The sequence below is a fragment of the Ptychodera flava genome, chromosome 22 (genome assembly GCF_041260155.1).
Source record: "Ptychodera flava strain L36383 chromosome 22, AS_Pfla_20210202, whole genome shotgun sequence".
In the NCBI taxonomy this organism is placed as follows: Eukaryota; Metazoa; Hemichordata; class Enteropneusta; family Ptychoderidae; genus Ptychodera; species Ptychodera flava.
Window position 1 is genome coordinate 34,400,843 of NC_091949.1, and position 60,948 is coordinate 34,461,790.

General features: G+C 36.9%; 1 protein-coding gene across 1 annotated transcript; it reads right to left on the reverse strand.

The window, feature by feature from the left end:
* Positions 1–9,758: 9,758 nt before the first annotated feature.
* On the reverse strand, positions 9,759–59,587 carry LOC139123270 (wings apart-like protein homolog). Its single transcript, XM_070689400.1, has 16 exons — positions 59,450–59,587; positions 44,370–46,115; positions 28,674–28,721; positions 26,046–26,210; positions 25,458–25,594; positions 24,813–24,924; positions 23,491–23,721; positions 23,053–23,164; positions 19,102–19,282; positions 18,342–18,496; positions 16,875–16,990; positions 15,775–15,927; positions 15,039–15,234; positions 14,530–14,618; positions 13,991–14,086; positions 9,759–12,734 (listed from the first exon to the last, which is right to left on the reverse strand). Exons 2-16 carry the CDS (start codon positions 46,029–46,031, stop codon positions 12,669–12,671), a joined length of 3,519 nt encoding a protein of 1,172 aa, XP_070545501.1. The 5' UTR covers positions 46,032–46,115; positions 59,450–59,587; the 3' UTR covers positions 9,759–12,668.
* Positions 59,588–60,948: the final 1,361 nt, after the last annotated feature.

A 60,948-nucleotide genomic window follows, 5' to 3' on the forward strand; every position in this document is an offset into this window, starting at 1 on the left:
TGTCGTTTTACAAGAAATCCACGGAGAAGGGACCGATACTGACATTTGGGAAAAAGAATGGGGTGGAAAAATAATACTCTTAAAAGGCTCGAACAACACTAGAGGTGTCGCTATTCTTTTTACCAAGAAACTTAATTTTCAAATTGACTGTGTTTACATAGATAATCAAGGTAGAATTGTAATTAAAAATGGTACTTATGACAAGAAATGTTTTTCTTTGTGTGGTGTTTACGAACCCAATGACAGTGTACAGAGAAACAACTTCTTTTTGGATTTGACAAATCTAACCGATAAGTATTGAAAATCTGGTGTTAGCTGGTGACTTTAATTGCGCCATCAATCGTCTTGATAGAATTTCTCATTCTGTAACTGTTGATAAGTCCGTTAATTCCCTTTGTAAGTTGTTGAATCATTTTGGCCTTTTTGATATTTGGTGACGTTTATGCCCAAACCCAGTACACAGCATAATTGATTATATTTTCATCGTCAAACACCTTGTAAAAAGTATAAAAAAGTTGACATAAGACCTGCGCTGAAAATTGATCACAAGGCTGTTTATTTTGAACGGTCCCTAAGAAAGTTGTCAGGGGGGGCTGGCACCTGGAAGTTCAATAATGTCTTGCTCAAATTAAGATTATGTAAGTAGTATGCGAAATATTATTTGTTCAAAAAAAGTTATTAAAAAGGTCAGAAGAAACACAGATGGCGCTCTTGTGAATTAGCACACGTCGGCCCAACGCTGTCTTAACCCATCTGTTAGGGTCCAAAAACTTCCAGCGTAAGCTCTCTCCGGGCAGTTACATATTCATACACTTTGAGGAAGTAAAATGATGGTCGATTTGAGATTTGAGAAAGATGATATTGTACAAATTTGTGTTGCTCTGCGTAAATTTCAGGCATGTTGATTTTGAATGTGGCCAAATTCTCTCCGCCTTGGTATATTCACAGCGTGACCTCGCAGTGAGCCCGTAAACACTACTGAAACAGGAGAGAAATTATGTGCATATTTTGAGCAGAAACCAGACGGGGTTCAAGTCGATGATTTCTGACAAAGGGTCATTTTAGCAAGTCATTATACATTGTTGCTTTTATGCGAAACACTTTGATCTGGATGACCGAAATACGATCGCATACTGTCTTCACCGAGTTGTATGGAGAGCTTGGCGAGGTGAGCATGGTGGTACAGCGGGAACCGTGAATCTCGCGATAACTTCACTATCGTCTTCACAAAAATAGTTTTCGATAATTCCTTGACTCGCCGTGCCTCACCTTTGGTACTAAATGAATAGTAAATTTCTCTTTGTCAGCGAAAAAAAAACCATAACTCATACATGACGTCAAACAAGAAACTACGTCAATTGCACACTGCGAATTGTCCTTCACTTTAAAGGGAAAATATAAAGCTGTAATTTTCGATGGTGTTTTCGTTATATATGCTCCGAAAAACTTTTAAATTTCCCTCTGCCTCTTTCTCAAGAATGTTGGAATATAACGTATTGGAGTTGTCAGAACAGCACCTTCTTGCGAACAAGATGCAAATGAATACAGTTTCCAATGATGACAAGACCAAGTACCGTATACACAAAATGAGGTAACGAGTTGAACACTTGATATTTCGACAGTAAAATATGATAACAGTATTTAACAAACACTAAGCAAAAATCTTTTAAAATGCATCAAAATGTTAAAACTGATAAACCTTTAAAAAACTTAGAATCAACCTTATTTCTTTATTACAGATAATTTAATGTAGTTTGTGTTTTGGCAATACTTGCATTTGAAGATGCTTATGTAACGCCCTCCTTTTCGCTTCCTTTTCCCTTTCCCAGGATTTCATACTTTTAAACTTGTAGTAATGAACTTGAACTCTAGAAACCTCACAGTGACCTCCAAGACTACACTGAGTTCCTATGCTTATTCCCTTGACGATTGTAGTTTCCTATTACTCACTAAGACTGAATACGTTCACAACCTTGAAGTAACCGTCACTGTCTTGTGTTGAGTGATGTATTGTTTTAACAGATGTTAAACTCATTAGAAGTGACCGGAGGTTGACGTTGACTCAAACTTCGTGTTGAAAGAACACTTCGTTCTGTTTTGACAATATTTCCTGTCCTTTAATATTTTCCGACATGATCTGTATTTAATTAAAGTTGTAGCTTGAGTCATTCATTATAATATGTAGATTTGGAAACTATTTAAGTTGTACGCTTTGTAGAAGTAGATCAGATCGTAGAACGGAGCTCAGAGGCCGGAGAACGGAGCTGAGAACGGTGTTTAGTAATAAAGATTGAAGTTGTGTTTACAACCGACAACTTTGGTGTCAGCTTCAGTTACTGAAAGCATTACGATCCCAGACCGGTACCTCAATCCAGAGATAGTGAAAGTACAGCCGTGACATTTATATCAGGAATATTTTCACTTACATTGAATATGTGAATGCTATTTCCACTATTATTAAAATCTCAATGTCTACCATATAAGACATCTAAGTAGTTGGCGTTTTCTCAAAATGCTCCTATTCAGTGAACGTGAGATTCATGTCCGACAGTTCACAATTGTCCTTTTTCACTTGCTGGTACTCTGGAAAAAAAACTCAAGGTTTGCCAAAGCGCTCTGGTATGCTGCAGTGATCTACTCAACAGCACAAAATATCAGACTGAAAGATCCGTCACTCGAGGACGCTCGAGGGCGCCCTCGAGCGACGAATCATTCAGTCTACACAAAATAACTAAATATGATAAATTCGCCGTACACGTTCATCTCCGACACTCTAATCAAAGAGGTTTTGTTACGGCTCAGAGGTGCATTTAACAGTGGATTTAACCTTTCTTCCGCGACGATGTAACCTTAATGGGATTAAACATAGCTGGAAGGATAACCCACGATGGAAATGCTTTTTTTCATCTATCCTTGGATAGTTTCTACATCAAATGGTTATATCGAACAACAGATAATACACTCTTATACCGGTCACATCCCCGAGCTTTTTAAACAGTAAATTGATGACTGCATTGGTGCAGCATCTTGTTCACGCACTGAATTGGACAATCTTATTGAATTCGTTTCACATTTTCACCTTGCACTGGAATTTACTTCCAGTGTTTCAGACACATATCACTTGCATTTCTTGACATATCAGTACTTATCAATGGGACCTCGCTGTCTACCTCCATACATTATAAATTCACAGACTCTCATGCGTAGGTTCTATTCAGCTCATCTCTCCCCCGTCGGTGCAAGGAATCCATTCCATTTTTACAGTTTCTACTCGCTCGGCGCATTTTCTCCAACCAAAAGGACTTTGAGTAGCAGTTTAGACACTATAAGCACTTGGTTCTCGGCTAGAGGTTATCCCCGCTCTAGCGGACAAAGCCAAAACAGCGCGTCGAACCACTAACACAGGAGGATGCGTTAATGTTAACCACCCGTTCTCAATGCGATCGCATTCCTCTTGTGTTAATATACCATCATTTAACCATAGAATCCCCAAAATCATCTTTGAAGAGTTTTCCATCTTAACCAACTGCCCAAACACACAGCATATTTTTCCGTACCTCCCACCATGACATTTCGACATGACTCGAATATCAAAGACCGGCTCGTACGTTCCAGTTTACCCATTTGCGACTGCGCAACTGGAACATCATCATGTGGCCGTCGAGTGTGTAACACCTGCCTGTATACTTTTACAACCAAATTCCTTCAGGGCCCGCGTGGTAGAGTCAATGTTTCCGGCGTGTTCACATGCACGTCGGCTAATATTATTTACTGCATCAAATGCAAACGCTGCAGCATGTTATATATTGGCGAAACAAAGCGTCACCTAGGCGATCGCTTTGCTGAACACTTTCGCACAGTGACCGACAACAGGCTTGCATACCTGGTGGCCCAACATTTCTGTACACCACCCACCGCTGTCGATCTGACATGGCAGTGTCTGCTATTATTTCCACCACCGACTCAACCCGCCATAAACTCGAACAGGCCACAATTTTTAAACTAGGCACTCTGGCACCAGCTGGAATGAAAGCATATTTTAATGCGTTTGATCGTTTTCTTGTTTTATTTGCCAAATTTAAAATCTGCAGGATGAATACATTTGAGAGAAATAATTCATTGAATGAAATAAGGTTACTAATCGTTTGAAACCATCGCCGTCGCTGGTGTATTATCCCTTTGAGTCTGTTCGTGCACGCCGATTGTTCATATCAGTCTCGTCATTTCAGCGTTGTCATTTAACGTCGTTGTTATAAGTTCAGAAAAACATCGTTCGAAACCCAGAGTCTTCGCGTAAATCACACTTGCAAATACTATCCTTTGATAAAAACTAAACTGAACCGAAAATAATAAAATGTATTTCACAAGTATGTAAACATCAACGTTGAAGGTAATACCATCGTCACGTGACACAGTAGACCACCAATTTAAAATTTGTTACCATAACAGGCGAATTAAAGATAAGTCAAAACTCTTCCTACACTAGATTTTACTCTTTCTTTGGAACTGATGTCTTATCTTGCCATTTACGAATAAACTGAATGACCATCGAAAAACATGTACCTCAAGCAACATCTACGAATTGACTATTCTTTTGATACTATCATATTACCGGATCGAGATGCTAATTACAAACTCAACACCACGCTTGCCAGTAAGTGGAATCGATGAAAGTATCTCTTTAACCATTTAAAAAGCACCTTACTACCTAACCGTGATAACATAAGTTATGTTCTGTAAAACTTTCACCAAATGACCAAACAGTGCCGCCTTTAATGAAAAACCTGTCGCTATTCTAAGTAATCACAAACGATATCCACCTTGTTTTAAAATGTCAGTTAAGCAGGGCCGTAGCGAAATATCATGTAGATATTTGGAAATTGACATTCTTCTGTCGACTTAATAGAGAAGAGATCCAGATCTACCATATAATTGTCATGCTTTGGCAGAAGGCGCGTTGTACAGGTATAAAAAATGAAGCTGGTATAGTGGTCATGTGTGTGGGATGGTGAAAGCTACCTGCCTGACACAAATTGTAAGGGAGACAGTTTTTTGCACTTTGGCGATGACAAGTGTTAAACAAAATAGGTCTTCATTAAATTGTGCTCGAATGAAGTTAGACAAGATGCACTTGTGTGATCCCCGTCGATTTCTTTCCTTGATCTGTACTTTGAAACATGTGCGATCAGGAATGGAGGCCAATGAAGATAAACATAACTCACCTTTCATACAAATTCTTTATCTCGCCTTTCACATACTTTTAGCGTACATCTGAATCTGTAACATTTTCATTGTAGTTGGCATTGAAGTGCACTGAAGCGATTTTGTTAATCCCCAAAAGAGTGTTACAAAGGGAACGCAAATAGAAGACTACTCCTTTGAGTTCTTTCTCTGTTGATATATAATATTTGGCCCGAAAGCATGTTCCCCAATCTCACAGGGAAGATTAGTTTGAGGTGATATCAAGTTACAGGCATGTTAATACCTTCTATTCTTGTTTGAAACTTAGGATCATTGTGTGAATTAAGAATGTGCCAACACAGGTAAGTCTGATGAAAGAATAAGTGCGTTTAAATTCGTTCTCATGCGGAGATTTGTGACGTCATAATCCAGCAAACCACCCACTGTTATCATCATAATTGTTCAGTAGCCCCAACAGCCATCATTGTGCTTACTCCACAAAAGGTCGCCATGCTCCGAATAAACACCACTCGGAGTCTCGGGCACAGATACATCTCAACAGAGGATCCACAGATATTGGAAAAAGCTTCATACAGGGTACAAAAAAGTAACAAAACAAACAATTTTCTGCACTTTGGATTGACATGCAGTCACTCAGGGTCATTAAACTTAAAGGTACACTACATTAAAAGATTTTTAGGCATGTAAAGCATTGATGTTTTTGGTCCTGATTAATTCGGGGAAGATGTCAAACTGTTTCATAGCTACAATGTCTTCAAGTAATTTTTTAATTAATTTAATTTTTTGTCTAAATTAAACCTTACCTACCCGTGGAGGCTTTTCATACAAACATTGACCTGCTAGGGAACTATATGTCGAAAAACAGTCAATTATATGCTTGAATATAAGCTAAATATCCAAAGTACGTTTTTTTTCTTTGCATTTTGAGAGAAAAAGCGCGAAAATTCGGCCATTTTTGAAACTTTTTGTCCGCTCCGGTGGACATTTTTTGCATTGGTGGTGTCCAAAATCGCCGAGTTCTCGCCTCTCATTTCTTGAGAGCGACATCATTTTCTGACACTAACTCCTCACCTCACTTAACCACATCAGTAGCTGTATAAAACTGTATATCACTTATTATTTACATGTTAATTTCAAGTTAAACACGAATTTATGCATGTCGGAAAACTCAAATTTCTAATATCAAGCTCAAATCAGGCAAGCATTCCATAGGATAGAAAACTCAAACTCACTGACCAGGTACTTTTTTTAGGGACTCTCTTCGTGGGTAACCACAGCACTCCGCATGACAGTCAACTAACACATCTCCACAAAGGATCCACCTACATTGGAAAAAGTTCAGACAGGACACAATAAAAGCAACAAAACAAACAATTTTCTGCACTTTGGATTGACATGCAGTCACTCAGGGTTATTAACCCTACATATACACTGCAGTAAAAGAGTTTAAAGCATACAAGGTATTGATGTCTTTGGTCCTGATTACTTTGGGGAAGATGTCTGATTGTTTCGTAGCTAAATGTCCTCTAGAAACAATGTAAAACTCTCAATGTTTTTACTAAATTAAACCTTACGTACCTGTTGAGGCTTTTCTTCCAAAAAATCACCTGCTAGTGGGCTGTATGTAGAAAAACTGTCAATTATATGCTTGAATATAAGCAAGCTAAATCTGCAAAGCAAGTCAGTTTATTTCTTTCAATTTGGAGAAAGAAGAAGCGAAAATTCGACCATTTTTGAAAGTTTTGTCTGCTCCAGTGGACCTTTTGTCCCCGATGGTGCCCGAAACCGCCCTCACACGGCCGAGTACTCGCCTCCGCTCGGTTGAGAGAGGCAACATTTTCTGACGCTACCTCCTCACATCCGTAGGATTCAAAAGCTGTTTTATGACGTATCTTTCACATTTTAATCTCGAGTTAAACACGAATTTATGCATGTCGGAAATCTCGAATTCAGATACTACTTTCAATCCGGACTATGGATACTCAAAGTACTCCTCATGACAGTGAACTATCTAATCTCCACAAAGTTTCCACTCGCAGTGAATAACATCTTAGAAGCTAAAACTGTGATTTCTCACGAACCTTCAAATCTGAAGCTCAAGTAAGGCAAGCATTGCTCAGGTTAGAAAACTCAAACTCAGGTAATTCTTTTTGTACTTCTTTTTAGGGACTATCTTCGTGGGTAACCACATGACAGCGAACTAACACGTCTCCACAAGGATCCACCGATATTTGAAAAAATTCTGACAGGGCATAATGAAAGCAACAAAGCAAACAATTTTGCACTTTGGATTGACATGGGGTCTCTCAGGGCCATTAACTTTACAAAGACATTTTTGTCAAGATTATATTTGGGAAGATGTCCGACTGTTTCGTAGCTAAATGCCTTCAAGACATTATGTAAAACTCTCAATTTTTGGCTAAATTAAAGCTAACCTACCTGTGGAGGCTTTTCATCCAAAAATGTCCTGCTAGGTGGCCGTATGTCGATAAACGTTCTATTATGTGCTTTAAATAGGCTACATCTGCAAAGCAAGTTTATTTCTTATAATTTCGGGAGATAAAACGCTAAAATTCGGTCATTTTGGGAAGTTTTTTCAGCTTTTTCCGCAAGTTAGGCAAGCATTGCTGATGTAAGAAATTTCCAACTCATGTACTACTTTCATTACAAAATATCTTCTCAGGAAAACAAAGCATTAACTCATCTCCTCAAAGGATCCATCCATATTGGTAAAACAGTCTTATTTTTGACGAAATTTAAGCTAAACCCCTGTGGAGGCTTTTCACCCAAAAATGACATGTTAGGTTGCTCTATGTTGCAAAACGGCCGATCAAGTGCTTGAAAATAAGCTACAACTTCAAATCAAATTTATTTCTTTGAATTTCGGGAGAAAAAAGCGAAAATTCGGCCATTTTGGGAACTTTTTGTCCGCTCCGGCAGACAACTTTTTCCTTGGTGGTGCATAAAGCGCCCTCACACGGCCGAGTTCTAGGGTAAACAAAGTATTTTGCATGACAGCAAACAAACTTGTTTCCACACAGGATCCACCCATATTGGAAAAAGTGAAGACAGGGCACAAAAAAGCAACAAAACAAACAGTTTTCTGCACTCTGGATTGACATGGGGTCTCTCAGGTCATTAATGTTACAAGTTCACTGGAGTAAAAGAGTTTTCGGCATGCAAGACATTGCTGTTTTTGTTCTGATTATTTTGGGAAGATGCCCAATTATTCCGTGGCTAAATATCTTCTAGAAATACGACGTTAAATCAATACCAGCAATATTTATCATTCAAGGCAAGTAAATCACCAGATCCAAGAAAACAAAACAAACAAAACAACAACAACAATAACAAACACAATAATGCAATCTTGAACCGCTAATTTAACCACTTGTGGTTCGAGATTGCACTATCGATATTATCAGTTTTGTTGTTGTTATTGTTGTTGTTATTGTTGTTGTTGTTGCTGCTGCTTTGTTTCTTGGTGATTTACTTGCCTTGAATGATAATGATTGCTGGATTGATGTGATGTCACATTACACTCATCACTTCACACATCATCGCTGGTATCCAATCATCTCCTGTTCTTCTTTCTTCATCAAATTGAAAACCTTCAACTTTTTCCTTCACTCACTATTGTAAACTGCCCCCAGACATGTCTGCTACACTGTATTGATTTTATCAAAGGTTTACATGTTTGTCAGCAAGGGAACATGATAACAAAGCATTGGGCCAAAAGTAATTACACATTTCTTTCTAATCCTGTATGACAAAAGTGATTCAATGAGTTTTTTTCTCTTTACAATATTAAACTTCTAACAGGAAAAGAACAGAATAACACTGATTGTATACAGCTGTAATTTTCATAAACAATATAGCCACATTAAGCAAACTGTTAAGAACTCCATGGTACATTGTTGTGTGATCCACAATCATGGACATTTTCTGCTCTGCTATCATCAATTTCGTTGTACTTTTTAAATTTTCCAGAAAATGTAGAAAGAGCTTACCACAGGTTATCTAGATTGAGGCGTGTGAGGCTGACAACTAAACTCTCTCTCTTCCTGTTGGCCATCCTTACAACTGCTACAAATTCTACTAGGCTGTAACCTACATCATCATGTTTTAAGGTATTATGAGCCTCAAAAGTGAAAGACTTAAACGTTTATCCCAACTTTCCACAATTAAACTGTCAACCATTCTCTTACAAAATCGAGAACAAAAACCAGGGGTCACCACGCAAAGTTTGTTGCTAGAGTAACAAATTACCTGACATTTGCTGATATTTAAAATTAAAATGGGCGCCATACCTGTATTAATTGCATTCCATCCCTGGGTTAACTCTGTGGGGTAAATCTTTCTTACTCCAAGAGCTTTTAAAGGAACCCCTAACAAGTAGATCAGAAAAGAATTGTAAACTTTGAGAGTATGAATATCTGTTCCAGAGTAGCATTCTACCTTTATTAAATTTATACACAGTCTACAACATGTCTGGAATAAGAAAGGGCTTGTTTTCCCAGCAAGAAAGCCTGAATAAAAATCTCTAGACAAGCAGACTTGATATCAATGGAAACTTTAATACAATAAAATCCGTACATGAATATGAGTTCAATATTCCAGAGTTCAGAAATTTAAAAAAAATATTGGTTGCCAGAAAGGAAAGAGAAACAGACATTTTTTTTTTTTCAATATAGTCACCCTACAGTGATGGTTGAACTCTTCATGATTGAACCTGTCTGACTCAACAATATTCACATCTAATACTGCACTTGTTGCTAACCTTTGACTTTTGACTCATGACCCTTTACATAGTAAGAGCGAGGAGGCCAGAGCATAAATTCGTTACAATTAATTATACATGGCAATGACTCTGATACAAAGCCACTCTTAAAGAAAAAACTGCAAATCTACAAATAGACAACTTAAATGTTATGCACATAATTTTTTTTTAATTTTTTTAAGTTACTTCAACTAGCAGTACGTTTCTTCAGAGTTCACACTGAAATTCAATTTTATATTACATGTAAAAGGCACTTATGAAAATTATTTTTCGTTCACTCCACAGACACAGGAAAACATATTAACATGGCTGGCATGAGCACAAGGGTAGCATGATTCACAAGTGAATATTTTAAATAATTTTTTGATTCTGTGATTTTTTTTTTAAATTATACTCAAGATCAACCTGGAGAGGGCGCTAAACATTTGCTTATCACTTTCTTGAATGCGATCCATATAAAGTCAGTACTTTACAATGAGTCTCGCCAAAGGGAGGAGAGATCAAAAGTTACCTAAATGTAGAGGGGGCATGAAGCAGCAAATGCAAATCATAACAAAATAAACCACCCTCTACATAAAGTCTCAAGGTTTGGAAAATCATGAGCATACGTTGAAATGAGCATGCAATAATACTTGCACACCAAACAGGTGTATTGAATTTTTGACCAATCACTGATGGTGAAAAACACGATGCCAAACATGAGGTCACCAGTGTATCAAGAAGATGACATTGTCATGCAAACCAGCCATGTTTACGCACTCTTTGCTTGCAGTGGAGCAAAAAAGACCCTGTAATATTGAAATAAAGAAATGCAAAATCTATGTACAATTATTACATTGGCAGCTGAGGGGGTAGGGGGGTTAGGGAAAGGCTAAAATGGGTACTAAAATGGGTAAATGTACCAAGTTACATATTCCAAATCAATATCAAAGCTGTTCGTCTACAGAACAACTATGCAGATACAAATACCTTTTCTAAAGTCTCTGTCAATGAAAATCTGAGACAAGTTAAAGCCCCTTCCGCCAAAAACTTATACAGGTTTTAATTGCAACTACCGCCATTCTTCTAGTGAAATTGAACAGACGTAAAAGTGTTGACCTATCCTGCATGCTGAAATCAACGTGCAATGCTGACATACAGCGGAACTTTTGTGAGAACAGCGCTGCATTACAGCTGAGCTGGCATCAATTTACAAGTGGTATAGCCACAAACTCGTGACGTTAAATCGCCGTACACAAAACACAGATGCCTTGTAATTATGGCACTGTGCACTGTGTACGCGATTTGACGTCATCAGTTTGTGGCTATACCACTTGTAAAATGATGCCACTGAGCTTTAATATTTAATGATTACCTCCTCGATTTTAAATATTTTCTAATCCAGCACTGTTGAGTTTGATCTTGTCATGTCAATTGACCCCAGTGTATGACTGTACTGCTTTCAACCTTGTGTGTCACTCACTTAACAAAATAAAAAGGCCTAACCAGGCTATTGAAAACAACATGGAATGTACCAAAATCTCCACATGAAGGGGTAAAAAATCTCCTTCTCTGATACTATCGTCAAGAAAATAATTGTTACTCAAAATTGAAGGAGAATTGCTACCAAGTGCTTGTCATTCCCAGTGTCTGCAATATGTGTCAGATGACCCAATCAATAAGATACGGCAAAGCATGGTGACAACACACTTGACCAATCAGAAACTGCCAGCATGATGACACAAACCTGACCAATCAGAAAATGCCAACTATGACACAAACCTGACCAATCAGAAACTGCCAACCATGATGACACAAACCTGACCAATCAGAAACCGCCAACCATGATGATACAACACACACAACTTCACTAAGTATCAGCAGGTTCATAAGATTCAATTGGAAGGCATATTAGCCCTGTACTCAGCTGCAATTACTTTGCAGAAGGCCAGAAAATATGTTAGTTTCATAGTTAAAAAGAAGGCCACCACCTATTTACTAAGCATTATTTTTCAAAAACGTTTTCATTTTGCAAACAATCTGCCCTTCTCTCACAGTAATGAGATCATCAGAGTCGCCAGCTGTCAGCACATTGCTACAAAAAAACCCCATTTTTATGCATAATTTTTAAATTCTTTTGACTGTGATATCAATTGTCCACACCTTCTCCAGGGACATGACATCAATTAACTCTACTTTATCCGAACAAGTTAAAAAGCACTGCGCCCCATGGCAAAACACAACCAAAACAAAAAAGTAATCATTTATCAAATTTACAAGATGTATTTAGTGCGTTTGACTATGTAAGGGTCATTGTCGTCTTAAAAGTAATCAATTTTACTACATTCATGATGATGTACACACTTCTTTTTTCATTACTTGCACAAAATGGTTAGTTTTTTTATCAACTCCACTCCGCTTTGCAGTCCATAGAAGTACAGCCCAATAATTTTCTTTGCAAACTCATTGTCCCCTTAAAAGCCTTAAATTATATATACTTAAACATGAGCAGGCATCAGATTGCGCCTACTGAACTGAAAATACTGGCCAAAAGCTGAAAACATTCTCTACAAATATTGTTTAGTTCTACTTGATACATTTCCCCTTAAAAATTTTGCCAATACATAAATACAAATGTGACAAAACTGAAACTATTTTTTTGTAGTGATTCAATAATTTATATATCTTTGAAGCAGAGAGCGTTGCTTCAACTTGCTTCAAGAACTTCTATCACCCTTGATATTGACTTGCTTCCTTTGGTACCAGCGGCAGTCTGCAATCATAATAGAATAGCAATGAATTATTGTATATCAGGCCAACAAAAATAAATTGTGCTGTTCCAATACCATGGTTTTCAAAAATAGGGTAGGTAGGTTGGCAGAATTTTTTTTTTCCAAAATATTTTTATTTTTAAATATGCATTTTTTTCAGGGGTTCAGGCCTGGCCACAACATTTCCAGAAAAAATGTATCATACATATAAAAGGGAAAAGAACATAAAAGACATCCTCGTTCAAGCAAATGCCAAGTAACGAACGCATGATTTTACAGGTTTTTTCTTTCTTTTTTTACTTCCATGTTTACGTGGCTCTAAAAAGTATAGGTTCAGCAGGTAAAAAATAGGGTATGTCGGGTTATCAGAACAGCACAATTTTTTTTTGTTCGGCCTCATAGAACAGAAACAGAGGAAAGAAAATCTGCTTAGTTATTTGGGTGTCAAACAAAAAGGTGGTCAAATTTCTGCCATCTAGTAGCATAATTCATTTCAATAGTTAAGGTAGTATGTGCCTTGAAATCGACTTGAGACTTTTCTTCACACTTTCCTCACCAACACTTTCATCCATTCTTACACAAGAACAAAAAATCTGGGGTCACTGTGCAAAAGTTGGTACTACTTTTCGAAACTCACAAATTCAAAATCGCTGTGTGAACCCTGAGGGGAAAAATTAAACTTGCAATTTTCACAAAACTAAGCCGGTGGAAACCTTACTCTTGCCACCAGCTTCAAAACAAGCTTTCACAAGTGGTGGACCAGAAAGCACTATAAAAGTTTGTGAGTGTGCATGTCACTTTCTGACGCACATTCTACCTTAACTACATCAATAAACAACATACAGAAATAAAAAGACTCTTACCCATGAATATGACATTTTTTCAAAATACTAAAGGTAGCCGTAAGCTTTTTTATTGCCTTCAATTTCATTTAGGACTTTATATCTAAATGTGTCACATGTCGGAGGACAGATTAATGAAGTTCATATAAATAAATATTATCCAGTGATTTACAATGAAAATTTCAACAAACATGAGTTTTGTTCAACAGCTTAACCCCATCTCAGACTTGAAACACAAATTTGGTCACAAAGACATCCGCCAACTATGATGTTACTCTTCAAAAGTATCTGCCTTAACACCGATTGTCAGAAAACAAAACATTGGGAATGCAATGAAACACAAACACACAACTTCAAAAAATCAGTGAATTGTCTGGATTAAAGTTCATGTCCATAGAATGTATTCTGGTACTTACCGTCATATTCATAAAATCCAGAAATTTATTCAACATTTCAACCATGCCGGCAAAATCCCCATTGGGTAAGACCTGCTTCACTTTTGTTAGTGTTTGCTGAAACCAAACAGTATAAAAGATAAGTTGGCGACCTTGCGAATGTCACCTTCAAACACATAGAGATTTTAACAGCAAAAGCTACATGAATGGCATGGTAAAGACAAAAGTGCAGCATACTGTCTCAACAGAGTGCGCATCATGTATAACCGACAGTGTCTCTCATGTTTGCTACATGTCAGGCACGTGTACAATACTTGTTGGCCCTATATACATCATATCCAAGAACGCATTTCAGAGATGAATAAAATCTCTTGTAAGCATATGAATATAAAGAATACAACATTATGCTTTGTTACACTGAATAACAAACAAAAACCAAATTTTTATGAACAGTTTTTCGAAATCAGATGTATAGTAAAACACAGCAACCGCAACATGAAATAAGAAATACGGTTCAATTTTCTTGATTTCCAATAAGATGGTACTACGCAGCAACTTACCCTACTATCCTGTATAAGACAACCAACCAGCAATGCTACGTAGGATGCAACTATACTATCTTCCATGTGTTTTCCGGCTTTGTGGAGAGCTGCAAAGATATTGAGTTAAGAATCATAAAGATATACCTGGTCAGGTAGTTACCACTGCTATCAGTCATGGATTGGCCCCAGCCATGAATACCAGAGCCAAGACCACACTGATCTGTTGAAGGTGGCTGAAAAGGACAAACTTTTCCCGATTCAATTTTGACAAGCTTTTCCATTACATGGCAGACTAATTGTAGGATCCTGAAATCAACAGAATGTTCATTCCAACCTCACCAGTGTTAACTTTCTGGGAAATAAGTTTTCCAGGATATACGGTACAATCGCCATGACTGAAGTTTTTTGAAGCACTACTTTTCCAGAGTATGGTATAGTGTTTTGGGAACAATGCTTCTCTGGGAAATTGTACTTCTTGAATAAAAAGTTTCAAACAAGAGATTGACTTAATGATCAGAGGCGTTTACCTTTCGTGATGGACTTCTTAATTTGTTCTTCTGATTCCTGTAAATCTTTTTCACCTTTCTCCGGGATAACAACCCATTCCAGACCTTCTTCCGATTCTATCCACTCCCCGCTCTTATCATTCAACTGTTCCGGATCATTGAATGCATCGTTTTGGCTCTCAGCGTCTTTGGCAGCTTTCTGTCTCTGAAGAAATAACTGTGGGCAGGACAAAATGATGAATTAATATAAACTCAATGAAACAAACAGGACCATAAGAGGAAGAAATTTGCACTTTTCTCAAATATTTTCCTGCATACTGTAGAGATTGATCCCAAAGTACAAACAGAGTGAAAAGGAAGGGATCACTTGGAATACTCGGAATGAATATACCTGTGTAAAAACAACTTCAGATAAGTTTGTGTTTCATATTCAATACAAATGACAATGCATAAAACCCAACACTGGTGGCGCCATACAACGTTTGTATGCATACAGCTCTCATGAAACCGTACACCACAATATAAAAGAATGGGTTCAACATACTAGAGCTAGAAGCATAAATATCACTTTGTGGAAAAGTTACAAATACCAATGTTGCAAGCCTCAGAACATCACCTGGTGGGCTTGTGAACAATTCAATTTTATTCTTGTAAACAATTTTTTGTGTAAATGAGCTAAGATGGGAATGATTGACAATACATTCAGTGAAAAAGATCAAAGGTACAAATGCCAATGTTTTAATACATGGTATCTCACCTGTACAAGGGCTTCAATTGAAGAAACCTCTGCCTCTGTGCTGCCATCTTCATCTTCAGACTGGGAATCGTAAGAAAAGTGAGTCTTCGTTGCTACCAGACTTTTACGGTTTTTAGCGCTGTGTTCAACCAGGTTAATCAGCAGACCAAGGCTCTATAAAATCAGACAGGAGAAGTAGATCACATTCAAGTTAAATCTTTGATAAAATGATTTTCTTTTCTGATGACTAACAGCTCACTCAGCGGTTCACTGATACACATTCATCATTGCAGTATGATAAGAATAAAATTTTGACTGCATAGTCGCTGCCATTAAAATCCCACACTGCATTTGAATGCATCATCGTATGTAACAGCCTAAGCTTCAAATTTTTTTTCTTTGATCAAGTTTGCAATTGATTAAGTTATGAATAGAAAGTGGATTGTACACTGCATCAAAAGGCAAATGAAATGGTTTTTTGTCCCATTTAAATATACATTGGAATAACATTACGGGAGGTTTCACAATGGTATTTTGACAGAAAAGCTTGTACCGTTTGCAAAATTGGCAATTGATAGATGACAATTTTTGTAGCAAGGCCTAGCACCAGGTAAGATGCCACCGGCTGTAGTGGACCGCATAGAAGGAGGTAGTGGACAATATTCGCACTCAAATTAGGGATAGCAGACCATAAATAACACTGAAATGGTTCTCCTAAAAGTTTGACCATTTCATGCTCCCTTTATGATTGATATACTTTGAAACATCGAATATTGCACAAACAGGCCATGTCTCATTGACATTATGGGGAGGGGGGTTGAAATACCTTATTTACATACATGCTTAAAGATCGGGCAATCTTCAGAATGGGGAAAAAAGTCGACTCAGAACTTTACAAATATGCCAATTTTACTCTTTTGCCTGTCAATTATCTTGTGTAATTGCATAAAATAAATGACAGTGGAAATGAACATATTGCATCCACTAGCCACTGAGACTGATCCTAACGTTTGTGTGTAAGACCATTTCATGGTTCCTTTAAAACTAATTTACTTTGAACCATTCAAATCATGAAAGAACTGGAACTAAAAGGTAAAGCTAGGGATGACTGTATTACTCACCAGCACAAGTATATCAAATCTCTGACTAGGAGGGACGTATTGTGGAGCCTGGAGCACACAACACAGTGCTGTTGATATAAGACCTTCCTTTTCACCCATCTTGGTACTCCCCCATTCTATAAAGCAAGAAAAATTTCAGTATATAAGATATGTATAAACTAAGCCATAGTCATCAATTTTCATTTCCGTATATTCATTTCTGTATCAAGTGCAAATTGTCACTTTTACTGTCTTTGTGGCAGAATAATGACAGACAAAGTATGTTCAAACCATAGACAGAGCAGAGATGGTAGTTCAAGTCGTGACACATGAAAAAGGCAAGGCATAACTGCTCCAGCTCATTAACATTCAAAGGTGTGAGGTATGGTAGAGGGCGCTGTTTCCATTGGGAGGTCAAATGACCTGTTTCAAAAAAAAAAAGACCTGTTAAACATTGCTGGGACTCTGCCAACATTGGAAAACAAAGCCTTTTGAATTGTGCACTGGGGTAAATAATCCACGCTTACACTTGATAACAATGGCTCTGGGTCAAACCATGGTGTGAACAGGTTAAATAGAATGATAGGAAAAAGTTCACACCAGTAAAACCATCTCTTCAGCCTTATTTAAAGGGCAAGTGGTTACAACTTTTACGATCATTTTTCACAGTTTTTGTTTTGTATATCTATTGTAGATTCTTGTTTTACTCCAAAAAACATATTGAAACACCTCCTATATAGCTTGTTAACACAGCGTCTATATGTGTAAAATGCACCAGGATTGTTTCCATTTGAATTCTAATCCAGACCAGAAATCACTAGTCAATAACAACAATGCAGTCTGTACATTTATACACTGAATTGTATCTCAACATGCTGTCATGAGTAGAACAAGAAAATATTGTTGACATGAAAATAAAGACTGTAAAAAAAAGGCACATGAGTTACAGCCACTAGCCCTTTAATACATAGCTATCAATACACATGATACTAATTTTGTAAATGTTGTCACTTTCATACTGTTTGTTTAAGGTGAACACAGGCAACATTAAAATAAGTTCTTCTTCTAGAGTCTGGAATGAAGAAGGATACTGCAATCTTTGTTGACAAAGTACCTTTTTAAATATTGATGAATTGACAGTCATATAATTGGACATAAAATATGTTATTTGGTGTTTTCCTGATTTCACAACTTTACAACATGAAAAGTTTGTCACATAATGTTGAACAAATTCACATCTCCACCCCATGATGCACCTGTACACCAAATACTTAGACAGTTAGTGCTGCAGTTCTCAAGGTTTTGATGTGGACAGGCATACATGCAGACAGACAGACATACACATGTACACACATAAAGATGGACATTTTTCTAGCCTGTAACAATAGCTTCCACTGCTATATATAGATTGGCATGTGGGAGCTAAAATTTACATCAATAAAACTATCAAGAATATTCTTCAAGTATTACCATTGCTGTACAACTTACCATTATCATGAGCAAGATTAAGCAAGACTCTGAGAACGGCCAGCATACAATGTCTTACAGCTGGTCCTGGCTCCCTGCTGTTACTTGCATCCTCCGGATCAACCTCTTCATCCTCAGGATATATCTGTACAAACTTTTCACACACTCTGAGTATCCTGTATACCGAGATTACAAAAGTGTAAACTGCAATGTCATTTTAAATTTTACATTTGGACACCTTCAGGTGGACATGAGGATTGGTACACTTGACTTCTTTTACATTACTTGGGAAGCATACAAGAAACAAATGTACCGCCAGTGATTCACTTAATCTTTTTTCTTGTCAGTTTCCCTTACTTTCTGAAATGGTAAAAGAATAGCATACGCCGGCGTTCCTGGTTCTTTTCAATATTCACCTTTTGAAATATCTATTTTCAACTCTCATTTCAGGAAGACACCAATCATATCCTTGAAACTTCTCAGCCCATACAAATTTCAAAATTACTCAAAATTAACTACAAACGAAAAATGTGTGATAAAATTAATAGAAGTCTGTAATTAGGAGTGACAATGCACACATGAACCTGCACTTATATTTTATCAGACAACTTAAAACAAAATCCTACGGTATTTTCAAATAATGAAATAAGCAACAATGAACAACAGTAAGAGTGTAAGCTGTTCACCCAAATTCCATGTGAACAGGTCCACAATCACCATTGGTAACAATGGATTTGGGCCAAACCATTATGGTTAAAGGGCTAAAACTTTGAACTTTTACCTTGTCACTGAGGAAACCAGTACAAAGTTTTCAAAAGTTATAAGATAGCTCTGGTTTTCTGCATTCATAAAAGTGACATTTTCCAAGACTTGAAGGCACCTCTCAATCTTCTTCAAGGTGTCAACCATCCTGTCACTCAGAGTGTCCTTGACTCCTGATAGGCTCTCTACTGCCTTGCATACTGTGAACAAACCATACAAATGTCAATGTGGAGGTAAACACTGCAGCCATTGAGGCATTTGCAAACAGATACATGACAGGTGTCAATCACTTACACTGTGCAAGTAAGCAAAACAAGTCAGTTCCTATATATATGTAATGGTCTGACAGATATAATAGGTAATGGTTGGAGAAGTTTGAGGTAAATTGCATCTTGGGGACAGATATTTGGACACTCAAATTTTTGCAATATTCTTTTGGCTTACCACTTATGGGCACTCATTTTGAAGCTTGTGGGGTAAATAAAATTTTCACCATCTTTGCTTTTCAAAAACCAAAAAATTGTATTTTTCCCCATACAGTAGACACACGGATGGCAGCCATTTTGAATTTCAACTACAGGTAAATGTTAGGTAATTTGTTTCTCTAGTACCAAACTTTGTACAACGATCCTTGATTTTCATTCTAGGTGCCCAAGCCCAAGCTTGGGCACCTATTGGTTTCGTTGGAATTTTTCTTTCTTCTTCTTGTGTCAATTTTTGCCAGCCTAGAACTTGAATAACGCCTATGCTAAACATTTCAAACTTGGTACAATGATGGGGGCCAATGAGAAGTGGTGCACCTGACCCTTGAATTTTTATTGGTCACGTGACCTGGCGGCCATATTGGATTTTCCAAAAACCTAAAAACGGCTTCTCCTGATGATCTAGGGGTCTGGTCAATTTGAATTTTTTTACATAGCAAGCATGACCTAAGGTCTTGAGATTTTGTAAATAAAATCGCATGCGGTCACGTGACTTTGGCCGCCATATTGGATTTTCGAAAAATACCCTTTTAATCTTTAAAAATCTTCTTCTCCAGAACCAAAACACCGTTTGAGCTGAAATTTTACTCATGTCATCCTTAGAGTGATCTCTTTCAAGTTTGCGAAAAACATTTCGATCGGTCACGTGATTTGGCCGCCATATTGGATTTTGCGAAAATCGCAGTTTCATCTTCAACCAGATATGAACTGAAAATGCCCACGTGTTTCATTATATATTGCAATTGTGTAAATTGAACCTTTGCCACATGTTTACAACTTCATTGAAAGTATTATGATCAACATAATGAACAATAATCACTGCCGATTAGGTCATGAAGTATACAAATATGTAATAAGCTGAAATAAAAATATTAAAGTTCTTTGACTGCTGTCATTGTATCTCCACTTTATATAGCAAGTGTAATTACCATTGGCCAAGTCCTTCAAGCCATATATGCCGAGCTGTGAAAGCTCATTAGATATGCAAATTATAAATGAGCTGACATGAAAATGTGAAATGACTTTTGATATTGTTTTAACCTGGTATAATCATCAATGTACATAGCATGTTTTGCCAACTTTGATCAAGTAAATCCCAGTATATATCCCTAATAAGCAAAGTTCATTAAATATGTAAATTAGGAATTGGCTTAAGTAAAAATGCTTAATGATTTCAATAATGTTGTATCATGGTATATGCAATAAAAGTAGCAAGTTTTGTCAACTTTGGTCAAGTCGATTCAGATATATATCCCTAATTAGGAAAGTTCATTAAATATGCAAATTAGGAATTGGCTGAAGAGAAAATGCTTAATGACTGTCTTTAATGTACATAGCAAGTTTCATCAAGTCAATACAGATAAATATCCCAAAATATGAAAATTCATTTAATATGCAAATTAGGAATTGGCTGAAGTAAAAATATGTCTTTTGACTTTCAATAATGTTATATCACAGTATCTTTGATGTATATAGCAAGTTTCAACAACTACAATCAAGTAAATTCAGACATATATCCCTAATTAGGAAATTCATTAAATATGCAAATTCTGAATTGGCTGAAGTAAAACTGTTAAATGACTTTCAATAATGTTGTATCATAGTGTCTTTAATGTATATAGCAAGTTTCATAAATTTTGGTCCAGTCAATTCAGATATACATCCCTAATTAGCAAAGTTCATCAAATATGTAAATTAGGAATTAACTGAAGTAAAAATGCTTTATGATTTTCAATAATGTTGTATTATAATATCTCCAATACATGTAGCAAGTTTTGTCAACTTTGGTCGAGTCAATTCAGATATATATCCCTAATTAGCAAAGTTCATTAAATATGCAAATTAGGAATTGTCTGAAGAGAAAATGCTAAATGACTTTCAATAATATTGTATCATAGTATCTTCAATACATGTAGCAAGTTTGGTCAATTTGATCGTGTCAAATCAGATATATATCCCTAATTAGGAAAGTTCATTAAATATGCAAATTAGGAATTACTGAAGAGAAAATGCTAAATGACTTTCAATAATATTGTATCATAGTATCTTCAATACATGTAGCAAGTTTGGTCAATTTTGATCATGTCAAATCAGATATATATCTCTAATTAGGAAAGTTCATTAAATATGCAAATTAGCAATTATCTTTCACGTCACCCCTTAATGGTTCCCACTGCTGATATATCTTGGTGTGATCAACATTTGTAGCAAATCTCATCAAATTGTGTGCATTTGTTTTAATGTATATCTGTTTTCTCTAAAATCATTAATTATGCAAATTAACAAAAAGTATGCAAGCCACGCCCACCAAAACCTTTTCAGTTCTAGCCATTTGAATTCTGAAGATGTCTACCAAATTTGACTGAAATACGTTCAGCCGTTTTTGAGATAATGGGGATACAGACACACGGACACACACACAGACACACAGACACACACACAGACAGACATGGCTAAACCATATGCTCACGTGTGTGAACACGTGAGCAAAAAATCTTCTTCTCCAGAATCAAAACACTGATTAGGCTGAAATTTTACACATGTCTTCCTTAGAGTGATCTCTTTCAAGTTTGCAAACGACATTTGGATCAGTCACGTGATTTGGCCGCCATCTTGGATTTTACGAAAATCACATTTAATCATTAAAATCTTCTTCTCCAGAACCAACACACCGATTGAACTGAAATTTTACTCATATCATCCTTAGAGTGATCTCTTTCAAGTTTGCGAAAGACATTTCGATCGGTCACGTGATCTGGCCGCCATATTGGATTTTCGAAAAAATACCAATTTAATCTTCAAAAATCTTCTTCTGCAGAACTAAAACACTGATTGAGCTGAAATTTTACTCATGTCATCCTTAGAGTTATCTCTTTCAAGTTTGCGAAAGACATTTGGATCGGTCACGTGACTTGTCCGCCATATTGGATTTTCGAAAAATACCAATTTAATCTTCAAAAATCTACTTTTCCAAAACTAAACCACCGATTGAGTCGAAATTTTACTCATGTCATCCTTGAAGTGATCTCTTTCATGCTTGCAAAAGACATTTTGATCTGTCAAGCGGTTTTGCCGCCATATTGGATTTTGCGTAAAACTTACGTTTACTAGTAAAACCAACAGTAACTATGAAATCATGTTCAATTTCCTTCTTAACAAGAAGCAAAAGACTCTACCAATCTCATTTTGCACATATTATGATCAATGGAAGAACTTTAAAACAATGTTAACCGCTGGGGTGCTGCCAACGCTGCTTGCAGCTTTAATTATTCTTGATTTGAAGAGAGAATGTTTGAAAGTTTCATTGAGAAAAGTTTGAGTGACTAATGGCTTTTAGCATCATAAAGAGTAATAATTTTTCCAAAACCAAGCAAAATCCCTGACTCTATCAATTTGTGTTTATACATTTCAAATAATAGCCTATATGAATAGCATCCATATCTGTATATACATATGTCAATACCTATGGGACTTGTAACAATTCTCACCTGAATGTACAATGTGATCCAGACCACCAACAAGTCTAAGCTCTTCCTTGAACCACTCGCCAGCCTTCTTAGAAGTCAGCGACAGTAAAGCCTCCATTGCAAGGTAATTTGTCTGTAAAGGGGACAGAACCACAACAAAAGATTGTATCATATCAGGTCTTGGAACACAGTGCACTGGGTTTGTTGCTTCCAGCCAACAGAATGGTGCCTTTTTTTAAAACAATTTTTACACACGGAATGCATCACAGAAAATGCAAATTCAATGCAGCTTAGAAAGACCTTTATTTCAGAACCATTTTTTGAATTTTCCCATCACAAATGAAACGGTGACTGTGAACAGAAATACTTTTCTCACCACTGACTAGGTGTATGATCTGTAATATTTGAATAATATGAAGTACGAGCATTCTGCTCTGTCTGTAATATCTCTCAACTCACTGTTATACTATTGAGATCCAAGGTCTTGACCATGCCACCAGGCAACTTCTGGAATATACTACGGACTTTCTCTTTGGTTCTGTTGTATTCCTTGCTGAGTTTACTCGGAGATGCCTTGGGATCCGCATCCATCAGCTTGACCAGCAATGCCAGACTTTTCTTGTCCAGATCCATGTTCAATCGGTCTTTACTCAGCATGAAAAGCAGAGCTGCTGTACACAGGGCTAGACTCTGAGATTCAATGGAAACGGATGCTGTGTCATTCTTGATACCAGATAATTTTCTCAAACTCATCTAAATGATTTAACCCTTCATCTTTGACCTTTCACCTCTGACAGCTTCAAATACCATACGGCATCATTATACCATATGGTTTATGCCATGCCAGTTGACATTTATGAAACATGCTCATGCTGTATTTCAGAACAAAAATTGGGCATTCTGTATTAACATCTGAGGTTGATCAAGACCAAGAAATTGAACAATCAAAAATTTGAGATTTGAATGGGAACATAGATATTTGACAACAAATTCTGAAATTCTAAAATATTCAGATACTAAATTTAAATTGCTCCCTTTCAAGATAGAAATTCAAATTAGTCTTATTTACGTGATGCATTGACATGGTTTTATCATCATTCTGCTAGACTGAACATAACGGCAAAGTTGACCTGTCACACCTTTTATCTCCCTTGACTTCTTTTTTGACTTATGAGGACGCAATCCTGAAATCATCTCTCACACAGATCTTGTTCTAGCATACAGCATCAAAATTTATTGACTTCAAAACTCAAGAACACACAAGATGGATATTAAAAATGTTGAAACACAGCCACTGTTACGACTTACAAGCAGAGTTTTTGCTTTGGTTGGGAAGATACACTGTACATGTCTATAAAATTGTGCGGGAGTCTCAGAACCATTACTGTTGTCTTACATGTAACTGTATTGATATTCCAACAGGAACCCCAGTAAACATGACTGGGAAACGCTGGTAAAATTCACTGGCCTACTGACCTTGACAAAAGTACTGAAAGGTGAGAAGCGTTGAAGCTAGACTGCTGTCATGTTTCAGCACTGAACACAATCTTGACTAACTGGCATTTTCGCCATATGACATTGCTACGCCTAGGCATTCCATGAAATTATGAACACAGCTGCTGAATCTGAGTTCATGTCACGATACTGCACTTATTTCTCACAAGGCAGACTCTGACAAGGGTGCTATACCAACAATAGAACTACTGAAGTCCATCATGCACTGTTTGTAATTTTCTTATCCATCCTCATTGTGCACTGACATGATAACAGGTTATACTTACTGGATTTGAGGCGGCATCATGCAATGCTGTAAAGATCTTGGAGACCATACCATGTGCCCGGAGATGCATACGGAATGATGAAACTGAACACTTGCTAGCTAAACTGACAGCACTGTGAATTATAACAGAGAGAACAATTTGGTTGGACTTGGTGATCATCTGTACCATTGTCATTGGTGTTGTCATGATGAAATTCAGGTCTATCATGACCATAATATTTTCATTACAATCGCACTACAGCCATGCAGAGCCATTGTCATAGAAAACATAATTTTTCCCTTTCTCATGACTTTCTCGGCCACCTTCGAACATCATCACAACCATCATAACAACCACAACCACCACTATCATCATCTTCATCACAATCATCAATACTATTACATTCTTCTGTCTTATCATTATCATCATGATTATCATCATAACAACCATCAATGGCTATCATTACTGCTTTCTTCATCACCACCATCATCACAACAATCATAATTATTATCATCACTATCACTACGATCATAATCATCATCATCATCATCATCATCACCACTACCACTACCACCACCATCATCATTATCATCAGATTTCAATCATGATCATTTCCGCTGTCACTTCACTTGCTTCCACCCATTCCACTCTACCGTGTCATCTCACCTGAGACACCTTGTTGACATGGTTTCTGTGTCATTGAGTCCATCCAACAGATATTCCACATCATCGATGAACTCCTGGCTCTCCCCAGATTCCTGGCATTGGTGAGCTTGCTTCACATGTTTGACAACAGTATACAGCTATGACCAAGACATGAAGAAGGGTCACTTTCAGTACATAAACTGGCTTCAAAAATGATGTTGGCAAATTATCTATCAGAGATTTGATCATACTACAACGGCAAGATCCAATTGCATTTGAAATATCAAAACTGGTATCAAATGATATTGGTAAGAAACTGGCCGGCAACACAGACAAATTTCAATAAATTGCAGTGCTACAACCACACAACTATTTCTTGACAAGTGTATATATCCAATGATGTGAATGCAAGGATGAGGGCATTGGGCCTTTAAGACTGCTACTGTTTGTCAAATCTCCAACACTGCATTACACAACATTTAACAAGAATTTTGTACAGCCATACTAACATCTCATCCATGTGTGTTAAGTTTGATAGCTCCAATGAAGAAAAATACATTTAGAAACGTCACAGAAGCTGATATGTTTGAAGAAAGCAATGTTGCTCACCGGTTTTTCTTGCCTGTTGCATTTCAATGACGTTACAGTGTCTTGATAAAGCCTTGTTGGATAGGTCACCGCTCGTACTAAACTCGGCCTGGAGGTGGATGGCCCAGGCTCACTCAACTCTGACAAGATGTCATCGTCAAGAGGAAGCGCTATCTCTGTAACAGGCTGTATGAGATGTAAGAGTGAACCAAAATGGTCAAATTATGAAAAATAATGATGGTTTGAGTAGTCAGATACCGTGTTTTCTCAACAATGGATGTATGCAAATAAACAAAATAGGGGCATCAAATGAAAAGAGTAAACTTCTTGTTCAGACTGAAATTCACTCACAGTCTGTGTTGATGAGCAAAATACTGGGTATTTCGACACTCGTTACAGAGTTGACTCAGAAATAGTGATTAAAACAAACAGGAATATGGCATAAAACTGTTGAGAGCTATGGTTACTGGGTTTGCAAAATAATGCCACCTAAAGAAAATTCTTTGTTTGCTGTCCTTGGGTTTTTGAAAAACCTACCAGCCAGCCAGGGAAAAAATAAACACAGACAAAAAACACCAGTGTATTAACATAAGCTCTTCTTTAATTTGGTATCTTTAAGAAAAATAATATTTTTATTTGTAATAGTGTTAACATTGTTTGTTTTCTTAATTTTCTCTGAAAACCTACAAACACGCAGACGGCAAACAACAAATTTTATTTGAAGCACCTAAGAACAAGCACACAAAATATGTGTGAAAATTGAATCTTTAAAAAGGAGTAGACAACTACCCATGTACACTGCCAGTGAACAGATTTTAACTGAAGTTGATATTTTCATTTGACTTTTATATCAAAAGCCTGGGGATTTTTTATTCAGTTTTGAAAATCGCCTGAAAATCTATCTCATTGAATTGCCAGTCATTGAAATACAAGAAATATAATACATTGCTACTTTTGTTCTTGAGGAAAAAAATTAACCAAGTCAATTAAAAAATTCATCGATAATGATGGAAAAACAAAATAATCTGTAAACAGTGTGATGATAATATTTCTTTGTATGAACCATCATCAATGCTCCCCTGAATATCAAATACAACTGACGACAGACACAGACATGGTGACTCCATTTTCCAGTGATTTATGCTTCTTGAAAACAAAGAGGTGAGCATGCATAGTGTACTGAACAATTTCAATCCACATGTTGATGCAATGATGGTTGAAATATTATTCCTGTGGTATGCGATTTTTTTTGTAGCTGGAAATCCAATTTAGATAAAATAACACCAATGTGCATGTTTATACATATCAGTAAGATCCAATCTGAATTCTGACTCATAATTATGATTTTTCAAACTGTTTGCATTCTAGGGACAATATATAACTTTAACTTTTGATACTTTCATTTTTTTTCGATAGTTCAATAAAATAATCATTATTCGTTATCATATGTAGAAGACATCTTTAGATTGGAATTATGTTATTAGAAATGTCATTGCTGGTATGGATTTGACATTGGTAATCCTTTATGCCTTTTCCTGTCAAGTTCATGTTTCACCAGGTCAAGTTGGTTAAAACTAGTGAAGCAAAACATGTCCCATATAGTGCATTTTAACAAAGACCTGAAGATTTGAAGGTCCCTGAAGACAGAGATATTTTTAAAAGACTAAAGCTGTTATAATATACAAAGCCAAGTGGATGAAAATACATATGGTTTTGGCCCAATACCCCTTTTTCCTGACTTGGCAGATGGGGAAGTGATACTGTCTGGCAGGTATTGGGTTATGCAAAGTGCACCTGTCAATGAGTATGTTTAGTATGCAAATGTGATGTTAATGCCTCATTATCCATGAAGAATAATCATTGGCCAGAACATCATGCACTACACAGAACTTAAACATCTCTACATCACAGTTTTTGAAGACAACAAGATTTATTTTTCCTCGAAAGGTCAACATGAAGTGAGGGGACATATATTTCACATCAACGCTGTAAACTGCCATGGCGACTTCAAACAAAGGCCTGCTGTTGGCCATACCACAAAACATAGAGATTTCTGACCAAGCTACATATTTCATATTGTCCATTTCCTCACATCTGCAACAATGCTGAAAGTGACGGCCTCTTACTATTCAACCCTAGGGGACCTTGGATAAATAAAACATGTGCATGATGAACAAAGTTCACTGCATTTGACCGATTAAGTCCCATCCCCTAATGAAGTTTGGAAAATCCAGTGATGAAATTATGATTTGAATTTCCTAAAAATGTGTTAGATTACTGAAATAGATCGTTGGCCGTATTCCAGTGACTACAATTTCAGCACAATCTCTGAATTATAAATTGAACACATCTACACCATTTTCATGGACACTGGCATAACCTTTGTATTAATATGAACTTTCAGACAATTATCAAAACAAACCTAAACCCCTACCCCTAATGTAATGAATTTCATTTGTCATATGCGTGTTTCACGTATCCCTAAACCTCTGTTCCCATTCAGTTGGTCACAATGCAATTTTGTGATTAAAATGCCATACATTAAAATCAGCGCCCTCACAAAAAGGGCAGTTGTCAACTCCACCATTTCATGTTACAATGACAAATATAACTGCATACATGAACAGATGTGAAATACATGTGTCTTACCGTATCTTTTTGCCAGGGCCTTGCATTGTACGTGGCTTTGTATGAACCCTACAAGAGACAAAAAATTATAAAAGTTTTTAAAAAGTAATCAACATGAATGTAAAGACCTCCTAACCAGCAAACTGTAGAAACAACATTTTTCAGATGCAAGCCGTAACAGATATCAAACATATGTCCCATTTCCCATTTTATATACCAGTAAAACTGAAAGTCAGCATTGCAACTGAATGACATATGAAACTCGGTAATTATCTTATTTTCATACACAAATGATAACACAAATGGCCACTGCAAATGGAAAGATAGATGGAATAGCCATACAAATAATCTATTCCTCTGGGGGTTACAGAAAGACGCCTTTTTACACAAAACATTACATAAAACCTATGAAAAGCAAGTTACACGAGTAGTGTACGTCACACTCTTCAAATATTCTATTTAATGTTACTAGCATGGGATATGAGAGGAGTTAATCCTTTTTCTCCCAAGTTGTATTTATTTCGATGATTTGTCCATGGAGTCTGGTAGAAAGAGGATTAACCTGTAATTTCATATTCCTGAACATCATTGCACAGTGTTTTGTCATGTTAAGTCAGGGAGGTGAAAAGTCTGACAAAACTAATGAAACATTTGCTGTAATCCTACACTTTCAGCTGTGTAATTCTCTACAGAGATCTCAAGTGCAAAAGACAAACTGCCTACTACCAATGTCATGAACTAACTGCATGAAGCTGAGTATAAAAAGCACTGCCAAGGGCAAAGCAACATTTCAAGGTGTACTGAGGAAAAAAAGCATTACTCAGAATGCACTGTATACTAAGCCATATTCCGTTTTGGATAATTTATCCACAAATCCATGGATATAATGACAACTGAGAAATGTCAGGGCAGATTATGAAATGTCAATAAGGGTAGTAAAGGCCAGAAATCTAATTGCCCACTCTACAAAACCGGTACATGAATTATATACAACAAAACAATTACATGTATGTAAGCCAAAACATCAGGCAAAACCAAACAACCAAAATATACTAAAGATATTTTCATTGCTTTATCTTACACAACTGAGTCTGTAGGTTATATGTTCATGCTATTTTTACAAAGAGCAAGAAAATGAGTTAGCACAGTACTTTTTGTTACACTCTGAAAAGCTTCCAAAAAAATAAAAAATAAGATAAATCTTCAGATGCTCCATGTATGTACACAGTATAAACAACAATCACAAATCTCTTAAGATCCATTTTCGATTGAAAAATAAAGCAGACATGACTTGAAAGATATACATGTAGATGTTTTACAATCAATAGTATTATGCAAACTCATGTTCTGTATTTTTTTAAATTTTGTTTTGCTGATAACAGTCAGTATCAAAATCTTGGAAAGTGAAGGTCAAATAATTGCTATTTAAACATTAACTCATAATCATAGAAAAATATCACAAACCATTATTACTATTTTCAAACTGAATAGAACAGGTCACACATACACTACCGTATTGCAATTCTTTTTACCGTCTGTTACTAAGCTTAATATGTTTCTCCACCTCTAAACTCTGACCACTGTTTTCACAGATTCATACGTAAATCTTACTGATATCTACATACAATGTTTACTCTTTTTTTGCATAATCAGTGAAACAACAACAAATGTATAGCATTTTGAGACACATAAAAAATTAATCAGCATATTTTTGTTAGTGATACTACCAATGGTTGAATTGCTTTCGTTTCCTCTAGGTGTTATAACCACTCATAAATAAGTCGGCGGCAGTAATATTTGAGAGCATTGTTCACTTACAAACTATCTATTTTTAACCAAAACGGCATGATGAAAATTTCAAACTTTCGTTTTCTTTTCCCTCTTTCACGATAGAATTTTTCTAAACAAAATAATCATATCATTTAATGGAAATAGGGCAAGAGCATGTATGAGACTTTAGATATATATATATATATATATATATATATATATATATATATATATATATATATATATATATATATATATATATATATATATATATATATATATATATATATATATATATATATATATATATATATGATAATACCTGTTAAAGCCCAAAAAATAGCTGCAAATTTTATGCATTATTTTCATGATTTTTATTTTCACACCAAAGTTGGTTCATGTAAATACAATGTATGCTAAGTCAAGGACATGTATAGAAGTATCACTGCTTGCTGCTTTGGACCATGCCTACACGTTTTAACAGGTGCCACACTCATAAAATGGCGCCCTCATAGAAAAGTACAAAAATTCAGTATTTCCAGCACATTTGAATTACATGCCACTTTCAACACTTATGACAGTGTTATACACTTTTTCAGTCTTTAATGGGTCTTATTCAAAGAAAACTCTTGGAAAACTAAGGATATTTTGAGATCTGTTTATTACACATCCGCAGCTATTGGGGCTTTAACCCTTTGAGTGCTGTAATTTTTCCCACCAAAATTATACACTATCGTGTAACATTTAACCAATTTTCTAAATTTTTCTGTGTTTTTTTGACAATTTTGGACCATGCGAACATCACATTTTATTGGCTTCAGATTTTTATCAACATTTTAGCAAAAATGTAGAAAAAGGTGACCAGTGTATATTTTGACATAGGCGATACAGATTGACTTAGGTGCTCAAGGGGTTATCATACATGTAAGTCTAAATATAAGGCCACATGTACATAGTTTGCCACTACTCAATTGTATTACTCATGTAGGAACGGGTTAATGGACAAACAAAATCCATGTGCACAAATGCATATAAAAATGGTTATTTCTATGCACGTTTGTATATGCAGGTTTGTTTGTACTGTCATTACATCATCTCTTGGGCATAGTGACTCTGTATAGAACACTGTGCATTGTTTTTTATTTCAGGGAAGAACCATTATTCCAGGTCAGGTATAACATGGGTCAACAGAGATTTGGCCCACAGAGGCTCAACACAGAGGTAACCTGTTTGGTCAGTTGCAATAACACATTCACTTCGGAATGAGAAATACATGTATATTATTGAAAGTAACGCGTGCGCAACTGGGGTCAGAGATGCACAACCCTTGACACGGACTAGCCAGCCCCTAATTGCATGCACAGTGTGTCCCTCTCCTGCCCTAGTCAGTGAGCTGGCATAGCTGGGCTTGAGGCTGCCCCACTGGCCAAGCCAGACTCCGCAGTCAGGGCTCCCCCTAAGTCACCAAAATGATTAGCCAACTGATTAGCCAAATCAAAAATCTTGTAGCCACTTTGACTCTTGAGCAACTTTTAGCCAGTTTATGATCTCAATTAAGCGTGGCAATTACAGCTTTCTCCGCATTCAGGAGTTCCTAATTTTACAAATCGAGATGTTTTGTATGATGTTCCTGATAGTTTTACATTAAAGAAACATTTGTTCAGTTTGTATTGAATAATCTGTGTTTTTATGACATTTCCAGGATAGAAATACTTTTTCATTTCAGATGGTAAACTTTTACCACCAGAAATAAAATAAGGTATCAATTGAATTCTAAAAATCTGGTAGCAAAGTGAAGTGTATATTACAACAGGTATAGAACATTTCTGCGGCATTCATTTAGTGTTCACAGTATGATAGCTTGTCATAAGCTACAAGCCTCTCATGCGGCAAATTCATGCAGTCTTCCATAACCAAAATGTTTTAGCCACAAGAATAAAAAAAATGGTGCAGGAGAAAGCATTTAGTAGCACACTTGGCAGTGTAGATACAATTGGCCCCGGTGTTACTTGTATGTCACAGTTGTAATCAAGCAGGCTGAATGGCATTTTGAGTATGAGTATTTTTCTTGAGACCAAAGGTTTTGGCCAAACACAACTCTTGTAAAACAAGACACAATGATATATGTTCATTTAAATTACTCACTGTTTGAGAGTATACATTGTTTTAATGATTATGATAACATTTTAACGCAGATATATTTTCACTTGATATTTTGATATCATATAGAAATGTCTGGTAATGTTTACTTCTACACCATTAACTGGTCGAATCTGCAAAAATATTAAAATAATTAAGAATCACATAATTTCTTGTATAAGTTATAGCAGTTTGAAATAGACCGAATTAACAATTTTAATGAATTGTTGCTTTAATGTTTACATGCAAAATTGCAATTCACAAATGTGATGATTTGACAATGGATATGCTTACTGCAATTACATTATTCCTTTGCAATGACTCTTAATAAATCTAATTTAAAACTGACAGTCAAGCTGAATGCCATTTAAATTGGAAGACACCAAAAATACCTTTTACCTATTGACCCACCCTAGGTGGCTCTTTTGAACCATAATTGTACACTTAAGGGGTCTTCATGCATGACATCACATGATGAGATGACCTAGACTTGACCTTTCAGAAAACCTCAGTTTTTCTCTCTTCCTTGTATTATTGCTCCGTTTGTGAAATTTCCCTTTGAAACTACGGTTTTTACTATCAAACTGAGTAGTTGCAGGCCAAATTTTGATTCTAGCAAAGTAGGTAAAACTTCTAGATAGACTGGAGGACGAACGGGACTCACGGAGGCGAAACCAAGCCTCTATGTACCACAGACGGAACAGCAACAATGTCTGCTCCACGTACCAGGGAACTTGTAACTTTGTAGAAAGGAGAGTAAACTGTTTCAATACATTGCAACTTTGTAGGAAGGAGAGTAAACTGTTTCAACATCTACAACTGTTTTATTGTTAGCTGTAGTTTTTTATCAAGGTGGCACCTGGGCAGGAAAAATTCGTTAGCCACTATGCCAAACTGGAATTTTTGTAGCCATTTTTAACTTTCTTTCGCATTTGGCTAATTGGCGATCGGGTAGCGGGAGCCCTGCTCAGACTGTTATACTTATAAGCAGATCAGTGTCGGTAAAAGATTAGACGCTGTGTAGCAAACAAGGGGCTGTGAGAGAGATAAATATACAATATAATTCTGTTATATTGAGAACGTCTATTAGTTTAACAAACATATTAAACACAAAAACCAGCAAAAGATAAAATTTCTTTCAAATATCTCTCTCTTTTCAAATTAAAAAAACCATTCTGCGTTGATCATTATTGACAAGAATGAAATCACATAAAAATCAATGGAGTGACCATGAACCTGTTTCTCTTAGAAACTGGAAATGATTCTTGTTCCAGATTTTGATATATGAGGGAGTCGCCTTCCAATGAATGGGACTGCTGGAATGTCTGCCGTAATTTATTGCTTGGCACTCAGGAGGCTTACTGGATGCATGGATGTCCATATACACATCTCAGAAAAACTGCAGAGCTTTAAAACGCACGATGCTAACCAACATGCAACACAGTTTTGCTAAAAACGTTCTCATACTTCAAATTTTCTGCCAATTTATTGAAAGACTGTTTATAGCAATGTGCGACATACAGTGTACAAGATAAATAATGAAAACTAGAATTTGCGATATGTCGCTGATTTCGTAACGATTAATCATTAGAAACAATACTTGAGTATTGATCAGGAGTTGGTGAATTGATGCAGCTGCCGGCACTACAACACTGATGCTTTGATAATCTGAAAGTGCATTAAAAAATATTAACAGAAAGACACTCAAAAACAGAACAAGTAGGTCCTTCATTCCTGCAATACCCCTCGAGTCTCTTCCTTGGCAGAGCACTTTATCATGGTACAGTGCAATCTTCCAGATGACGACAAGACCTAATAAGGGTGTGGAAACTATCCACGTTGTCATGGCAATGGGCACTTTAAAGGGCTTCATTTTCACAGAAAAGTCAAGTTATAGGATATAAATCATTCATGTGTAATGTGGCTGACAACTGATCAAATTTTTCTGCTCAAGATCCATAAATTATTCAAGTGACTGGCATTCATCTCACACACTGTACATTCACTTGTTGGGTTTCTCTCTCGATATCAAAATATTTGCCAACTCCTCGTCAGGGTTCTGATCAGTTTTCTATGATTATAGGCATTTTGAATATTTTCAGCTTTAATTTTGGCAGATTATTGAAAACACAATGCCTTTCTGGTCTACCACTTGTGTGGGCTCATTTTGAAGCTCTTTAACTAAATGAATTTTTCACTGTCTTATTTGAATAAGATTGAAAATTTGATATTTTCCCTTAACACACAGATGGCAGCCATTTTGAAGTTCAGGTGTCGGCAAATTACCGGTGAACTGTTTCTCTTGTAAAATTTGCACAGTGACCCCCCGATGTTTATTCTTTATTTTGAAAGAAAACGGTTTTAAGATTCCCACAGGAAAGTTTGAGCAAATGTTTTTCAGGTGCACACTGCATTAAAAGAATAAATGGCAACATAAACGCTCTAAAATCCTGAGATAAAACACAGAAGTACCTGTGATTGCAACTCACTGTTTGAATGAAAATAATATAACAGTCAGTGGCAGCATATCACGTACACCCTAGAGGTTCATGTGAACTTGCTCACTGATTCAGCTTTTCATATTCTTTATCTTGCAACATTACTATCTCAGCATTACTTTCAACAGAAATTTAATATTTTATCACAGAAACCAGATTTTCTATTGAGAGAAAAACTGCATTCTTGTTATTTTTATAACATGAATGGTACATGTGTATAAATGGGTTTTTATTTCTTTTTCATAAATTATCAGCACTGAGTAAATGTGCCGAAAGGAATGAATGTTAACAGTATCACATTATCACAAGCAAAGGTGAGATATCTTGCTATACCATATCCCTGACCGACTCACATTTTCATGCTACACACACATTTTATATATTAGTAGGGCCATGAACTTGTAATTTTATCACACTGTGCTTTTAGTTCCTCTTTAAGGAGATAATGGAGATGGAGGATACCTAATTTGCTCCACTCAACTGTCACTGAGTGGTGTTACATTCACGAGTCTCAGGGAAGTAGGGAGTGGTGGTGTTACATTCATGAGTGCCAGGGCAGTAGAGAAAACAAGATACAACAAGTCATCGTTGATGACACAGTCCCCACTTGTTAATGGGTGCTTTGATTACAGGTCCTCAGAGAGGATAGAGTCCTCTTCATTAGGTCTGTGATAAAAATACTTGTGAATAAATTCGCTTGATACATGTCTGAGTTGTAGTTCAGGAGATGAAAAAATCGTAATAAAATGGCCACATGGTGGCCATATTGGATCGAATCACACAACAAATTGATGTGCATAGCTATGACATTGGTCAATGTCCTTGTACCAAGTTTGAATAAAATTAGTTGAGATATGCCTGAGTTATGGCTCTGTACATGAAAAATCGTAACAAAATGGCCGCACGGCGGCCATATTGGATCGTATCACAAAAAAATTAATGTGTATAGCTATGACATTGGTCAATGTCCTTGTACCAACTTTGAATAAAATCTGTACAAACATGCCTGAGTTATGGCTCTGTACATAAAAAATCGTAATAAAATGGCCACCTGGCGGCCATATTGGATCGTATCACAAAACAAATTGACGTGCATATGTATGACATAGGTCAATGTCCTTGTACCAAGTTTGAATGACATTGGTTGAGATATGCCTGAGTTATGGCTCTGTACATGAAAAAATCGTAACAAAATGGCCGCACGACGCCATATTGGATCGTATCACAAAACAAATTGATGTGCATAGCTATGACATTGGTCAATGTCCTTGTACCAACTTTGAATAAAATCTGTACAAACATGCCTGAGTTATGGCTCTGTACATGAAAAATACCGTCAATGACGCTGTACCTTCTCTAATGTGTGGCCAGGTCAGGTAATTGGTTGTTGGCATGGAGTTGTTGGTAAATAGTTGATGATGTAGGGGCATGAGGTGGGATATGGACCCAAAGAACCCAAAAGATGATTAAATACATCAATCAAAAAAATTCTAAGCTACAGTATAAACTGCCTAAAGATAGTTCAATGTGGAAAAAAGTTAAACAATTCAGAAATAAGAATTAACAGTCCAAAATAGTAATGACGCACTTCCTTACTGACCTGAGTGCATGTGAAATACATAACCTGGCATCTGTAAATTAAATGTATACCAAGTGATCATTTCCAGTCACTTTTAACTGTTTTTAATGGATTTTCCAAAGAGTCCTGTGGAAATGATGAAAAACGCCTATCTGGTCTTGTGTTTGTATAACCTCATGGCTGACAATTGTCATAGTAAAAAGTGAAGAAATTACTGTTTTTAATAGGCATATTTTCCTTGAAATACATGACCATGTAAAGAATATATGCTAAAAGTGTTTAAGAGTAAATTTCTTTTCAAAAAATAATTTAATTTGTGACCAAAGGATTTTTATTCTTTGAGTTTACAAATTCAAACATTGCAATTTGTTCAATCATCTTGTGCAGTGCAAAATTTATAAAATGACTGAAAAACAAAAAAAAATGGTAGAACTACAGTCTTTGTGATGTAAAATTATGGGTTGACATCACGATAACTGTTAATCTGTTTGAAGTACTAATATACTATAATTTATAAAAGAAAAATTCATGCAGAAACGGTAAAATATATTGTCAGCAATGTAGTGTTAATTTTGACTTTACATCAAAATATGCCTTTGCTGGATACCAAATATATAGGGCGAAATATCAGCCATGTTCAGCAAATCCACACAACAGCATTGATCCTTTTCTAATTTGATTTGATTTGCTTATGTTATCCTTGTATGACAGTCAGTACAATATGGAACTTGAACACAACACAGTGAATGAGTATGCTGTAAATGAAATGGTGTGGCTGCATCCACATGCAGCAATAGGAGTGCCTTTGTCTCTCACCCCTCATTTCCAACCTGTCCCATCCCTGAAAAAATAGTTTGGTCTTATATTTATAATGTTAATAATTTCTGTATTTGTTAAAATGTCCACATCTCAAAAACTTTTGATCATAAACATTTTCATTGTTTTTATAGCTGACCAATCAGTTAACCTGTTTATTTTGAATATTTGCACATTTTTCCTCAGTATTTGACATTTTCTGAATACCTTCTTATTCAGTTTGTCATTTTCTAAAAGTTTAAATGCTCCATTGTGTGGTCAAGCTTTCCACAAGCATCAAATGTGGTACTTCATATAGGAGGGTCTGCCTCTAGAGGGCGGGCATCATGAACACTCCTGTGTTTGTTGGTTAATTCCTCCACGTAAACTTCTGATTGTACTGTAAACATGAACATGGCCGACGTCCGATTTTCCTGTCTAAACTTTCACTCATTTTCGTTCATATGACTCTGAAACTCCAGGAAACGATTGGGAAGAAAGGGTTATCTTGAATATTTGAGGTACTTGCCGATATTTTGCAAAATAAATGAGAAAAAATGCAAGGAAAATGCCGACAGGCTTACACAATGACAGTTTTCAGACTCGGAGGCATATGATCATCTCTGCAGATTATGCAACAGGCCCAGATCACGTGAGGCCATGAGGGGATATCCACGCAACTCAGTACCAAACACTAGCGCTCACAGAGTGAGCAAACACAAAGTGAGTACCCCTAACGTCAGCTCAGTAGTCTGTAATAGATTGTAGTCAACTAAGAAACCTTGGAGAAAGGCTTAACACTGTGGCTATGCGCTAAGTCCCTTTTGATTTTTGTCATAGCTCAAAATCGTTCTCCCACACCTCAACCTGAGCCATGAACACCCCACAGTTTATGATATGACCATCACAATGGCATGACGTCAACGGATCTTGACAGGCGGAAGTCTTGACAGACGGAAGTTCTTGACAGCAGCATATTGGTTTTCAACTCTAATACCTTCTCTGTCTATAAATAGACACGAGAAGGTAAAAATCGTAATAAAATGGCCGCCTGGCGGCCATATTGGATCGTATCACAAAACAAATTGACGTGCATATGTATGACATAGGTCAATGTCCTTGTACCAGTTTGAATGAAATCGGTTGAGATATGTCTGAGTTATGGCTCTGTACATGAAAAAATCGTAACAAAATGGCCGCACGGCGGCCATATTGGATCGTATCACAAAAAGAATCGATGTGCATATCTATGACATTGGTCAATGTCCTTGTACCAACTTTGAATAAAATCAGTTGAAACATGCCTGAATTATGGCTCTGTACATGAAAAAATCGTAATAAAATGGCCGCCTGGCAGCCATATTGGATCGTATCACAAAACAAATTGACGTGCATCTGTATGACATATGAAGTAATCCTTGTACCAAGTTTGAATGAAATCGCTTCAGGCATCTCTGAGATATCTGCGTGAACGGACGGACAGACGGACGCACACACGCACGCACGGACGCACGGACGCACGCACACACGCACGGACATGACCAAACCTATAAGTCCCCCCGGGCGGTGTCCGTGGGGACTAACAAATTACACATATACACTGTACAATGTGTGACAAGAATTGCATTACCCGTACTAAGCTATTTATTAAAGTGACAAGTGAAAATCAAATAGCCCTGACAGGTAAGTGACTACAAAACTTACACTGCAGGAAACGTGTAGCTGTAGGTAAAGAAATAACTGTACTCTGCAAAATATACATTTTTTTATGGTAGGTATAGGGAGTGCATCAACTGCTATGACAATGCAAACAAGAATATACAAAACTTAAAGGGGAGTGTTTGTGAATTTAGTCATTGTTTGCACTGCTTGTTGTCACATCCAATTAGCTACAAAGTTCAAATTATGTAAAGAGACACTTCAACAAGCAAAATACAGTAGTATACTGTTACGCTTCAACTACCATCACTTTCCAATATGTCTTGGATACAAACTATCAATCAGTTATCATACAATCCTACATGACTTTTGACCACAGTTGAGATGACGACAACTCTTTGGATACCCATAAAAAGCAAGAGTAGCTGAACTTTTATAGGTATAACAATTTTCTCACTCTTTTTTTTGTATATCAAATTCACCTATAGCCATATGTGCACACTGCAATTGCTAAAATTACGGGGGCAGCGTGACTTGAAATCAATACAAATAATACCTAAATGAACGCTCAGGTCAACATTGGTAATGGGATACATTGTACTACTTTTCTTCTACTTTTGGCTCAGAGATAAAGTTGATAAAAAAGCCATCTTTTAAGGAGGATGGGCCTCAGGAACAAAAATTCAAACTCTCAAGCTTTTACAATTCTTGTCTGATATACCACTTGTGGGGGTTTATTTTAAAGCATTTGGTGTAAGAAAACTTTTCACTGGCTTAGTTTTCCAAAACTCAAAATTTCATTTTCCTCCATAGAGTTAACACAGGGATGGCGGCCATTTTGAATTTTAAATACCAGCAAATCTTGGGTTATTTGTTTCTCTATTACCAAAATTTGCATAGTGACCCCGATTTTTATTCTTGATTTTGAAAGAGAACGGTTGAAAGATTCCTTAAGGAAAGTTAGAGCAAAAGTTTAAGTCTTTCACTTTTCGAGGTGCATACTACCTTAATAAAGTTACAACTGGGAAAAGAGTAGCGCTGGAACATGATCTACAGAAAAATTAGGTCATCGTGATGTAGTTTTCTGTTACCTGAAGTGTGGTGTAGTCATTAGGCCAGCAAAAATACAATCAGGAAGTCTTGGGGCAGAGTCTATGGCTCGTGATTTGCGATTTGTCAGGACAGTTCATCGTCAAGTACACAACTTAGAAAACAAGATGTCAATTTATATTTCATCTAACGACACAGACAACAAACTGTTAGGATTCCCTTTTGCTGCAGAATACCAACATGTGTGTTCTATTAGAAACTTGAACAAGGGGCCTTCGACCAAAAATCCATATCTGCAGAACCTTCCTGGAGAATTTCCATCTGAAATCAATATTTTCATGTATAATGCGCTAATCAATATTCACAGATTCAGTTCTAAAAAGGTAGATGGGATAATGCAAAACTTAACGATGAATCACGTTTTTGATCGAATATCGAACTTTTGATGCAGTTCCTTAGAACATGTGGAATACGTTGCTACCTATACGACTCAGAAATCAAACATTTTGCTCACATACACTCCACTATAAGATGAGCGACACATTAACATCCCATGCGGTGTAACATAACAAGTCAAGTTTAATTAATCATACTTCCAACTCACAGAACGCCCTCTGGCCTGTCTGATCTCGAAGTTTGACAGCATTTCATAACAAAACCAATTAAATTCTAGTCACAGAATAATTAGAGAAAAGCTTTCTGTTTTCAATTAAAGACTTGGTGACCTGGTGTACTTTGCCCTGAATAACGCTGAAAGCACTGAACAGGGTATGTTGCTACCATTGCTGCTATGATGGGGACACCGGTATCATATGCACCATCAATAATGCTTACATCCCCCTCACAGCCACAACTTTACTCGGCTCCCCCACTTTTTCTTACATTATTGTTATATTTTATGTATCATGTACCGAATATATTGAAGAACATATTTTATATTTTGAAGGACAACACATGAAAATGTAGCTCTAACTTTTGGGAAAAACATTCGATAGTTTTGTTCTATAAAACAGAAACTTCTTCTCAGGCTGGAGTGAACGTCCAGGATAGATATTTGGACTATCAAACTTTTACAATACTCTCTTGGCCTACCACTTGTGAGGACTCACTGTGAACCCTACGGAGTTAAAAAAAATTTCCACCCGGAATTTTATTTTCCCGCTAGAGTTGGCACAGGGATAGCAGTCATTTTGATATCAAATATCAGTAAATATTGAGTAATTTGTTTCTCTAGTACCAAAATGTGCATGATGACCCCCCAATTTTCATTCTTGATTTTGAAAGAGAATGGTTTAAAATTTGCTTGACAAATGCTAAGTTCAAGTCTTTCATTTTTTAGACAACTAAAATGTACCTTAAAGCATGTTGAAATACAAAATATCAGTCTTACCATTAAAATGCACAGTGTAAAATATGCAGTGTTATTGACAAATGAACTCCTGTCAGTTCTAAAATTCAGTGGTTGACAATAAAATTGGATATCGCACACTCATCAGTTGTGTTGACGTTCACTTGCTACATGTATTTGACAGGTTGTAGGGACTATGACAAGTAATTGCATTTCACATGCAAAATAAAAATAACAGAATATACATCAATCGTTAACTAATACATGTAGGGATTTTAACAAAAGCAGGTGGGAGATACAGTTGCTGAAATAGCAAGCTGGGATCAAACAAGCTGGGATCAAATACTATGATAAACACGTTCCTCAAAATACTATCAACCTGGTTCAATGACACGATTTGCAAGAGAATGGGGTTTCTAACTCCATGTGTGTCAGGGTACAACAGCTGCCATGTGTAAAACCTCAAAATGAAAAGTACGTCAAATACGTCACTTGCAGATGCTTTGTCAAAGACAGCTGGTAATTATTCGCTTTTTAACCAAAGTAAAGAAAAATAAACCAATACGTAAAATATTATCATTACCACTATTGTGATACCAATCGTCACCACAACAATCATCACCCAATGATCACAAATAATAATGCAAACATATCTTTCTTTTTTTTCAAATTTGCAAGATTTACATCCAATGTAACAGTCGGCTATCACATCTGTACTATCTCTGAAATCTGAAAATCTGTCCCTGAGGCGCATTCTACCTTAAGTTCACGTGAAAATGCTACTACATGTAGTAGCATCCCTGTATGACAATGAGAAGTGCTATCTGCTGTGACTTTTGATGTATTAACCATGTTTGTATAAGAAAAGTAGTTTCTTGGCTCCACAAAATCATCCTGAAAATGCCTACTTTTTCAACTTGTCAAAACAGCGTGCATGTTTGTAACATCCCGTGAATTTGTGTTGAAGTGAAAATTGAATTTCAGTATGAAGAAGAATTTGTCAGAGATAACGTTCCATAATTGTACAAAACACAAAGCATAACTCTTTTATTAATTTCAACACACTGTAGGGAGAAGGATTAGCAAGAGTAGAGTAGAATAGTGTCTAGGACTGACAAACTATGTGTAGCATGTGTGGAAATGTGTGCACTTTGATTGGCAGTTGGCTGAAGTTAGGATGGTCTGAGCAATTTACGCCTCTACACTGCAGTAAAATTCCACATGGACCTTTCTGTATGCATTTTTCACAAAATCAATGGAATATTTCTGACTGCAACATTCATGAATAATAAGTAAGTCATCAATGGTTCATTCAATGTCATGTTGCATTGTCAATGGCTGTGCCATTGTAAAATCACTCAGAATCAACTAAAATAATTGATTCATCAAATTATCATGCAAGTACATATTTATATTCTTACGACCGATACAATATACCTAGCACCTGCAAAAAAATACACATTCTGAATTTAACTACACATACATGTATCATATGTCGGTCAAAAGTCTAATCTGATTGAAATCAGATGTTAGAGATAGTGACGTGTTCACCTTTGCTTGTCCTTTGCAATTCTTGGCAGCTACCAGTCGCCAAACTACATCAGAACCACTGCCACAGTGGAGATCCCATTCAAATCTTGCACTCTGCAGGAGCCAATCAGGTTGTGTTATTGAATACAAAGCTGCAAGTGCAGATTGTAAACCTCTTTCTGATTCGTCAGCTGTTCTGGCAGATGTACAAGATTTGAAGGCAATCTCCTATGGCAGTGGTTCAGATGTAGTTAGGTGACTGGCAGTTAACAAGAATGGAAAAGGACAAGCAAAGGCAGGAACATCGCCGACCTGACTTTAATCAGATTGGTTAAAAGCCATGCCCTTGTGACCTATGACCCTATGACCTATGTCACATAAATGTCAATGACCATATCCCATGGTATATTGTAATTGGTATAATACCAATCATATCTGGTTTATCTACACACACACACTCTATGATGTAGATTTGAATGAAACACAAGCATGTGACATAATCACTTGGATATGAATAATTCAAGTCACACACTTTTACAGAAAATCATATTTCCATAAATGTTGCCAACATTCTCATGTAAGATTAAAATAAACTTAAATGATAGAGGCCAATATATGAAAGACGTGACAGCCTGATTTTCTTTTCATAGTGCTGCAAAGGACTTGGAATAACAATTAGGAAACTTGTCTTTATTGTATAACGTCCAAAATACATTAAGACGTTGATTTACTGTGTCCATATTTAGTTCCCAGTGTCTCATACAATTGGACAAAACGACTATATGTACATCAATTGTGTTGAACCATTCAAGGCATGCTCTCTCTTTGTTTCATTATTGTTAGATACATAAGAAATCATGTCTATGCACAGTCTGATCTATTTATTACTTTAACCATTGTTATTATGAGTTAAAACAATAAGGATGACCAAACAATTACTTGCAGGTTATTACCCAATATCGCCTGTTCCCTGCATGGAATAAGCATAAGTGTCATTCGGGCTGTGTCAGACATGAGACAAAAAAACTTTTATGTCTGCACTATTGCATAGTAGGTGGAAAGCGGCAGCCATTTTGTTTAACTTTGTTTTAATACTTGAAAATTGCAAGTATTGTTCAGAAATACTTCAAAACTGGTGGTGATGTTTAACGTGTATATCTGGACATTTACCATAAAATATTACATCTGATATGTACCTGTATCACCTGGATGGAACGATATTGGCATATGATAATGTAAAATTCAATGGGGCCGTTGTAACTTCAATCCGACACCCATCTGAAATACAGGGTTGAAGGGTGCACAGGAATGCTTGCAAGGTAAACTTCTAAGTTATAAATGAACCTTACCTTTTTCCCAGGACTATCCTTAGTAGTAAGTATTGACTTAGTGACTGGACTACTACTACGAGCAGTTGATGATGACGATGATGGGTGAAGATCCGATTTGCCTGTGAGTAACCTCGCCGACCGCACTTTTCTCGACAGCTGTTGATCTTTCACAGTGAAGGTCATCCCTTCATCGTTTTCGCTCTTCCCGTGGTCAGAGTCATCAAATGCAAATGCATCGAGCTGCTGTGAAGTCGTCGACGATGATGACAGTGTCGCGCCCCTGCTGCTTGCCTGCGACAACATCGGCTTTTGAATTCCAGCTCTTCCTGAGGATGTAGTTAACAGATTTGAATGTCTACTGTAGGTCCGCACCACTTTGATGCGTTTGGAAGATCCTAGAAAGTCATCATCGTTTGCATCATCGTCATCGTCAAAATCGTAGCCATCTTTCCCTGAGCGGTCATCGTTTGCTTCTGAGTCTTTTGTTGATGAAATGATCGGAGCAGAACTTGTCCTTATCATTCCTGGCTTATGGTTAACCGCAGCTGACGACACAGATGCTTTAGTCTGGGCAGTCTTTGCAGCAAGCTTGCTCCCGTACGTTTTCACCGGCTGTCGTACCGTTATTTCATTGTTATTTGTCCGTTTAGCAAATGTGTTTGTAACAGTGTTATCCTTGGAAACATTAGTCCTTGATTTTTTCAAGAGATCGGATTTCTCAGTTGAAAACCTCTGTGCGTATGCGTGCTCCTCCTCCATTTTATTTGGCAGTGGTTTTTGCGCATATGCGTGTTCCTCCTCCATCTGACTCATAAAAATACGTGATTTGTCTCTCGGAGGGGACTTCTGCGCATACGCATGCTCCTCCTGTGTCCTTATCCCATCCACATTACCTGGAATTTTTTTAGCCCTCTGTATATCCGTGGTCACTTTGTGTTTGACTTCAAGATTCTTGTCATTTGGTCCGGAGGTAGGCACAGATGCTGGCTTCATAGGTTTCACATGTATCTTCGATGTTTTTATTGTATTGTCACTTGTTTTGGATTTTACAGTTTTCTCCTCAGCCTTCGCAGGTTTTGCACTTTCTGATGACTTTGGATTCACCTTTGGCCTTGAGTCATTGGGTTTAATTGGCAGTTTAGAAGACAATTCCCCTTTGTTTGTTGCAGAACCTTGTTTGGACTTAGCTACATGATCCTTATTTGATGATTTCACACTGGCTTCAACTGGACTTCTCCGTGTGTTTTCAACATCTTCCTTAGTTTGCTTGGTGTTTGTGACAGCACTACTTTTATTATCCGCGATAACACCTTTCTTCTTTGGACTCTCAACAATTTGGTTAGTCTTTGTCGGTGGCGTCTGCAGCGCCCTCTTTCTGGGTGACCCCTTGTCATCGTCACTGTCGAAACTGAAAGGGTCACCGGAAGAATCGTCGCTATTGCGTCGACGTTTCCTCGGTGGTTCCACTGGTGGAATCTCAGGCTCCTTGGCTTGCATAGCACTTTTCCGCGTCACCCTGCTGCTGGTGTACGCCATGTTTCCCCATCTGCGATGAGTGGATGCCGTCTTAGAGGGTAAATTGTTGCCTTTTCTGGCATCGCCAAACAGCTCATCAAATTCTTGATCAGCCTCGGAATCTTTCGCTTTCCTGCCGTAGGTTTTCGTTCCGTACCTTGGCATCCTGAACACTGCTGTTCTCCTTCCAACAGACCAAGATCTTCACAGGCTTGTCAGCATATGAAGCGTCAAACACTTGTCAAGCACCTGCAGAGATATTTGAAATTATGCAGGTCAGGGGTTACCAAAATACTTGAAAACAACTTAACCAAACAACACAAAGTTAGATAAAATATGTATTTCTGTTACAAAGGCAAATTCGCTGGAGCTCTTCTGCAACCAAACCTAAGGAAACAATGGCATTATCTGTATCTGTAATCTAGGCATTTATGTCAAAGTCATTTTTATTCTGATGCGTACAAAGAAATGCTCATTTATCAATAGACAGACGTCAATGTCACTATGATTCTGTGCTGAACAAAGTTGGGATTTTGTTTGACGTCACCTGAAGACTCCTAGCACAGGTGGTTTATGTAGTATTTATATATTCACAATATGCCAATCAGGTAAACATATAAATTTGAAAGCAAAAATCGCATGATGGTAAGAAAAGTTTCCAGAACTGCGGGGACACAATACATCCATTGATGACAGTCGTTACCCATATTTTGAGGACAGAAATTCCTCTCTGGTTCTGGCTGAACACTTCTCCTTGGTCCTCTATTTCTTGACCACAGATTATGAACATTGAGGAAAGAACATTCCTGCTGCAAACCTGAATCAGTGCTACTATGGAGAATTCAAATACTTAATGTCCCTCGCTGGAACTACTGTATGGTACATATAAGTATTACCTCTGTATTCCTGTCTTTCCAATTTCTAGTACAGTTTCCCACACAAATATAAATGATGAAACAAGCCATAAGACATTTTTTATAACAGTATATTTCAAAATTTCAGAATTAACATATTGTTCAAGATTTCTGCATTTGATACCAACAAAATTTTCTGACACAAACAACTTCCCACTTGATGGCGCTAAGAACCATTTGAATATTGTATAATGACTTTCAGAGTAACATGACTCGTGTCATCTATCAGTCACAGTTCACAATAGCCAGGGTCAAAGTTTAGTTGATAGTAACCCAAACATAAAGTGAACTTGCAGTTGTAACGAACTAAACTACATGTAGATTTGAGACATCTTCATTCAACAGCAATCAGTACTCTACATGTGGATGGTAATCCTTGAAATATCAAAATTAAACTTGAAGTTGAAAGGTCTTCAGGAGAACAAGGATACAATAAGGCCTACCTTCGCCAACAATTATCGATACCCTGACAAGAAATCCCCTCAGCTCAACTTTTGGATGTTTGCACAGAATGTCGTAAGGCTGACGATAACAAACTTTTTATTTTGGACGATGGAATTTTTGCTTCTGATAGAAGAAAGAGACACACACAACAAAATCAAAGTTTTGCCTTGGCCACATGAATAGATTCTAGTACAGGAAGGCCGAGGTACAGTAGAAGGGGTTGAAATATAGCTGTCTTTAATTGTGTAACCCTTTGACTCCTTTTTTTTCTTTGTGGAGATCAAACTTTGCCAAAATCAACAACAAGTTTGGGCCAAACCATGGTGGAGGTGGGTTAACCTGTTCAACCACAATTCTATATGAACTGGTCCACAGTAATCACAGATAACAGTGGGTTTGGGCCAGACCATGGTGGAGGTGGGTTAACCTGTTCAACCACAATTCTATATGAACTGGTCCACAGTAATCACAGATAACAGTGGGTTTGGGCCAAACCATGGTGGAGGTGGGTAACCTGTTCAACCACAATTCTATATGAACTGGTCCACAGTAATCACAGATAACAGTGGGTTTGGGCCAAACCATGGTGGAGGTGGGTTAACCTGTTCAACCACAATTCTATATGAACTGGTCCACAGTAATCACAGATAACAGTGGGTTTGGGCCAGACCATGGTGGAGGTGGGTTAACCTGTTCATCCCCGATTCCCTGTAAAAAGGTCCACAGCTACCTCTGGTGACAGTGGGTTTGAGCCAAACCATGGTGGAGGCGGGTTAACATGTTTACCCACAATTCTATATGAACTGGTCCACAGTAATCACAGATAACAGTGGGTTTGGGCCAGACCATGGTGGAGGTGGGTTAACCTGTTCATCCCCGATTCCCTGTAAAAAGGTCCACAGCTACCTCTGGTGACAGTGGGTTTGAGCCAAACCATGGTGGAGATGGGTAAACCTGTTTACCCCGATTCCTGGTGAACAGGTCCAGAGTCACCACAGATAACAGTGGGTATGGGCCAAACCATTGGAGAGGTGGGTTAACCTGTTCACCCCAATTTCCTACTGTATGAACAGGTCCACACTCACCAAACCATGGTGGTAAAAGGGTTAAATGTAGCTGGAAAAAGTCACGACATTTTTGCGAATTTGGAACAAAAAGGTAGTTTTCCATCAACAGTTTCACAGACATCACAAAGATATGCATCAACATCTGAGGAAACAGTAAATAGCCACAATTCCAACTCATCATTCTATATTTTCATGGAATCAGAGAAAGACTGGTGATGTACAGAAGGTAAAAGACACTTACACTTTGAATAGCAAATTCAACACACGACGTAATGTCAGTTTGTACACATTTATCTTTCAAAAACTGGTCCCAAGACTTTAATTTCATTTTAAAAATTTATAGTGAAGGGCAGGTACATGAAAGAAGACAATATATTAGTGAATGATGTTATAGTTCCTCTGTTCCGTTGGATCAAATTGCATCAACTATACTATAAATACTGAGACAAAAATGCGGTACACATACAACACTTTCTTGGTTTTTTAAGACATGAAATAAATTACATGTACTTGGAATGTCAGACAGGATAGAAAAAAGACATATGCAGGTGGGCAATTTCGCGTTTAAAAACCAAATTAAAAAATCAATCTTGATATAATTTTACAGGAAAAATAAAAAAAGCAATTGAGAATTTTCAGGATGCCGACCACAGTTCTACAATTTAGCTACATACTGTAAAGAGGCAATTTTCTAATTATTGAATTTGATTTTCTCGTACACTGATAAAATTACACACTGCATTTGATACATTATATGCATGCAAATTGCAGACAAACTACATGGAGACAGGGTTGAACAGTGGATGAAATCAGACCATTTGCAAGTGAAATAGATGACAATATTTGCAATTACTCCTGCTGGTAAAATTCACGAATTATTTTTTAAACTTAGCCATCATCAGAGTTACAGCTATGTGAAGGATATACTGCTTTGGCCATTACATCAGGTATATCATTACCATATACCGGTACTGTATGATCACAGCCTGACTACATAGCTCATAATACAGCCAAGCTTGCAAAAACCCCAGAACAGCGACCATGAATTTCGGTAATTTCAACTCTTTAAACCATTACTAAAACTGATGATGTTTACTTACAAGTTCCTATATTAATGACTAAAAGAATCACTGGAAACCAATATTTTGTCCACTTGCAACTAGTGCAACGGGTACGGTGATGGTCAACTGAAGATCAAAACTAGTGCAGTGCATGTATGTGTATCAATCATTATTAAAAATATGAAGACCCACTTCTATTCAATGTCAACGTCGCTGCACAAATCAATGTCAAAAACACGTCCAAACGTATTCAAAATAATTGCACAATGCCAAATGTACTGATTTGTGCTTTGATCAATGATAAAGTATGCCTTTTCTGACACAACTGACTGCGAATATATCAGCATTTTATGAACTACACAACTACATGTATCAAATGGAGTTTGTTAGAGATTGGTGCAGTCTGAAGTGCAAGATCATCACATAAATGTAGAGATTGGTGTAGTCTGAAGTGCAAGATCATCACATACATGTAGAGATTGGTGCAGTCTGAAGTGCAAGATCATCACATACATGTAGAGATTGGTGCAGTCTGAAGTGCAAGATCATCACATACATGTAGAGATTGGTGCAGTCTGAAGTGCAAGATCATCACATACATGTAGAGATTGGTGTAGTCTGAAGTGCAAGATCATCACATACATGTAGAGATTGGTGCAGTCTGAAGTGCAAGATCATCACATACATGTAGAGATTGGTGCAGTCTGAAGTGCAAGATCATCACATACATGTAGAGATTGGTGCAGTCTGAAGTGCAAGATCATCACATACATGTAGAGATTGGTGCAGTCTGAAGTGCAAGATCATCACATACATGTAGAGATTGGTGTAGTCTGAAGTGCAAGATCATCACATACATGTAGAGATTGGTGTAGTCTGAAGTGCAAGATCATCACATACATGTAGAGATTGGTGTAGTCTGAAGTGCAAGATCATCACATACATGTAGAGATTGTGCAGTCTGAAGTGCAAGATCATCACATACATGTAGAGATTGGTGCAGTCTGAAATGCAAGATCATCACATACATGTAGAGATTGGTGTAGTCTGAAGTGCAAGATCATCACATACATGTAGAGATTGGTGCAGTCTGAAGTGCAAGATCATCACATACATGTAGAGATTGGTGTAGTCTGAAGTGCAAGATCATCACATACATGTAGAGATTGGTGCAGTCTGAAGTGCAAGATCATCACATACATGTAGAGATTGGTGCAGTCTGAAGTGCAAGATCATCACATAAATGTAGAGATTGGTGTAGTCTGAAGTGCAAGATCATCACATAAATGTAGAGATTGGTGTAGTCTGAAGTGCAAGATCATCACATAAATGTAGAGATTGGTGTAGTCTGAAGTGCAAGATCATCACATACATGTAGAGATTGGTGCAGTCTGAAGTGCAAGATCATCACATACATGTAGAGATTGGTGCAGTCTGAAGTGCAAGATCATCACATACATGTAGAGATTGGTGCAGTCTGAAGTGCAAGATCATCACATAAATGTAGAGATTGGTGCAGTCTGAAGTGCAAGATCATCACATAAATGTAGAGATTGGTGTAGTCTGAAGTGCAAGATCATCACATAAATGTAGAGATTGGTGTAGTCTGAAGTGCAAGATCATCACATAAATGTAGAGATTGGTGTAGTCTGAAGTGCAAGATCATCACATAAATGTAGAGATTGGTGTAGTCTGAAGTGCAAGATCATCACATACATGTAGAGATTGGTGTAGTCTGAAGTGCAAGATCATCACATACATGTAGAGATTGGTGCAGTCTGAAGTGCAAGATCATCACATACATGTAGAGATTGGTGTAGTCTGAAGTGCAAGATCATCACATACATGTAGAGATTGGTGCAGTCTGAAGTGCAAGATCATCACATACATGTACTGGGTTCATTTCGGTAGACTAAATTCAGTGTGTAAGATGTGAAATGTGGCAATGATAGCCTGAAGAAACAGGATTTAACGTTGCCATGGCTGCAACATCACTTGACTAACTACCATATACATGTAAGTTATCCCGCATGTGCATCCACTTTTGGGCGAGCACCTAACTCCCAACTTTCAATAAAACTTTGAAATCGGGGAAACTTTCAGCCAAAGCAACCACCCAAATATTTCAGAGTTTTGAGAAAAATGGGAAATTGAAAAAAATTTGAAACAATAGCATGCAAGTCTCATTCCTTTAACACTTTCTTCTTGTTGTGTCAGAAGCATTTTTCATATGGAATGGCCCTTTCTGCTAATCAACTTTCAGGCAAGTATTAGGATTGCCAATACACAGAGCTGTAACACAGTGTTGCAGTCGATGTGAGCTGAGTGCCTGTGCTTGATTCATTTCTACCTACATTTTTAACAAACAGAAAGCACCAGGCTGAGGTTTGGGTAAGCACCAACCCCAGTTTCTACAGAAAGTTACATGCTCTGGACCCTGGGCATTTACATAGAGAAACAGTAACAAAGCAGCAAACATGAGCTGAATGAATACTGCTGAAATCTCTGGTGCTGTGATTAATAATTTAAATTTATAACATTTGTTATTTTAAGAGAACATGACACGACCTAACAATTGACACTGTATACATTTGCATAACGTCTGTCCATTGTGGATGGGTAGTTTCATGAATATTGATAAAAGAACAAAACAGATTTTCGTATAATTCAAAATAAACAGATAAATTTTTATCTATCTAGATTTCAAATGAAAGTGGAAAGCCTGTTCCTGGACAGATAAATGCATAAATCCCAAAAACATATACATGTATACACGTACATGTAGGTTGCATGATTATTCAGACACAAGTGAAATATGAGATGACCATTTTCAGGAAAACACCACCACTTACATCATGTACAATCTATAAAAATATTCTTTTGGAAAAAACAATTACCGCACACCTACATGTACATGTAAACACTTGATGACATGTGCAATGCTGGTGTTACCAGTGATCTGTATATGAGTAACATTAATTCCAGTTTATGGTCACACAGTGTTTATTTTAATGGCTTACCACATCCCACCACAACTATCATCTTAGAATGTCTTTTCCCTAATTCACTGGATTAACAATCCAACAATCCAACCTACCATATTATCATGTGGAAATAATAAAATATGATAACCAGAGCCAAATACAAGTAGATACAAGCTTAAGGTAATATGCACCTCAAAAGTGAAAGACTTAAACTTTTCCTAAAACTTTCCTCAATGAAACCTTAGACCGTTCTCTTTCCAAAGCAAGACTAGAGAGACAAATTACCTAAGATTTCCCAATATTTGAAATTCATAATGCCCGCAAATCCTGTGTTAACTCTATGGAGAAAAATGAAATTTTTGATTTTGAAAACTAAGATGGTGAAAACTTTTCTTTCATCAAGACCTTTAAAATGAACCTCCACAGGTGGTAGATCAGAAGAGAATTAATAAAATTTGAAAGCCCAAATTTCTGTCCCCGAGGCAAGATCTACCTTATGCCTGTCATAAGCAAAAACAGTCACAGATGTCAAGGACATCTACGTGAAATACAGATCACTATCCACATTTGAAAATCTGTCATCAGTGTTTCAGCATTTGTTTATTCAGTTTGTTTCCTGTTCTGTAGCAGAGGTGTTTTACCATTTACCATATCACAGATCACTGGATCCTTCAACACAAATATGATACTATGATGATGGTTAAATGTTATGTCATCTGATATTAAAGCATCAGGTGTTGATTTCCAGATAAATGAATGTTCATGCACTTATTATCGGGACAAGGTAAATTCTTGATTCTCTATGGCATACTGAAAATACATGTAGATGTATGGAAAATAGATGAAAACAAATCTATTTTGTATATTGTGCTTCTGCAGACATGCTATGAAGGTAATCAAGTTAATTTGATGGTGTTCATGCCTGGCTTGGTACAAATTGTCCAATAAAATACACAATTTCATAGCGAAACAGTTCAAAAGGTCACCAGATTGCTTAACTTCCTAAGTGAGTTTTCACTTGAGTAACCTGGCCATGTCTTACATGTGGCCCTACTAGAGCAAGCAAGAGCCGGTGTCTCACAGTATGAAAGGCAGGTAGGACTTGTTACAAATTGCAATGAGACAACAATTTACAATAGAAAGGAGACATTTAGTTGAAGTTAACCCTTTTCCTGCCAGACAATAATAACTGTATCACTTCCCCATCAGCCAAATCAGTAAAAAGCGGTATTGAGCCAAAACATGACGTATTTTCACCCACTTGGCTTGGTATGTTATGGCATCTTTTGTCCAAAAAAATCAACTTCACAGTATTATGTTTTCAACAGCCTTCAAATGTACAGTATTACCCCCTGGTATGTTAAAATACATCATATTGAATATATTGTGTTTCATTAATTTTAACCATCTTGACCTTATGGTGAAATATGGACTTGGCAGGAAAAGGGTTAATAAACAGCAAAACTTCCATTGGTCACATTGTTTTTTCAGGGACAGAAGTCCACGTTTCTATGACAAGTGTACATGTAAACATAAAAATCGTGAAAAATGAAATATGTAATATGTTCCACAAACTTATTGGAAACTGTTACACTGCACTGAGAAACTCAAAACGTTTACTGATTTTCAGAATTTCTCTCCGTCAGTGTTTTTTTATTCTTTCCAAACTGACTACTGTAGTGCTTGCAGAACTTTCAAACTTTCAGTGAAGAAAAATGCCTATGTTTGTGTCAATGGCAATGAATAGATTGCACAATATCAAAAGTTCATGTTGGCAAAATAAACAGGTTCAAGTGTGAACCATTCTCTCCACACTCTCTCCTGTCTCCATTGCAACCTGTTCACCCAGTTTTCTGTGTATCAGTCAACAATCACCATTGAACTTGGGCAAAACCATGGTGTAGAGTAATGGTTAAACACTGAGAAAACTTCATCAAGGTCAATACCAAATACTACTTAACACTGAAAAATCATTTATCACAAGCAGCCACTCTACACCATAGTTTAGCTTCACTGACAGCCTGTTATATTTCAGTTTGAAAACTGATATTTTCCAGCAAAATGATAGTGGAAACCTGAACAAAAGATAAACATCACACATCCTGTTATACAATGTACAATTATTAGAAAATAACACTCTGGGTACGATGCATAGCAAAACATGGAATGGTAAGGAAAGAGTCACAATCAGGTGGGACAGAGAGACTTCAGTGTCAAAGTTCAAGTATTACATCACATGTAACACAGTGATTACCAATCTCACTGAGTGCAATGTCAATGGTCACTTGAGACAAAGTTGACCCCTGTTCACAAGTGTTAGATCCCAATGTGCAATTGATAACCACACGGTTTGACCCAAATCATGCAGTAAAAGGGTCAAGTAAGCCTCTGGAAATGCTGCTCTGGGATGATCGATGACAATCAAATTGAAAAAGGAGCTAAGAATTAAACACAACAGCTGCTTCTATGTCGATGACTTATACACATCCATGTTACTGCCCATCACCACAGTAAATTTGTAACAGCAGCAATGTTGCAATATCAGATACATGTGCAGTGGTTTCCAGGAAATGTCTAACCGCCAAAAAAGACTACACAATCAAAATTGCTACTGCCCCCTCTTACAGAAACTACAGTTCCCTCACTCAGTGCATATCATTATTCCATAGCAACCATTTCTGATAATTGGGAGAACTGAAGTCCCTATCTGATACAAACATATAAGATGCTCACAACAAAACTACTGGTCTACATCAAGTTCTTTGACTTATTCTGTAGCGTCATTCAACAGTTGAACACTTGCTGTTAGTCTTGCAAAATCATAATTAATACTGAAGAAACAAGGCAACACACTGACGAATAAGTTTTATTAATAGGCAGGGGAGAGGGGATTAACCCTTTGAGCGATGCAATTTTCTCCCGCCAAAATTTTACTGCAAAATTTTATCAATTTTTTATGAATTTTTCTGTAATGTTTTGATAATTTTGGACCAAATGGACATCACATTTCATTGGCTACAGTTTTTTTCTCAAAATTTTGGCAAAAATCTGAGAAAAATTGACTGGGGTTTACTTTATAAAGGGGACAAAAATAGACACTGGCGATCAAAGGGTTAACAGGCAAGGCAAATTTTGTGAGAGAGACTGTTTTGCCTTTGAACATGGCCAAGCAAATTGAAATGTACAGAACAGCGACGGATGCGTTAGCTCTCGCTCAAAGTGTACGCGAGAATGACAACAGATCATACTGAAATCTGCTAACCTGGGTTTCATCTTCATTTGTACAAATGAGGAGCCCATGAAAAACTTGGACACTGTCATTGAGTGAGAAAAAATTGGCTCCATGACCAAGATATTATGAAGTACACACAGCGGTAAGGTGATTATCCTTTTTTTTAGGACAATAAAGTATAATAATAATGAAGTACACACAGTGGTAAGAGCACTAAGTTTGCTTCAGTCACTGTGCACAGGGCCGAGATGCACTGATGTCTTCCAATGCTCCAGCACTTTATAAAGTGACACATATTGGTTCACGTACATTACATACACTGCCCATTTAGAAAATTAGACAAATCAAAATTTTTACATTATTTTTTGTTGTTTTGCAAATATTCATGAATCTGTGTTTTACTGTTACTCAAGTTTATAGGTTTGAAAACGTTTTCTGTGTTTAGTATTTAATTACTAGTCAGGCATATGGCCCTAGTTGACCAGTGAAAATTGTCATTGCATATGGCAATCAACATTAATGGTAGATGCATGATACAAAACTCTTTTCCTGACTTCCCAGTGGATTCCCCATCCTATAAATCTGATGAGCCGCTGAATAAGTACAAGAATTGTAAACCAGAATTTGAAAACACCTAACTAAAGTTACCTAAAGGAACCTGAATACCAAGTTTCAACCAAATCTGGCCTGTGGTTACAGAGTTTTAGCAATTTGCAGGATTCTGCCTTTTTTTACATAATTTGTATATTTTTGACACTAACATGTTCATTTGAACAAATTCACATCTCCACCCCTGGGTGCACCTGTACTGTACTAAGATGGTAGGTGTGCAGTTGTGGAATTTTTTATGTGGACTGACGTATAGACTACAGACATGCAGATGCCACTAACTTACATGTACCACATAAGTTCTCTTTGATATACATATAACAAATGTGAGCTAAAATCCATAACTAAAGGTTGTAAACCAGACAAAATTGCAGAAGCTGTCAGCACTGAATCCAGCTCGAGACTGATCCTGTAGTAACAGAGGATGGATTTACTCAATCCTGTTGATAGTCCTAAATATTGTAACCAATCAATGTTAACCTTACTAACACCATCATCTCATCCATAAGACAGATGACTTAACCCTTTCACCACCATGGTTTATCTCAAATCCATTGTTTTCTATGGTAAAGTTGGACCTTTATACAGGGAACTGGGGGTGAAAGGGTTAAGGCAGAATGCTCTTAAGAAATCAATCTTTGGACTCTAAAACTTTTACGATACTTTTATGGTCTACCACTCCTAAGCTCAATTTCAAGTTCATGGAGTAACTGAAGTTTTCGCCGCCCTATTTTTGTGAAAATCAAAACTTTGGTTCTTCAGCATAAAGTTAATACGGGATGGTGGCCACTTTGAATTTCAAGTGTCAATATATATTGGGTAATTTGTTCCTCTATTACCAAATTCTATTCCTGATTTCCAAAGGGAACGGTTTATTATTTTCTTGCAGAAAGTTTTGAGCAAAAGTTTAAGTATTCCAAGTTTGGGGTATATACTACCTTAAGCTGATAAAACACTATCTATTCATCCAATTTTTTTCATGTCTTAGTCTTCATCTGAAGAGGATATACAGCTTGAAATGCAGTGTACATGAGTAAACACTACACTACATGTACCTATGTCTGTGTTACCTTGGTGCAGGTACAGTAGATTGCTGGTTGAAAATAAATATACCATATCTTCTAATCTTTGACTGAAAATCCTAAACCATCTTACTCTAGGCCCTTTTGAATGGCAAAAATTTCTCAGTTTTAATGTTTTGCTAAAAATTGGCAAATTTTTTTTTTTTAAATCAATGACACAAATTTTACAAAAATCAATTTCTCACCAATTTGTCTTGCTCTGCTGATTCATTGAAAATGACAAATATTCAGAATTCTTGCTGAACTTCACTTTCAAGTTGTGTGATCTTTCCATGAATTGCATAAACAAAAGCAATAAAACATGAATTTGGCAATCTGGCTGCCAGTAAAAATTCCACTGCTACATTACATGATGTGCCAGTAGTTTCATATTACTGGTGTAACTTCCTCAAAACTAAGAACAATTCTTGGATATTAAAATTTTCAGTTTCAGGGAACAAGAGAAATTCCAGTCTCAACAGTGACTCATATCAAGGGTTTCCAATGAACAGCAGCAAGTCAACAGGTATTACCAGTACCAGGGTTCCTTGCTATACCCATCTGATGGATTCCAAAGTATTCAAAAAAGTGTCATAGTGTGGAAGGATGATAGAAATGCACTACTTTCACATCCGACATCTCTGAAACAGGGTTCTGAGTAACACAACCGATTTCAAATTGGAATTACCCCTCATGTACCATTGATAGCACAATCATAATTTCTATGTTCAGCAAGCTGATAAATGGGTATCTCAGTGAGTTGATGCAGACATATCCAGGAATGAGTTGCCGTTGTAATTTCCTGCTGTCAGGAACATGCAACATATTAGTTCAGTGAGTGCACTGATCAACAAGATCAATGTGTATGGTATTTAGAGTGGGAAAAAGAAAAACATTACCTCTTCACTACATATCGTGGGAAAACATTTTGTTTTGGAAACATCTTACGTGAAGTCAACAGTCTGCCACCAACAGTACAAAAATACCTTTTACCGTTCCTAAAGTTTGTAAACACATTACCCAATCAATATTCATGAATTATTTCAATCTCAATTTTCATGACAACAAATAAATGTAACCACTGGGAGATGTGGTGTGTAAATATCTGTACGTTTAACAACTCCGAGCAGTGTTCCTGGGCAAATTTAACCATCGCAATGCATGAGGACACTCAAGAAGTTTGTTATTAACATTTACAACATCACAAAAAAACAAAGAATTTAAACAATAAGTTGTGTTTACGGAGGGCTTCCTTTCTATGTTCTGGAAAGACTACACTACTCAGTATTTTGAGACCTGCAGTACCTACATATGGTATTTACGAAAGCAATAGTGAGAGATACTCTGCTTCCCCTCTAATTTTTATGGCTAGTGCTGGTACTGTATATACTGGTAATGTAGTAGCCGCCATCTTGGTCACTACCACTGATAAGTGACCATAGATTAGGATAGTATAAGTGTAAAGATTCGGTTGGCAGACACTGCATTTACCAAGCTAAATGAATGACACGATAGATGCTTTCTTAAAACGCTGCATAATTTTGGGACATACCGTCGATTAACTATTCGACATAAACTCTTGTGATAACAAGAGTAGTGCGAATGACTGCATGTAAACAAGAGCGAATACTACAGTACAGTGTCCACGACATTCAAGGCTACGCACGACGCCCGGAATGAACTGATTAATAAACGATACGGGTCTACCACTTAAAAATGCTGTTTACATATCTGCTATGGTCACTAAGAAGTTAACTGAATATGGATGTCAGAATCAACGTGAAAAGTGTCACTGAGATCAAAATAGCTGATCAGGAGCCAGTCCCACCAGGGAAGCCCTATCTCAGTATCTGATCCGATGCAGGCTCGTCTGATCGCTCTTAATCTTGCCTCGCACTCACATAAAAAAAACAACAGCAACCTAAAACCCCATCGTTGTCGTAACAAATTCGCTCTTCCAGAAATAGGGGTGACATCTGAAAGTTGTACACCGTTCAGAGAAAATAAAGATGAAAACCTGACGAGAAGAATTCAGCTTAGAGATCGATTATTTCACTGAGTGGTATGTTTGATGATGTGATGGTTTCGGGCCTGGTTCCCAATAAAAAAATCCTGCCTTGGACATCATTGGTTTCGGACGGCCACAAACACAATAGTTTCGCAGTGACACAGAAGACGATCGGAGACATGGTATCACAGTAAAATACTTACCTAAAAGTGAACTCGTAAAATCTTCCAAAGATCTCAACCAACTAAGGACGACTGGAATGAAAATTATAAAAGAAAATGCTCCGGAACTAGTACAAAAGGGAGAATACAGGCGCCATGTTGGATCGTATTATTGCGCTTGCGCTGTTTTTGAAATGACTGACCTGTACAACGAACGTTGTGATTGGTTTACACTGGAGGTTGATGTTCTTTTGTCAGTACCAATAGGTAATACCCTCCGGTCATTTCTCTTCACGAAATATGACGTTTTTTAATCTGAATTTTGAGAATACGAATTAAAACGTTATATTTCGATTAAAAAAAAAATCTTTTGAAATTCTAGTAAAAAAATAAAAAGATACGAAAGCGAGGAATCAGACAAAAATTTATTTATTATAAAAGAAGGAAATCTCCCGACACCTCATTTTTTTCGTCGGGGCCATGCGTAATTCATTGTTTCCTTAATTTTTCTCAGTTTAAGAGTAGAATTTAATTTGGACGTAACCTTAAATTTCTGAAACTACATCGGACCTTATATAGAAAATATCACCCATTCATCATAGATCCATAATTTTAAATAGTGGTCGGCAATGATCGGCAATCACATTACAATAGAGCTTCGTTCAATAAAGTATTTTGGGTCAATATTTCGCCCAAGCTGACACTAGCCATCAAGTCAGAAACGTATCCAAGGCATAATGCGTCTTGCATTTCAAGACTTTTGGTACCGGACATCAGAATCGGATCAAATTTTCGGTACAAGTACTATCAGTGAGGGATGAACCATTAGACCTTGAAAGGGGTGGTTCGGATGATAACATACCCTATTTTCCCTCTGCATTCAAATATTTGTCCTTTTCCGCAGGGACAGACAAAATTTCCCCCTAATTACGAGTGCACTTTTTACTACTTGAAGTCATTTGATCATTTTTGGCAAAGTTGACATGGCGTGTTTTTACATCATTTGCTTTGCGGACTTTTTTCAATCTTAACCACCCACCTAGGAACTAATGGTCGCTATCATACTGCATGGTGAAGTTTCCTCGTTGTTCCCAAGTATCATATGCAGTTCCTATATATAGGGAGTGAGTAGCGTCCTTGTGATGGATATGCAGACTATTTATTTTTTTGTGTGTTTGTTTTACTTGTTTGTTTGTTTTTCGTTTGTGTGCGTATTTTGTGTGGTTGGCTGTCTTTTTAGGGTCTATGGTTGTTCGTTCGTACGTTCTTTCGTTGTCTCGTTCGTATAAATTCAAGCTACACCCATCTATATCTATCTATCTGCCTGTCTATCTATCTATCTATCTATCTATCTATCTATCTATCTATCTATCTATCTATCTATCTATCCTTCAATCTATTTACATGGTTCTTTCTCTCGTTGACTCATTCTCTTGAGCCATTCTTCTTGAAATACAGAACTTGAGGTGTAGATGAACTATCATCAACTGATATTTGAGTTTGTGTCACACATGCAGTACCGGAGTGTGTTCATGCGGGCG

Bases quoted from the DNA above. Each gene is read 5' to 3' on its own strand.
- LOC139123270 (XM_070689400.1), bottom strand. From the start codon at position 46,031: ATGCCAAGGTACGGAACGAAAACCTACGGCAGGAAAGCGAAAGATTCC. The intron at 28,722-44,369 runs GTAAGGTTCATT...TGTCTCTTGTAG, and splicing joins AGGATAGTCCTGGGAAAAAG to GGTTCATACAAAGCCACGTA. The intron at 23,722-24,812 runs GTAAGTATAACC...ATTGAATCTCAG, and splicing joins ATGATGCCGCCTCAAATCCA to AGTCTAGCCCTGTGTACAGC.